Below are 72,089 nucleotides of genomic sequence, written 5' to 3'. Positions count from 1 at the left end.
AATGACATAGTTAGAGGTAGGTGGAAGGTCCTTAAAGATGATTTCAGGGAATTAGGCTGTAAGCTTAAAGCATGGACCTCCAAGGTGGTATTTTTGGAAATACTTCCTGTACCACGTGCCACGCCATAGAGGCAACAGGAGATTAGGGAGGTTAATAAGTGGCTCAGGAATTGGTGTAGGAAGGAGGGGTTTGGGTTCCTGCAGAACTGGGCCGACTTCTCAGTAGGCTACAGGTTCTACGCTAGGGACGGGCTGCACCTCAATGGGGAGGGAGCAGCTGTGCTGGGGGAGAAAATGGCTAGAAGGTTGGAGGAGTGTTTAAACTAGGGACTAGGAGGGGAAGTCAGTTCAGATAGAGACCTGGGCGCAAATAATGAAATTGGGGGTGGGGGTGGCATGGGGGGTGGGGTTAGAACAGTTAATAATTTAAGAAAGAATAGAGGTACAGAGAGATACATAAAGTGCATGTATACTAATGCCAGAAGCCTCGCCAACAAAATGGAGGAATTGGAGTTAATGTTGTTGGAACATAATTATGACATGGTGGGGATATCTGAGACATGGCTGGATGAGAGCCATGACTGGGCGGTTAATTTACAGGGCTATAGTCTGTTCAGAAATGATCGTACAAATAAACGAGGGGGAGGCGTGTTTATATGTAAAATCATCCTTAAAACCCACCCTTCGTGATAATATATATGAATCTAATGAAAATGTAGAGTCCCTGTGGGTAGAGATAAGGGAAGGGGGGAAAAATAATAAATTACTGATAGGGGTTTGTTATAAGTCTCCAAAAATAATGGAAGCGACAGAGAATATCCTCATAAAGCAAATAGATGAAGCTGCGACTCAAGGAGGTCATTATTATAGGGGACTTCAACTACCCTGAAATACATTGGGGAACCGAAACCTGCAGTTCCAGCAAAGGTAATAGGTTTTTGACAACTATGAGAGACAATTACCTTTCACAACTGGTTCAGGACCCAACAAGAGGGGGGGGCACTGCTAGACCTAATATTAACCAACAGGCCAGACCGCATATCAAATGTAAGCGTTGGGGCTCACTTGGGTAATAGTGATCACAAATTAATAAGTTTTCATGTATCCTTTAATAAGATGTGTAGTAGAGGGGTTACAAGGTCACTAAACTTCAGGAAAGCAAATTTCCAATGGATGAGAGATGATCTTGGTGCAATTAACTGGGATGATATCCTGAGACATAAAAATACACAAAGAAAATGGGAGACGTTTATTAGCATCCTGAATAGGACCTGTGCACAATATATACCATATGGGAATAAACATGCGAGAAATAGGAGGAAACCACTATGCTAAATAGAGCTGTAAGGGGTGCAATAAGTGACAAAAATAAAGCATTTAGAGAATTAAAGCAAGTAGGTAGTGATGAGGCATTGACTAAATACAGAAGATTAAATAAATTCTGTAAAAAGCAAACCAAGACAGCAAAGATTGAGACAGAGAGTCTCACTGCCAGAGAAAGTAAAAATAATCCCAAAATATTCTTTAACTACATAAATAGTAAGAAACTAAAAAATGATAGTGTTGGTCCCCTTAAAAATAGTCTGGGTGAAATGGTGGATGAGGATGAGGAAAAAGCCAATATGCTAAATGACTTTTTTCAACAGTATTTACACAAGAAAATCCCATGACGGATAACATGATTAGGGATAAAAATTCTCCATTAAATGTCACCTGTTTAACCCCTTCCTGACATCAGACGTACTATCCCGTCCATGGGACCTGGGCCCCTATGCCCATGGACGGGATAGTACGTCTACCGCGATCAGCGGCGCCCACGTGGTGAGCGCCGCTGATCGCGGCTGGGTGTCAGCTGATTATCACAGCTGACACCCGGCACAATGTGTCAGGGGCGGTCACGGACCGCCCCCGACACGTTAACCCCTTGCACACCGCGATCAAACATGATCACGGTGTATCGGGGGTTAAAGGGAAGCATCGGCAGGGAGGGGTCTCCCTCCGTGCTTCCCTGAGCCCCCCACGGCAGCGCAATGTGCAGCGCTGCTGCCGGGGGCTCCTTTCCTGCAGGCCCCCGAATCCAAGATGGCGACGGGGGCCTTCGGGGGCCTGGCAGGAAGCTGGCTTCCTCAGTGCCTGCAAAGCGCAGGCATGAGGAAGCCTTCTGCACTGCCTGTGACAGATTGCTGATCTGTCACAGTGATCTGTGATGTGACAGATCAGCGATCTGTCACAGGACAGTGATGTCCCACCTGGGACTATTTAATAAAGTTAAAAAAAAATAAAAAAAAGTGTTAAAATAAATTTTAAAAAATCGCCAAATAAATTAGGAAAAAAAAAAAAATATTCCCCCAAATAAATCCATTTTTTGGAAATAAAAAAAAAAACAAACAATAAAAGTACACATATTACGTATCGCCGCGTCCGTAACGACCCGCCCTATAAAACTGTCCCATTAGTTAACCCCTTTAGCGAACCCCTTAAAAAATAAAAATAAAAACCGAAGCAAAAAAATAATGATTTATTATCATACCGCCAAACAAAAAGTGTAATAACGCGCGATCAAAAAGACGCATATAAATATCCATGGTACCGCTGAAAACGTCATCTTGTCCCGCAAAAAACGAGCCACCAAACAGCATCATCAGCGAAAAAATAAAAAAGTTATAGCTTGCAGAATAAAGCGATGCAAAAATAATTATTTTTTATATAAAATAGTTTTCATTGCATAAAACCGACAAAACATAAAAAAACGACCTAAATGAGGTATCGCTGTAACCGTACTGACCCGAAGAATAAAAACGCTTTATCAATTTTATCACACGCGGAACGGTGTAAACGCACCCCCCCTAAAGAAATTCATGAAACGCTGGTTTTTGTTCATTCTGCGTCACAAAAATCGGAATAAAAAGCGATCAAAAAATGTCACGTGCCCGAAAATGGTACCAATAAAAATGTCAACTCGTTCCGCAAAAAAAAAGACCTCACATGACTCGGTTGGTCAAAATACGGAAAAATTATAGCTCTCAATATGTGGTGATGCAAAAACTATTTTTACAATAAAAAGCGTATTTTAGCGTGCTACAGCTGCCAAATATAAAAACCGCCATAGATAGTAAATCAAACACCCCGTTATCACCCCCTTAGTTAGGGAAAAATAATAAAATAAAAAAAATGTATTTATTTCCATTTTTCCATTAGGGTTAGGGTTAGGGCTAGGGTTAGGGCTGAGATTAGGGTTAGGGGTGTGTTGGGGTTCGGGTTGGAGTTAGAATTGGGGGTTTCCACTGTTTGGACACATCAGGGGCTCTCCAAATGCAACATGGCGTCTGATCTCAATTCCAGCCAATTCTGAGTTGAAAAAGTCAAATGGTGCTCCTTCCCTTCCAAGCTCTGCCATGCGCCCAAACAGTGTTTTACCCCCACATGTAGGATATCAGCCTACTCAGGTCAAATTGCAAAACAATTTTTGGGGTCCAATTTCTCCTGTTACCCTTAGGAAAATAAAAAATTGGGGGCAAAAATATCATTTTTGTGGAAAAAAATGATTTTTTTATTTTCACGTCCGAGCGTTATAAACTTCTGTGAAGCACTTGGGGGTTCAAAGTGCTCACCACACATCTAGATAAGTTCCGTGGGGGGTCTAGTGTCCAAAATGGGGTCACTTGTGGGGAGTTTCAATAGTTTAGGTACATCAGGGGCTCTCCAAACGCACATGACACCCGCAGACCATTCCATCAAAGTCTGCATTCCAAAACGTCACTGCTTCCCTTCCGAGCCCCGACGTGTGTCCATACAGTAGTTTTCTCCCACATATGGGGTGTCAGCGTACTCAGGACAAATTGGACAACAACTTTTGGGGTCCAATTTCTCCTGTTACCCTTGGGAAAATGAAAAAATTGGGGACTAATTGATCATGTTTGTGGAAAAAATACGATTTTTTTATTTTCATGCCCGGGCATTATAAACTTCTGTGAAGCCCTTGGGGGTTCAAAGTGCTCACCACACATCTAGATAAGTTCCTTAGGGGGTCTAGTTTTCAAAATGGGGTCATTTGTGGGGGGTTTCCACTGTTTAGGTACATTAGGGGCTCTCCAAAGGCAACATGACACCCACAGAACATTCCCTCAAAGTCTGCATTCCAAAATGTCACTACTTCCCTTCTGAGCCCCGACGTGTGTCCATACAGTAGTTTTCTCCCACATATGGGGTGTCAGCGTACTCAGGACAAATTGGACAACAACTTTTGGGGTCCAGTTTCTCCTGGTACCCATGGGAAAATAAAAAAATGTTGACTAAAAGATCATGTGTGTGGAAAAAATACAAATTTTTTATTTTCACGCCCGGGCGTTATAAACTTCTGTGAAGCCCTTGGGGGTTCAAAGTTCTCACCACACATCTAGATAAGTTCCTTGGGGGTCTAGTTTCCAAAATGGTGTCATTTGTGGGGGGTTTCCACTGTTTTGTTACATCAGGGGTTTTCCAATCGCGACATGATGTCCGATCTCAATTCCAGCCAAAAACGTCAAATGGTGCTGCTTCCCTTCCGAGCTCTGCCATGCGCCCAAATAGTGGTTTACCCCCGCATGTGGGGTATAAGCGTACTCAGGACAAATTGCACAATAACTTTGAGGGTCCTGTTACCCTTGGGAAAATAAAAATTGGGGTGAAAAGATCATTTTGTGGAAAAAACATGATTTTTTAATTGTACCGCTGTACGTTATAAACTTCTGTAAAGCCCTTGTGGGTTCAAAGTTCTCACCGCATATCTAGATAAGTTCCTTGGGGGGGTCTAGTTTCCAAAATGGGGTCACTTGTAGGGGGTTTCCACTGTTTAGGTACATCAGGGACTCTCCAAACGTGACATGGCGTCCGATCTGAGTTCCAGCCAATTTTGCATTGAAAAAGTCAAACGGCGCTCCTTCCATTCTGAGCTCTGCCATGCGCCGAAACAGTCGTTCCCCCCCACATATAAGGTATCAGCGCACTCAGGACAAATTGCACAATAACTTTTGCACATCCAATTTCTCCTGTTACCCTTGGTAAAATAAAAAAAATTGAACCTGAAGTATTTTTTTTGTGAAAAAAAGTTAGATGTTCATTTTTTTTAAATATTCAAAAAAATTCCTGTGACGCACCTAAAGGGTTAATAAACTTCTTGAATGTGATTTTGAGCACCTTAAGGGGTGCAGTTTTTAGAATGGTGTCACTTTTGGGTATTTTCTATCATATAGACCCCTCAAAGTGGCTTCAAATGTGATGTGGTCCTAAAAATAAAATGGTGTTGTAAAAATGAGAAATCACTGGTCAACTTTTAACCCTTATAACTTCCTAACAAAAAAAAAATTTTGGTTCCAAAATTGTGCTGATGTAAAGTAAACGTGGGAAATGTTATTTATTAAGTTTTTTGTGTGCCGTATCTCTGTGATTTAAGGGCATAAAAATTCAAAGTTGGAAAATTGCGAAATTTTCAAAATTTTCGCCAAATTTCCGTTTTTCTCACAAATAAACGCAAGTTATTTGAATGAAATTTTACAACTAACATGAAGTACAATATGTCACGAGAAAACAATGTCAGAATTACCGGGATCCATGGAAGCGTTCCAGAGTTATGACCTCATAAAGGTACAGTGGTCAGAATTGTAGAAATTGGCCCGGTCATGAACGTGCAAACCACCCTTGGGGGTGAAGGGGTTAACCCAGCAGGAAGTATGGCGGCATCTAAAAATCACTAAAACTGGGGCCCGGATGGGATACACCCCCGAGTACTGCAGGAATTAAGCACAGTCATAGATAGACCATTATTTTTAATCTTTAAAGATTCCATAATAACAGGGTCTGTACCACAGGACTGGTGTATAGCAAATGTGGTGCCAATATTCAAAAAGGGGACAAAAACTGAACTTGGAAATTATAGGCCAGTAAGTTTAACCTCAACTGTGGGTAAAATCCTGGAGGGTTTTCTAAGAGATACTATACTGGAGTATCTGGTGAAGAATAACCTCATGACCCAATATCAACATGGGTTTACAAGGGACCGTTCCTGTCAGACTAATCTGATAAGCTTTTATGAAGAGGTAAGTTCCAGACTGGACCAAGGGAATGCAGTGGACGTGGTGTACATGGACTTTTCAAAAGTTTTTTATACGGTGCCACACAAAAGGTTGATACATAAAATGAGAACGATGGGGATAGGGGAAAATATGTGTATGTGGGTTAAGAGCTGGCTCAGGAATAGGAAACAAAGGGTGGTTATTAATGGAGCACACTCAGACTGGGTCACGGTTAGCAGTGGGGTACCACAGGGGTCAGTTTTGGGCCCGCTTCTTTTTAACATATTTATTAATGACCTTGTAGGGGGCATAGAAAGTAGAATTTCAATATTTGCAGATGACACTAAACTCTGCAGGGTAATCAATACAGAGGAGGACAATTTTATATTACAGGAGGATTTATGTAAACTAGAAGCTTGGGCTGATAAATGGCAAATGAGCTTTAATGGGGATAAATGTAAGGTCATGCACTTGGGTAGAACAAACAAGATGTATAATTATGTGCTTAATTGAAAAAACACTGGGCAAAACTGTCACTGAAAAAGACCTGGGTGTATGGGTGGACGACAAATTCACATTTAGTGGCCAGTGTCAGGCAAATAAAATAATGGGATGCATTAAGAGAGGCATAGATGCTCATGAGGAGAACATAATTTTACCTCTATATAAGTCACTAGTGCGACCACACTTAGAATACTGAGTACAGTTCTGGTCTCCGGTGTATAAGAAAGACATAGCTGAACTGGAGTGGGTGCAGAGAAGAGCGACCAAGGTTATTAGGGAACTGGGGGATCTGCAATACCAAGACAGGTTATTACACTTGGGGTTATTTAGTTTGGAGAATCGAAGGCTTAGGGGTGATCTTATTACAATGTATAAATATATGTGGGGAAAGTACAAAGACCTTTCTAGTGATCTTTTTACTCTTAGACCTGTGACGGGGACATCCTCTACGTCTGGAGGAAAGAAGGTTTAAGCATACTCAGAGACGCGGATTCTTTACTGTAAGAGCCGTGAGACTATGGAACTCTCTGCCGTATGATGTTGTAATGAGTGATTCCCTACTTAAATTTAAGAAGGGACTGGATGCCTTTCTTTAAAAGTATAATATTACAGGGTATATACACTAGTTTCCTTAATATTGCGTTGATCCAGGGAGCTAGTCTGATTGCCGTATGTGGAGTCGGGAAGGAATTTTTTCCCCAATTTGAAGCATACTGTTTGCCATATGGGTTTTTTTTGCCTTCCTCTGGATCAACATGTTAGGGCAGGTTAGGATAGGATATGGGTTGAACTAGATGGACTTAAAGTCTCCCTTCAACCTTAATAACTATGTTACTATGTAAATCTTTTGTTCCCCAATAGTAATGAGCGAGTGTGCTCGGATAAGGTGTTATGTAAGCACGCTCATGTCCTGATAAAGTTTCTTCGGCAAGCTCGAATACTATGCTCGAGTCACCATGGCTGCATGTCTCGCAGCTGTTCAACAACCACAACACATGCAGGGTTTGTCTAACAATCAGGCAATCCCTGCATGTCTTGCGGCTGTAGAACAGCTGTGAGACATGCAGCCGCCACAACTAGAGCCCAGTATTCGAGCATGCCAAAGCTACTTTATTAGGACACGAGAATGCTCGGTTAACACCTTACCCAACCATGCTCGCTCATCACTATTCCCCAACCAAAAAATTTGCTTTAATTCATATGTATTTGAAACAAAATGGACTTCCCAAGCCTCTGCTTCCCAGGCTCTATTACCCACTGACAACCATCTTCTGCTTTATTGACAGCTCACTGGCCTGTCCACAGAGCTGAGCAGAAGAAAGTGGCACTAAGCAGGGAATAATGTCGGGAGAAGAGGTTTGGGAAATTCTATGATCATGCACAGAGCATTTTTGCATCATTTGTATATGAATTAAAACTGAAACATTTTGGTCAGGAAGCAAGTGATTGAAGAAATATAATGTGAATTACATTTTCTTTCACAGAGCAACATGACCATATTAACAGTTTTGGGGTGTGGATCACAAATTCCCTTTAAGCTTTAAGGAGATATTCTCAACATGCGTCTTCAGCAACACACAGCTCTCAAACCTCTTCACTTCTTTGTTGCTGGCGGTATGGGTGCTCCTCCTTGAGTGACAGTTCTAGTTCAGTTCAATAGCCTGTCCTGATTAGCTTATGTTCCTACTGTGACTTATACAGGTCTGCCAATGGCTTGTTCTTAAGTCTACATCTGTCCTCCTCCTCCTGGACCTGTCGGCTACCTTTGACACAGTGGACCATTCCCTATTATTACAGACCCTCTCATCCCTTGGCATCACAGACTTGGCCCTATCCTGGATCTCATCATACCTAACAGACCGGACATTCAGCGTCTCCCACTCACACACCACCTCCTCACCTCGCCCCCTATCTGTCGGAGTCCCACAAGGTTCAGTCCTAGGACCCCTGCTCTTCTCCATTTACACCTTTGGCCTGGGACAGCTCATAGAATCTCATGGCTTTCAGTATCATCTCTATGCTGATGACACACAGATCTACATCTCTGGTCCAGATATCACCTCCCTACTAACCAGAATCCCTCAATGTCTGTCCACTATTTCATCCTTCTTCTCCGCTAGATTTCTGAAACTTAACATGGACAAAACAGAATTCATCATCTTTCCCCCATCTCACGTGACCCCCCCAATGAACCTATCCATTACAGTAAATGGCTGCCCACTCTCCCCAGTCCCACAAGCTCGCTGCCTCGGGGTAATCCTTGACGCTGATCTCTCCTTCAAACCACATATCCAAGCCCTTTCCACTTCCTGCCGACTTCAACTCAAAAATATTTCACAAATCCGTTCATTCCTCAACCAAAAATCTGCAAAAACCCTAGTCCATGCCCTCATCATCTCTCGCCTTGACTACTGCAACCTCCTGCTCTGTGGCCTCCCCTCGAACACTCTCGCACCCCTCCAATCTATTCTAAACTCTGCTGCCCGACTAATCCACCTGTCCCCCCGCTATTCCCCAGCTTCTCCCCTCTGTCAATCCCTTCACTGGCTCCCCATTGCCCAGAGACTCCAGTACAAAACCCTAACCATGACATACAAAGCCATCCACAACCTGTCTCCTCCATACATCTGTGACCTCGTCTCCCGGTACTTTCCTGCACGCAACCTCCGATCCTCACAAGATCTCCTTCTCTACTCCCCTCTTATCTCCTCTTCCCACAATCGCATACAAGATTTCTCTTGCGCATCACCCCTACTCTGGAACTCTCTACCACAACATATCAGACTCTCACCTACCATCGAAACCTTCAAAAAGAGCCAGAAAACCCACCTCTTCCGACAAGCCTATAACCTGCAGTAACCACCGATCGACCAAACCGCTGCATGAACAGCTCTACCCTCGCCTACTGTATTCTCACCCATCCCTTGTAGATTGTGAGCCTTTGCAGGCAGGGTCCTCTCTCCTCCTGTACCAGTTATGACTTGTATTTTTTAACATTATTGTACTTGTTTTTATTATGTATACCCCTCCTTACATGTAAAGCGCCATTGAATAAATGGCGCTATAACAATAAATAATATTTAGAGATAACAAAGCCTTTTGAATAAACACATCTCTTGGAAAGTGAATATTGATTAGCAGAACAGCTCTGAAAGCAATGAAGGGTGGAACAACGGCTTGTGATTTTGCAAGACTGATAGCAGCTCTGGATCTGGAGTGGACAGCAAAAGGTGAGCAGCTGTCTCTGTGCTGTGTAGAAATTGATGGGCTGAGGAGAGGTGACTTGGATCTCAGGAGATAAAGTGGCTTTCCAGGACTTTTTATTTAATTGAATACTAAAGGACAATTATTGGCTTGATACGTGCTTCTTGTAAAGTGTACCGATCTCTTTCTGCTCAGAGTGGTCATATGACCACTCCTGACAGCAATTCTCATCGACAAATGTGTCCTTTTTATTCCACTCTGTACTGTCAATGGCATTTCACCACTCACAACATCTTCATTGATACCATAGTCCTGGCTGCTGAATTAAGCTCTTGTTTCTTGTTAGATCAAGGAAAGCATAGAAACAGGAGTGGTACTAGAATACATACACCATGCTTCACTGTAGGCATCATGCAGTTAGAAAAATGCATGGTGCCTACAGTGAAACATGGTGGTAGTGTACTTATGTTGGGTGACATGAGTACTCCTGGTGTCGGAGAGGTACATTTCATTGTTGGTATCATGAATTCAACAGTAGTATTGGCCTATATTTAAACAGAAAATGCTACCATGCCCTAGGTAGACATGCACTTTTCCTTCATGACAATGATCCAAAACACACTTCTGTTGCCTTTCTGAAGAAAACAGGGTGAAAATGAATGAGTGGCAAAGTGTGTCTCCTGATCTGAACCCAACAAAAGCACCAATGGGGAATTCTAAAGAGTCAAGTTGAGCATCACTCTCCATCCATTATCCAGGCTCTAAAGGAGGTCATTATTGAAGAATTGAAAAAGACAGATGTAGCAATATATTGCGAACTTGTTCCTTCCATGCCTACAAAACTTGATGCTGTCCTTAACCCCTTCCCGACATTTGCTGTACATGTATGTTATGATCGGGAATGACTTCCTGACCGATGCAGTATATGGTAGCAAAATATAATTTTTTTCTTAATTGCTCACTGGTATAAAATTCTGTGACCTTCCTGTGGTGTCAATATGATTACTGCACCCCTAGATGAATTCCTTGAGAGGTGTAGTTTGTAAAATGGGGTCTCTTAGGGGGGGTCTTCTGTTCTGGCACCTCAGGAGCTCTGCCAATGAGACATGGCGCCCTCAAACCAGTCCAACAAAAAGTGAACTCCAATATGGTGCTTCTTCTTTTCTGAGCTTTGCTCTGGGCCTCAAAAGTAGTTTAGAAGTACATATAGGTTATCAGCGTACTCAGGAGAAATTGCACAACAAATTTTGGGGTCCATTTTCTCCTACCCTTGTGGAAGTAAAAAAAATTGGGCTAAAATAAAAATTTTGTGAGAAAAATTTGTGTTTTTTTAATTTTCATTGCTTCACATTATTAAATTCTGAGAAGCAGCTGGGGGTTCAAGGTGCTCACCACACATCAAGAAACGTTCCTTGAAGGGTCTAGCTTCCAAAATAGTGTCATTTGTGTGGGTTTTCCACTGTTTAGGCACATCAGGGACTTTTGAAAGGAGACATGACCCCGGCAAACCATTCCATCAAAGTATGCATTCCAAAACGTCATTCCTTCTTTTCTGAACCCTGCCGTGAGCCTAAACAGTATTTTACCCCCATACATGTGGTATCTGTGCACTAAGGAGAAATTGCACAACAAAATGTATGGCGCAATTTCTCCTGTTACCCTTGCAAATTTGCAAAATTTGGGGCCGATTTTGTGGGGAAAATGTATTTTTTTTTATTTTGAAGGCTCAATGGTATAAACTTCTGTGAAGCACCGGTGGGTTCAGGGTGCTCACCACATATCTAGATAAGTTCCCTGAGAGGTCTAGTTTCCAAAATGGTGTCACTTGTGGGGGCTTTCCACTGCTTAGGCACATCAGGTGCTCTCCAAAGGCGACATGGCATCAGCTAGTTATTCCAGTATATTTTGTATTCAAAAAGTCAAATGGCGCTCCTTCCCTTTCAAGCCCTGTTGTGCCCCCAAACAGTAGTTTCCCCCCACATATGGGGTATTTGCGAACAGGAGAAATTGCCCAACAAATTTTGGGGTCCATTTTTTCCTCTTACCCTTGTGAAAATAAAAATTTGGGGTCTAAAGAAAAATTTTTGTGACAAAAAGGTAAATGTTAATTTTTGCCTTCCACATTCCCAAAATTCATGTGAAGCACCTGAAGAGTTAATACACTTGTTGAATGTGGTTTTGAGCACCTTGAGGGGGTGCAGTTTTTACAATAGTGTCACTTTTGAGTATCTTGTCACATAGGCCCCTCAAAGTCACTTTAAATGTGATGTGGTCTCTAAATAAATAGTTTTGTAAATTTTGTTGGAAAAATATGAAATCGCTCAGTCACAATGAAGAAATTTTACCACTATCATGAAGTACAATATGTCATGAGAAAACAGTCTCAAAACCAGTGGGATCCGTTGAAGCGATAAAGAGTTACTACCACATAAAGTGACAGTGGTCAAAATTGTAAAATGTGTCATGGTCATGAAGGTGAAAACACATCCGGGGTGAAGGAGTTAAAAATTATGGCAGTAGTTTTTAATATGGAGTGTATTAATTTCTGCATCAACTAATTTAAGTAAAAATGAAGATTTTGTAATAAAAGTTAAATTGTTAACCTTACTTTCATGAGTCCATTGGACATTATAAAATTCTATCCTTCTAAATAGACCCTAAAGCGAGAATTAGGGTAAACAGGTTTCTATCTGACACATTTTCTTTTACAATGGGATGATGCAAGGGTGTCCCTTATCACATTTCCTGTACACATTGGTGATGCAGGGGCGGACCTACCACACGTGCAGCCCGTTCATTGAACGGGGGCCCCAGGGGAGAGGGGGCCCCTCCAGCCTCCAGCACCGCATGGGTAATTATTTCAATTTTCAAATTAGCCTTGTGGAGCACCACGGGACCGAGGTGCAAGGAGGAGAGCAGCGTTGCGGGAGGTGGCAGGAGCGGGTCTGACTCCTGAGAGTGCGAGCGTCGGTGCAGAGGAGCCAGCCCTGAGGTGAGATCAGCCAGCGTCAGTGCTGTGCTGCGCTGCCGCTGTGGGGGAGGAGAGAAGGAGACAGACAGTCTGACTGTCAGTCACTGTGCGTGTGGCGCCGGCGGACGGTGGCTGCAGCTGCAGGTCAGTGTGTGTCTGTCTGTGAGTCACTGTGTGCCGTGGCCCGCCCCCTGCCCATAACTAAATGCTGCAGCAGCTCAGGAATGTGTGGACACTGGACAGTGTGGATGGATCCTCTTGGTCTGGCCTGCCCTGCCTGCTCCAGGTAAGAGTACCAGAGATGTGTAGGACTGAGGGACTGGGGCCAAGTCAGGCATGATTTTGGGGGGCCTGGGGGAGAACTGAAGCATGGCAGGCATGATTTTGAGGGGCTCCGTCCTGGGGGAGAACTGAAGCATGGCCTGGCTGCTCATGAATGGGGGGCCCTGGCCTGGGGAGAACTTGAAGCATGGCCTGGCTGCTTATGAATGGGGGGGCCCCTGGCCTGGGGAGAAGCATGGCCTGGCTGCTCATGAATGGGGGGGGGCCTGGCCTGGGGAGAAGCATGGCCTGGCTGCTCATGAATGGGGGGGCCCTGGCCTGGGGAGAACTTGAAGCATGGCCTGGCTGCTCATGAATGGGGGGGCCCCTGGCTTGGGGAGAAGCATGGCCTTGGCAGTTGGCTGCTCAAGAATTGGGGGGGCCCTGGGGGAGATGCCTGGCTGCTCATGAATGGGGCGGCTCATGAGGGGAGAAGAAGCATGAATTGGGTGGCCCACATAGGTGGAGAAGCAGCATAAACTGGGGGGACCACATGGGGAAAAGCAGAATAAACTGGGGGGGCCACATAGGATGAGAAGCACTATGCCAAAAGTAGACTGTGTGTGTGTATATGTATGTGTGTATGTATGTATGTCTGTGTGTATGTATGTATGTGTGTATATGTATGTGTGTATGTCTGTGTGTGTATGTATGTTTGTGTGTGTATGTATGTGTCTGTGTGTGTATATGTATGTGTGTATGTCTGTGTGTGTATGTATGTATGCGTGTATGTCTGTGTGTGTATGTGTAGGCGGAGCCTGGCTCTTGAGGAGATGGGGACATGAGGAGAAGACCGTGATGGGGAGAGAAGGCCATGATGCCTGGGGGGATGGGAGAAGGCCATGAGGGGGTAATGAGAGTAGGCCATGAGGGGGTAATGGGAGAAGGCCATGAGGGGGTAATGGGAGAAGGCCATGAGGGGGTAATGGGAGAAGGCCATGATGGGGGTGATGGAGAGAAGGCATTGATGGGATCATGGGAGTGATAGGGAGAAGGCAATGATGGGAGTGATGGGGAGAAGGGAGTGATGGGGAGAAGGCAATGATGGGAGTGATGGGGTGATGGAGCAGGCAATGATGGGAGTGATGGGGAGAAGGCAATGATTGGAGTGATGGGGTGATGGAGCAAGCAATGTTGGGGAAATGGAACAGGCAATGATGGGGGTGATGGGGTGATGGAGCAGGCAATGATGGGGGTGATGGAGCAGGCAATGATGGGAGTGATGGGGAGAAGGCAATGATGGGGTGATGGAGCAGGCAATGATGGGAGTGATGGGGAGAAAGTGGGTCGCCCCCCAGTCCCAGGGCTTTGGGGTACTTGGTACCGGGCCAGCATCAGGGGGATGTGTCACAGCAGCGGTGACCCGGTCCGTGGCCCTGGGCACCCAATGAAAATGGTGCAGATGTAGTTATTGGTAGAATGGTTCGTGACGCCACCTGAGGTATTTGGCAAGTGTGATGTTAAGCCAACGCTGCGTGCAGATCCACTGGGACTGATGGTGTGCAGCACAGATGGTAAAGCTCCCCACAGGTGGAGCTGTAGTCCCAGGGCAGTGTAGAAGAAGTAATGGCGGGGAGGCGAAGATGATGTAGGTACAGGTACTCAATGTAACGGTGCAGAATAACTGGAGGACACCAGGGTGTGCGGTTCCAAAGCTTTACTCACTGTTTGCAGTTCACACAACTGCCTGCCTCCGCACTGTGTTCTCCAGGTCAGGGCTCCAGCCAACCTCCAGGCAAGATAGGATTCTCCTTTCCACACTCAGCCAACATGTACCTTACTGAACGACTCCTCCAATGCGCCTTTAGGTGCGAAGCACTCCCGTACTTAGTTACCCTGGAATGCCTCTCTCTAGGTGTTCCTAGTCTCTACTTGTATGACAGACAGCTGTAGCCTGCTTCGGGGACTCCACTCTTGTGTCCCGGCTCACTATCCAAGTGCTGTTGTGTCCCAAGTCTATGAGCGGAGCAAGGCGTTAGCAGCTCACTACTCCACCGGTGTCTGGTGCTGGACATAAAGATCCGATCAACCTCGGGGACCGGGCCCCGGCCTTTGCGCTCTAGACTGGAAGGGTTATCTCTCCTTCTTAACCTGCTTCCCACCGTCATTCTATTCTCCTTCGTTCTGATCTGTTCTATCTTTCTTATGGAAGGTTAGGTTATCAATCTTATCAGTCTCTTTCTCTGTCTTTCCCGTGCCAGCAGCCCAGATCACTGGGACCTGCTGCAGCACGTCCTTCAGACATCCATCTTCTTCCTCTCTCTCCAACCAACTAACTAACTCTCACTCTTCCCACTCTTTTGTATCATCTTACTCCACCCGCTTCCCAACACATCTCGTGTTACGAAGCAGGGTTCCACGAGGGGTGCTTTGCTAACCCCCAGCCTGTAGCTGTTAGGTGGCCCCACTGAACTATCCTGTGTGTGGAATGCAGGTGTGGAGTGTGGTCAGGATTTCCCACCGTACCTGGATGGTGGGGCACTACACCTTAGGAGAAGGTGCAGTACCTCTGTGGCGACTGAAGCCTCAGGGTGCCACAAAAGCAGTGATGGGGTGATGGAGAAGGCAATGGTGGGAGTGATGCGAGAAGGCAATGATGGGAGTGACGGGGTGATGGAGCAGGCAATGATGGAAGTGATGGGGAGCAGGCAATGATGGGAGTGATGGGGTGATGGAGCAGGCAATGATGGGAGTGATGGGGTGATGGAGCAGGCAATGATGGTAGAGATGGGGTGATGGAGCAGGCAATGATGGGGGTGATGGAGCCGGCAATGATGGGAGTGATGGAGAGAAGGCAATGATGGGAGAGATGGGATGATGGAGCAGGCAATGATGGGAGTAGGCAATGATGGGAGTGATGGGGAGAAGGCAGTGATGGGGTGATGGAGAAGGCAATGATGGGAGTGATGGGGAGAAGGCAATGATGAGGGTGATGAGGAGAAGGCAATGATGGGGGTGATGGAGAGGGCAATGATGGGGTGGTGGGGGAAAAAGAAATGATGATGGGGTGGTGGGGTAGAATGCAATGATGGTGGTGGTGGAAAGGACAATAATGGGGGTGGTGGAGGAGGAGGAAATAATGGGGGTGGTGGAATGGGCAATGATGAGAGTGGTGGGGGAGAAAGCAAAGATAGTGGTGTGAGAGAAGAAAATGATGAAGGTGGTGAAGAGGGCAATGATGGGGTAGGAGAGAGGACAATAAAGAGATGCGAGGGGAGGAGGACAATGAGAGGTGTGGGGGATTGGGATGGGAGGGAGACTTATAATGGCATTAGGAACAGGGGGAGGTGGAGGAAGACATTATTATTGCTTATTATGTCTAACACAGTCCCTTAGTATATAGTGTACTCACTAATTCTGTATAATGTATGATGTACCATCCTTAGTTACATAGTTTTCTCTTTTATTATGTATAACACGTCCCTTATTACGTACCATCCTCTCTAGTTATATATGGTGCCGTCCCTTATTATATAGCTTCCTCTGCTGTTATGTATAGTGCTGTCTCTTACATAGTGTATTCTTATTAATTTTGTTATTTACAGTGCCCTCTTTTATCACATAGTCCGCTTTCTTTTTAGATATAAAATGACGGCTGATCGAGGAGCCGGTGACCGAACTACCAGTCCATCAGCTCCTCCATTAGAAAGGAAGCTTTCCCTTGCTTCATCAGCCATCATTGCATTATACAGCTAACAAGACAGGACGGTATGTAATAAAAAACAGGGCTCTATATAATTCAACTTGTAAGGGACGGTACTGTACATTACAAGAGAGGGCACTGTGTAAGGGACAGCAATATACATAATAAAGGAGACTATGTAATATATATACAGTGGAGCAAAAAAGTATTTAGTCAGTCAGCCATAGTGCAAGTTCCACCACTTAAAAAGATGAGAGGCGTCTGTAATTTACATCATAGGTAGACCTCAACTATGGGAGACAAACTGAGAAAAAAAAATCCAGAAAATCACATTGTCTGTTTTTTTTTCATTTTATTTGCATATTATGGTGGAAAATAAGTATTTGGTCAGAAACAAGCAATCAAGATTTCTGGCTCTCACAGACCTGTAACTTCTTCTTTAAGAGTCTCTTCTTTCCTCCACTCATTACCTGTAGTAATGGCACCTGTTTAAACTTGTTATCAGTATAAAAAGACACCTGTGCACACCCTCAAACAGTCTGACTCCAAACTCCACTATGGTGAAGACCAAAGAGCTGTCAAAGGACACCAGAAACAAAATTGTAGCCCTGCACCAGGCTGGGAAGACTGAATCTGCAATAGCCAACCAGCTTGGAGTGAAGAAATCAACTGTGGGAGCAATAATTAGAAAATGGAAGACATACAAGACCACTGATAATCTCCCTCGATCTGGTGCTCCACGCAAAATCCCACCCCGTGGGGTCAGAATGATCACAAGAACGGTGAGCAAAAATCCCAGAACCACGCGGGGGGACCTAGTGAATGAACTGCAGAGAGCTGGGACCAATGTAACAAGGCCTACCATAAGTAACACACTACGCCACCATGGACTCAGATCCTGCAGTGCCAGACGTGTCCCACTGCTTAAGCCTGTACATGTCCTGAAGTTTGCTAGAGAGCATTTGGATGATCCAGAGGAGTTTTGGGAGAATGTCCTATGGTCTGATGAAACCAAACTGGAACTGTTTGGTAGAAACACAACTTGTCGTGTTTGGAGGAAAAAGAATACTGAGTTGCATCCATCAAACACCATACCTACTGTAAAGCATGGTGGTGGAAACATCATGCTTTGGGGCTGTTTCTCTGCAAAGGGGCCAGGACGACTGATCCGGGTACATGAAAGAATGAATGGGGCCATGTATCGTGAGATTTTGAGGGCAAACCTCCTTCCATCAGCAAGGGCATTGAAGATGAAACGTGGCTGGGTCTTTCAACATGACAATGATCCAAAGCACACCGCCAGGGCAACGAAGGAGTGGCTTCGTAAGAAGCATTTCAAGGTCCTGGAGTGGCCTAGCCAGTCTCCAGATCTCAACCCTATAGAAAACCTTTGGAGGGAGTTGAAAGTCCGTGTTGCCAAGCGAAAAGCCAAAAACATCACTGCTCTAGAGGAGATCTGCATGGAGGAATGGGCCAACATACCAACAACAGTGTGTGGCAACCTTGTGAAGACTTACAGAAAACGTTTGACCTCTGTCATTGCCAACAAAGGATATATCACAAAGTATTGAGATGAAATTTTGTTTCTGACCAAATACTTATTTTCCACCATAATATGCAAATAAAATGGAAAAAAAACAGACAATGTGATTTTCTGGATTTTTTTTTCTCAGTTTGTCTCCCATAGTTGAGGTCTACCTATGATGTAAATTACAGACGCCTCTCATCTTTTTAAGTGGTGGAACTTGCACTATTGCTGACTGACTAAATACTTTTTTGCCCCACTGTACATGTATGTGTGTTTGGATATATATATATATATATATATATACACACACGTAGCTTTGATGCCATAAGAGGAGGGGGGCCCAGACACATTTCTTGCACAGGGGCCCTAAGCTGTCAGTGTCCGCCCCTGTGGTGATGGAACATTTAGCGATAGTATTGCATAAATATCCAGATATTAGTGGAATTACTATAGGTTCGCATCACTTTAAACTAGGTCTGTATGCAGATGACTTGTTGCCTTATGTTTCAAAGTAAATGTCCCTCTACAATGAAGGAATTCAAAGAACTGAAACAATTTTAAAGTCAACTACTCTAAAACAGAAGCCATGAACATAACTTTTTACATTGAACTGACACAAAAAAACTGATTTCTAACTTTCCCTATAAGTGGCAGACAGACAAAATTAAGTACCTGGGTACACAAATTCCGGGGAACTTGGATGATCTGTATCGTTTAAATTATATCCCAGTCCTTGAACAAGCTCTTCAAAATCTAATGAATTACAGCTTGAAACTCATGTCCTGGTTTGGTCTTATTAATGTAATCAAAATGGACATTTTGCCAAAAGTTCTTTATATATTCAAGATTGTTCCTTGGTCTCAACAAGGCTATTAACAAGTTTGTATGGGGAATGTTGAGGATAGGTTTTAAAATATTTGCCCGTCCCAATATTAAAGGGAGTACTAGTCTGCTCGATCTAAAAAAAAACAAAACAATTATCAATACTCACTCAACACTTTTTGCAAAACATGGGAGCAAGTCTTAATCTCATTTATATCACATAGCTTGAGTCCATTAATGCCCTTGTTTGACAACCCAGATTTTCCCCCTTCAGGTACAAACTTATGGGTTAGAATGAGCAGGAGGTGTATGGGGAAAACTCTGGAACCATCCATCTCAGGGATTTAACTCTAAAAGTGGAGTTTGATCATTTCACAGTACTTAATGGTGTTGCTCAAGATCCAGGGGCTGACAAGAGATACCTATATTCTGCTGTGAATGGGAAGTTACTATATCAGGTCACCAAGCTGAAAGGTGAGGTAATTAGAGCAGTTACTAGTGCCAGGGCCGTACAGACGCAAGTAGTTAGATATAGCCCATACACATGTGTAAGGTGGTCATCTGGGGGTAGAAAAAACCCAGTAACGAATCCTCCAGAGGTTCTTCTGGCCCGCTTGTCGGCGAGAAATCGTATATTATTGTAAGTCCTGTTCCACAAGCCAGCTGATCTGCTCAGTGGCTCACTTATGTAGCCCCTTAGTGCTGTTGCCAATCATTGAGGTTGCAATTGATCGCATAGCCATGGATCTAGTGGGACCACTGGTCAAGTCTGCCAGAGGGCATCAGTATATCTTGGTGGCACTATGCTAGACAGAATCCGGAGGCCGTACCACTATGAAACTCCGCCAAGTGTATAGCCTGGGAATTGGTCCATATCTTTTCTAGAATGGCGTTGTCTAAAGAGATTGTAACGGAACAAGGGATCCCATTTATGTCAAAGGTGATGGTGGAGTTGTGCAAAACTCAGCAAATCACAAAACTCCAGACCTCAGTCTACCATCCAAAGACGGACAGCTTGGTGTAAAGGTTTAATAAAACCTTGAAGGTCATATTGAAGAAGGATGGCCGAGACTGGGACTGTCTACTGCCGTACCTTCTGTTCTCCATTAGAGAAGTCCCACAGGCCTCTACTTGATTCTCCCTTTTTGAGCTATTTATGGCCGCTACCCCCGTGGACTCCTGGAGGTAGCAAAGGAGACATGGGAGGTGGCTACAGGAGTGTAATCGAACATGTGACCCAAATGCAAGAAAGAATTGCCAAGGTTATGCCCATTGTGAAAGAACAGCATATCCAGTTCAAATTACTAATACTGACCTACAAGGCCATCTATAACCTGTCTCCCCCATATGTCTCTGAATTAATCTCCCGATACCTTCCCTCACATAATCTCCGGTCCTCCCAAGACCTCCTTCTCTCCTCCACACTTATTCGCTCCTCACCCAACCGCCTCCAAGACTTCTCCCGAACTGCCCCTATTCTCTGGAATTCTTTGCCCCAACAAGTCCGACTATCAACCACATTTGGATCCTTCAGACGGAACCTGAAAACCCACCTCTTCAAGAAAGCCTACAGCCTGTAATGACCCCGCTACCTCCTTCTCTCTCACCACTACCGGTGATATCACCTCAACCAACACCAGAACTGCTGCAAACTACTGTCTCCTTCCCCACCATCCTGTAGCATGTAAGCCCAAAAGGGCAGGGTCCTCTATCCCCTCTGTATCAGTCTGTCATTGCTAGTTTGTTTACTGTAAGTGATATCTGTAATTTGTATGTAACCCCTTCTCATGTACAGCACCATTGAATCAATGGTGCTATATAAATAAAAATAATAATAACACCTCCTCAAAGCACAAGAGGCACAGTCGAGTGTGTACAATAGATCGGTGAGGATGAGACACTTCAACCCTGAGGATCAAGTACTGGTGCTGGTACCTACGGAGGAAAGCAAATTCCAGGCCAAGTGGCAAGAACCCTATGAAGCATTTGAAAAGGGTGGTGACTTCAACTATAAAGCCCACCACAACGGGAAAAGGAAACTCTACCAGGTGTCCCACGTCAATCTGCATCAGCCATGACGAGATAGGGAGCTCGAGGAAGCTCCGTGTTTGGTGGCTAAGTCTGAAGCCAACTTGAAAGAGGTCGAGGTGACAGAATCGCTGTCATGTGCCCAAAAGCATCAGTGCAAAGTTGCTACATCGGAACACCAGGTTGTACTCAAATCATAGAGTATGAGGTTCTGACGGAGGCTTAAGTCTGAATGAACTTGAAGCAGTATCGGATTCACGAAGCATGTCAAGTGTTGATCTCAAAAGAGGATAAGCAGAAGCGGAGCCTGGGAGTCATTGAATAGTCCAAGAGTCATTGGTCCAGTCCTGTAGTCTTTTTGCCAAAACCCCAAGGAGAATGGCGGTTTTGCAATAATTTTTGAAAGACAAATGAGGTTTCCAAGTTCGTTACATCAGCAATACCCTGTGTCGATAAATTGATTGACAGGCTAGGGCCGGCCTGGTACATTACTACAGTACCCTAGGGTATTCCATATCCGAAGACGCCAAGGAAAAATCTGCTTTCTCAATGCCAGACAGATGTTTCCAGTACACAAGGATGCAGTATGGGTTACAATGAGCTCCTTCTAGAGAGCCATGGATCGGATCCTAACTCCCCTCAAGACATAAGCAAAGACCTACCTGGATGAAATCGTGGTCTACAGCCAGGATTGAGGAAGTCATCTGAGCAAAGTCCAGGCGATACTTGATACTCTACGGAAGGTGAGGTCTGACCAAAGAGTAGTAGAGGGGGATAATGACTTCACGTGATCTAGTCTGTATGCTTCTGTTAATACATCCCAGAACTGTATTTGCCTTTTTTGCTGCTACATCACACTGTTGACTCATGTTTAGTTTATGATTTACTAGTAAGTCTTTTTCACATGTGCTATTGCTTAACCCTATTCCTCCCATTCTGTATATGCTTTTTTTCTTTTTATATGTGAGTGTATATTTGTATGTTTGGTATTTTCCATTACCCCTGTTCGCATTACCTTGTTAGTCTGGTTGGTGTAGTACTACTACTAGGAGTTACTCCCTTTTTCCCAGGGTGAGGGAAGGGTACAGACTGTGGGCAGATTCAGGAGCTAAGGCAAGGTATGTTGCCTCGGCTTCTTCACTTTCAGAAGAAACGCAGGGAGAAACCCAGGGCGAGCTTGGGTGCCTCCTAGCGTTAGGGACAGGGAAGGATCTCCTGGTCCTGGGGCACCCAACAACAGAGTCATTCCACTAGCATTGTGTAAAAAGCCAATTCTGGTGACACCAGATTTCTGTAAGGAGTCTGTGGTTCAGACGGACAGGTCAGAAGTCGGGTTGGGCATTATCTTATCACAAGAGGTAAAGTGGGAAGAACACCCCATTATGTAAGTTGGGCGTTGTCATCCTGCGAGAAGAATTACTCCAGAGTGGAGAAGGAATGTTTGGCCATCAAGTTGGCGTTGGACACGCTAAGGTACTAATTCTTTGGCAGGAAATTCAGGCTAGTGTCAGACCACTCGCCACTAAAGTTGAAGAGGGAGAAGAAGGGGAACAATGCCCGAGTGACCAGGTGGTTCCTAGCATTTTAGCTTTCATATAGAACATAGGCCAGGGAAAGTGCATGGCAATGCTGATGCTCTGTCCAGAGTCCACTTTTTGATGCAGAAGGTGCCAAGCCCCCTGGCTTTGGGCAGAGGGCAAGAGGTATGTAAGATGGCCACCAGACAGGTTCTTGAGGGGAGAAATGTATCATCGAGGTTGGTAGCTTCGGTGATGTAACCCAGGAAAAGCATACTCTAGCACAAATAGTGCTGAGAAAGTTAATAGGGCCTATCAGGGCCGGGTTTTACGAGCAGTCAAAGAGATGGGTGGGAGTGGCTGCTCAGATATCCCCATGCCGAGGGCGTGGTTTGGCAGATAAAATGGAGACCGAGTGTCTCATTCAGTGTCTGGATCTGGATATGTATGTATCTCCTGTATGTTGGTCTGTGCTAAGGCCTTAAGAACTGAACACTAACATGAGCGTGCAAGCCCACAAATCCTGTAAGGACTATTTACTTTGTGTTTTCACTTTGTGCTGGAAAAGTCTGTCTTTTGTTTGTTTCCCAAGCGGTTTATGTAGATTTAAAGGGAACCTGTCACCAGTTTTGGCAGATATAAGTTACGGCCATCACCTTTCAGGGCTAATATAATGCTGTATATCTGCCCCCAACCCAACGTGTAAGAGAAGAAAAATAACTTATATTATACTCACCTACGGGGCGGTCCAGTCCTAGAGGGGTCGCAGATCTTGGTCCGACGCCTCCCATCTTCTTGAAATGTTGCCCTCCTGCTTGCTTCGTGTGGATGATGCGTCCTTGCGTCATCCACACAGACTCCTTGGCACTGTGCTCCTGTGCAAGCGTACTTCTCTGCCCTGACTAGGGCACAGCAAAGTAGTGCAGTGTGCAGGTGCTGGGAAAGGTCAAAGAGCCCCGTCAACTGCGCACTGGAGGCGTGGCAGTTGGATATATGCAAGGCATGTGTCACCATGCCAGCGGACAGCGCTTCCAGGACCCGAATGCCAGCATTTACAGGTACACAGCATACTCTTCCAGATGCTGGGACAGGGTTGGGTAAGTGATACGTACCTTTTCTTTTTCACCGCCTTGCTTCAGTATTAGATTCCCATCAAGGACAGGAAATCAGCTGATGCGGGGGAGAGGTACTGCCCTTTTATTTCAGTAGGTTTCCTGTCCTTGGTGGGTGGATCCCTCTCTCAGGTGTCAGGTATGCTGTCATAGGTGAAGGGAAAATATTTTTAAATTCTGTTTTCAACATGCAAATAAGTTACAGACCAGTCAACGGTCTGTTGGTTTCCCCAGACTAGTCGTCCTACTCGCGATATTATCATGCCCCTGTGGGCGTACTAACATGATCTGCAAGAGCCGGTGTCATCCACATCTCTGCAAATCTGACGCATGCGTTTGTCTTTCTTTCTTACACATCAATGCATCTCTGAAGCTGGCTTCAGAAGCGCACTTTGCTTGTCCAGAAGCAAAGGAAAAGCCTGACGTTCACGGAGGAGCCGAAGATCAGTCACCGACTCGCCGAAAGACAACTCTGTAGGCTCTGTTCTTTTGACGTAAGACTTCTCCTCTGCCTCCGGACATGCGCAGGGCGCCTCTGAAGCCAGGAAGCATACATCTGGCTTCAGAGGTGCGCCGATGTGCAAGAAAGAAAGTCGTGTGCAAATGCAAGATTTGCAGAGATAGGGCACAGACACACTGCCATATTTCTCGTGCGAGAATCGTATCGTAATACTTGTACTGGCTGTTGGCTCTCCTGACCTGAGCTTGACAGCTGCATAGAGTAATCCATCACGCTGTCATGCTCAGGTCAGGAGAGATGCCGGCCAGTCCGTGCAGTGCGATATGATTATTGCAGGAGTTATACAGCTGTGTGACTCCAGCCATACGGCGATAGTGCCGGTTCTTGCAAATCATGTTACCAGTCCCACAGGGGCGTGGTAACTTGGTTGAGTAGGAAGACTAGTCTGGGGAAATCAATGGCCCATCGACTAAACAGAAAATAATTAGCATATTGAAAACAGAATTCAAAAATAGTTACACAATAGCAAAGGCTGGTTAGGCCCAGTATTGATATATGATTGTACACATGGTGCTGGCTTAGGGGGATCTGTCCCTCTCAGGTACATAGGGCTGCTTTATTCCCTGCCTGTCTGCAGTTTCACTATCTAGCATTGTCTCACTGGTTAGTGCTATGATCAGAGTGAAGACACTCCAATTAGAGGAAAGACCAGTGTGATAGTGATAGATAATAAAGCTGCTGATAGACCAGAACCAGTGTGAGTGTTCAGATTTCTCAGACAGTACAGCGATTTTTCCAAGAGCCACATCTATGATGACACTTCTTGGTCTCACTCTCCTCACTAAACAGTGAGATCTCATCTGTGTTGCACAGTGAAAAGCGTAAAATTTAAAACACCAAAAAGCATTTGCAAAATTGTTGTTTTATTCATATTCCTTCCCAAAAGGAGTTAAAGTGTATGAATAAGTCATATGTACCCAAAAATGATGCCACTGACAAAAATAACTGATCCTGATAAAAAAAAACAAAAAACCTCAAACGACTGTCACCAAAATCATGAAAAAAATTATGGCTCCTAGAACATGACAATACAACAGTAAAAAAAAACTTCAGATTTAAAAAATTGCATGGTAGGAAAAAAGAAAAAAAAAAAGTTAATATTACTAAGGGTATGTGCACACGGTACAGATTTGGAGAGCGGATTTTCCGGGCGGATTCGCTGCAGATCCGCAACTGTGTGACCAACCAATGTTATTCAATGAGAAAAAAAAAAAATGCTGTGCACATGCTGCGGAAAATTCCGCACAGAATCCGCAGCGGTTTATTTTACGCAGCATGTCAATTCTTTTGTGGATCCGCATGCGTTTTTAACACAAATTGAATTAATGAAATCCGCAGGGGTAAAAATGCATGCCAATCCGCACTAAAAACGCAAAAAAAGGCGTGGATTTTTACCTGTTTTCTGCCAAGAGATGCAGATTCCGTGCAGAAAATTCTGCAGGCAAATCTGCAACGTGCGCACATAGCCTTAAAGGGAATCTGTCAGCAGGTTTTTCCTGTAAGGGCATACCAGAACTGATGCAGTGCAACAAAATGCATATTCCCTAACAAAGGATTACTCTCCAAAAACTATAGTGAATGAGAAACATAGAGTTTAAATATCCTTATAAGGCTGTGTACCCACGTTGCGTATTTTATGCGTTTTTGCCGCGTTTTTTGCAGCAAAAATGATGCGAAACCGCTGCAAAACACATACAGAACGCACCCCATGCATTCCCATGGCATTCCACACATGCTGTGCTAATGCTGCGCTTTTTTTTTGCGGCAGAATCGCATCGCGGCAAAAAAACGCAGCATGCTCATTCTTTTTGCTGAATCGCAGCGGTTCCGCACCCATAGGAATGCATTGATCCACTTACTTTCTGCATGTGACTATGCCCACCATACGTAAAGTGAGCGGATCATGTGCGGATGGTACCCACGGTCTGCAGGAGATGAGACTGTCCTCCAAGCCCTGGGTACCATAATCCTGTAAAAAAAAAGAATAAAAAATAAAAAATTGGGTTATATTCACCTTCCGGCATCCCGCGCAGCCTTACCGATGCTCCCGCCAACTCCCGTTCCCAGTAATGCCTTGCGGCAAGGACCTGTGATGACATAGCGGTCTCACGAGACTGCTACGTCATCAAAGGTTTTGCAAGGCATCGCTGGAAACAGGAGCATCGTGAGGATCGGGAACGCTGCGCGGGACGTCGAAAGGTGAGAATAACAGGTTTTTTTATTTTTTTTAATTATTTTTAACATTAGATCTTTTTACTACTGATGCCGCATAGGCAGCCACAATAGTAAAAAGATGGTCACACACCAACCTGTCAATCACATTCCAAGCGATGCTTCAAGTCGCTTGGTAAGAGCTTGAATTCCGCACGCGAAAATCGCAGGGAAAACGCTTGTTTTCTGAGGGAAAACGCATGCAAATTCGCATGCGTTTTCCCGCAGCATCTCTGCAACGTGGGTACATAGCCTAATGGTATGGATTGACCTAAAAAGGGTGTATCTGAATATTAACCCCTTTCTGACATCTGGCATACATTTACGCCGATATCGGACTCCCTCCTTTTGATGTGGGCTGCGGCGGTGAGCCCATATCTTTCCCGGGACATGTCAGCTGTTTTGAACAGTTGACTTGTGCCCGGAAAAGCCTATAGGCTATTAACCCATTAAATGCCGCTGTCAAACACTGACAGCGGCATTTAACTCGGCTTCCGGCCATCGAGCCGGAAATGCGCCCGTCACGTGATCGCGGGTCACCGGTTCGTTGGCATTACAACCAGAGGTCTCCTGGACACCTCTATGGTTGTCACTGCCGGCTTGCTGTGAGCACCACCCAGTGGTCGGCGCTTATAGCAAGTGAGTAATTCTGCTACATACAGGCGATCTGATCGCCTATATGCAGCAAAGCCGATCGGTTATGGCAGCTTCTGGTCTCCCATAGAGGCTATTGAAGCATGCCAAAAGTAAAAAAAAAAGAGTGTTTAAAAAAAAAAAAAAAAAAAAAAAAAAATTATATATATATATATATATATAAAAAAATAAAAGTAGAAATCACCCCCCTTTCGCCCAATTCAAAATAAAACAATAGAAAAAAAAAAATCAAACCTTCACATATTTGGTAACGTCGCATACAGAATTGCCCGATCAATAAAAAAAAGGATTTGCCCGATCGCTAAACGGCGTAGCGAGAAAAAAGTCAAAACACCAGAATTACGTTTTTTTGGTTGCTACAACATTGCATTAAAATGCAATAACGGGCGATTAAAAGAACGTATCTGCACCAAAATGGTATCAATAAAAATGTCAGCTCAGCGCACAAAAAATAAGCCCTCACCCAACCTGAGATCACGAAAAATGGAGACACTACGGGTATCGGAATATGGCGGAATTTTTTTTTAACAAAGTTTGGAATTTTTTTTCACCACTTAAATAAAAAAGAACCTAGACATGTTTGGTGTCTATGAACTCGTAATGACCTGGAGAATCATAATGGCAGGTTAGTTTTAGCATTTAGTGAACCTAGTAAAAAAAGACAAATGAAAAACAAGTGTGGGATTGCACTATTTTTTGCAATTTCACAGCACTTGGATTTTTTTTCCTGTTTTCCAGTACACTATATGGTAAAATCAATGGTGTTGTTCAAAATAAAACAATAAAAAAAATCAATCCTACACATATTTGGTATCGCCGCATTCAGAATTGCCCGATCAATAAAAAAAAAAGGATTAGCCCGATCGCTAAACGGCGTAGCGAGAAAAAGTCAAAACACCAGAATTACGTTTTTTTGGTCGCTGCGACATTGCATTAAAATGCAATAACGGGTGATTAAAAGAACGTATCTGCACCAAAATGGTATCAATAAAAATGTCAGCTCAGCGCACAAAAAATAAGCCCTCACCCAACCCGAGATCATGAACAATGGAGACACTATGGGTATCGGAAAATGGCAGAATTCTTTTTTTTTAACAAAGTTTGGGATTTTTTTTCACCACTTAAATAAAAAAGAACCTAGACATGTTTGGTGAAACATGGATGGTCTTTCAGCATGATAATGATCCTAAGCACACCACCAGAACAATGAAGGAGTGGCTTCATAAGAAGCATATGAAGGTCATGGAGTGGCCTAGCCAGTCTCCTCATCTCAACTCCATAGAAAACCTTGGGAGGGATTTTAAAGTCCGTGTTGCCCAGTGACAGGCCCAAACATCACTGCTCTAGAGGAGATCTGCATGGAGGAATGGGCCAACATACCACCAACAGGGTGTGCCAACCTTGTGAAGACTTACAGAAAAGTTTGACCTCTGTCATTGCCAACAAAGGATATATAACAAAATATTGAGATGAACTTTTGTTAATGACCAAATACTTATTTTCCACCATAATTTGCAAAATAAATCTTGCCAAATCAGACAAGGTGATTTTCTGGATTTGTTTTCTCATTTTGACTCTCATAGTTGTGGTCTACCTATGATGTCAATTACAGGCCTCTCTCATCTTTTTAAGTGGGAGAACTTGCACAACTGGTGGCTGACTAAATACTTTTTTTCCCCATTGTATATTGGAATGATGGTTGGTCAGTCAGTCAGGTACGTCAGATGGTCAGTCAGGTACGTCAGATGGTCTGTCAGGTACGTCAGATGGTCTGTCAGGTACGTCAGATGGTCAGTCAGGCACATCAGTTGGCCAGTTAAGTAGACAGGTCGATAGTCCATCAGTCATGTATATCAGAATGATGAATGATGGTTGGTCAGTCAGTCAGGTACGTCAGTTGGTCAGTCAGATACTTCAGATGGTCAGTCAGGCACCTCAGTTGGCCAGTTAAGTAGGCAGGTCGATAGTCAATCAGTCAGGTATATCGGAATGATGAATGATGGTTGGTCTTTCAGTCAGTTACGTCAGTTGGTCAGATACTTCAGATGGTCAGTCAGGCACGTCAGATGGTCAGTCAGGTATGTCAGATGGTCAGTTAGGCACATCAGTTGGCCAGTTAGGTAGGCAGGTTGATAGTCGATCAGTCATGTATATAGGAATGACGGTTGGTCAGTCAGTCAGGTACGTCAGATGGTCAGTCAGGTATGTCAGATGGTCAGTTAGGCACATCAGGTATGTCAGATGGTCAGTTAGACATGTCAGTTGGCCAGTTAGGTAGGCAGGCCGATAGTCGATCAGTCATGTATATCGGAATGACGGTTGGTCAGTCAGGTACGTCAGATGGTCAGTCAGGCACGTCAGATGGTCAGTCAGGTACATCAGATGGTCAGTTAGGCACGTTAGTTGGGCAGTTAGGCACGTCAGTTGGGCAGTTAGGTAGACAGGTCGATAGTCGATCAGTCATGTATATCGAAATGACGGTTGGTCAGTCAGGTACGTCAGATGGTCAGTCAGTTACTTCCGATAGTCAGTCAGGTACTTCCGATGGTCAGTCAGGTATGTCTGATGGTCAGTCAGGCACGTCAGTTGGTCAGTTAGGTAGGCAGCTCGATAGTCGATCAGTCATGTATATCGGAATGACGGTTGGTCAGTCAGTCAGATACGTCAGATTGTCATTCAGGCATGTCAGGTATGTCAGATGGTCAGTTAGACATGTCAGTTGGCCAGTTAGGTAGGAAGGTCGATAGTCAGTCATGTATATCGGAATGACGGTTGGTCAGTCAGGTACGTCAGATGGTCAGTCAAGCATGTCAGATGGTCAGTCAGGCATGTCAGATGGTCAGTCAGGCACGTCAGATGGTCAGTCAGGTACATCAGATGGTCAGTCAGGCACATCAGATGGTCAGTCAGGCATGTCAGTTGGGCAGTTAGGCACATCAGTTGGGCAGTTAGGTAGGCAGGTCGATAGTCGATCAGTCATGTATATCGAAATGAAGGTTGGTAAGTCAGTCAGGCATGTCAGATGGTCAGTCAGGTATGTCTGATAGTCAGTCAGGCACGTCAGTTGGCCAGTTAGGTAGGCAGGTCGATAGTCGATCAGTCATGTATATTGGAATGATGGTTGGTCAGTCAAGTACGTCAGGTGGTCAGTCAGGTATGTCAGTATGAACCCCTGATGAAGGAGTTTTCATCCGAAACATACGTAGGGGTGGCGGGCAGGCCCTGTGGGAGCAGTCTTTGATTTATCTACATCCAAGGTAATCTGCATATGCAAAACTCATATCTATATAGGTATCTATATAGGCATCTACTCTAAGCTTTATACTTTCAATATACAGTGTATTTATATCTATTTACTAATATATGTGTTATGAGTGGCGGAAGGCACTAAAAAAATAAATAATTAAAGTGCCTTCGCCACTCCGGGTTCACCGTGTGGTGGATGACAAAACCGCTGCTGGGAGAGGCAGAGCACTAATATGCACAGGGTTCAAACTCACCCAGATGCAATAAGGCAAGCCCTGTTAAAGCACACAGAGCTGCAGGGAAAAATAATACAAAATAGTGTCGCTGAGCCTGTTAACAGCACAGGATCTCAGCGGCACAGATGCGGTAGCCGGAAACCGGAGTAGTTAAGTATAGTCACTACAACCGAGCGGACTTACCGTGTACACGTGTGCTCGGCGTCGCACCTGCGCACGCCTGGACAGGCTGCAACCGCAATTATCGCAAGCGCGATGCAGGACGCTAATGCTGCTGGAAAGATGGAGCTTGTGCACGCTGGCGCTAGCGCAGGTGCTGACAGAATACCACTCACTCACACAGACGTAATAACCGAGGGAAGGGGTTTCTTAATGAGTCAGTCACCAGTTCAAGCATCTGTCACCATACACACAGCAGCAGACTAAAAATACTAGCGCATGGCAGAACGGCCATGCGCACTTTTTATAGCGTACGAGACCTGCCGGAAATCTCCAGAGTCCTGAGATAAGCCAATGAAGTCAGGAGCAGGACCTGAGCACGTGACCCCTGAACTCCAATGGGAGCTCGTCCCGTGGGCATGCTCAGAAGCTGGGAAAAAGGACTTAGCCTCTGGAGACAAATGTGTGAATCTGGATTCCTGCATAGGCATCATAGAACCCAGATTCCTAACAATATGCCTATGGATTATTCCCATGTGGACCTAGCCTGCCCTTGCTTGTGAGGGTTTATTTATACCCATGTCTTTTAGCACCATTTTTTATCTGTCCTCCATGTTTGAATAAAGTTTTGTGTATTTTTCATTATTCCATGTGTCAATTGTCTTCTGCTGGAATTTTTCCTTCCTTCCCCCTTTACATGTCAGTTAGGTAGGCAGGTCGATAGTCAGTCAGGTACGTCAGAGAAATTGACAGGTCCGTCAGATGGTCAGGCACGTCAAGTCGGTTGATCAGTCAGGCATGTCAGATAGTCAGGTAGGTCAGTTTGTCAGTCAGGTACATCAGTTGGCCAGTCTGACAGGCAGGTCAATAGTCGATTAGTCAGGTATATCGGATGGACAATTCGTCAGTCATAGAGATGAGCGACTTTGCCTTTTTTGGGGTCGAGTCGGGTTTCATGAAACCCGACTTTCGCAAAAGTCGGGTCGAACGAAATAGGCCGACTATAGGGAAAAGTCGGAGGCCGACTGAAACACGAAACCCAATGCAAGTCAAATGGGGGAGCAAAGTTGGCAGGGAGTGGAGGACAGTAAACACACCTACAGTGCCCATTTCAATGCCAAAAACATCAATTCTTATTACTGAAGCTTGTCAACCTTAATTTACTTCCTAATAATAGTTACGCATTGAAAACTGGGGGTTATTTGGCTAAAGTTGTGGGGGGGGGGGTAGGGCTGGCTCCAGGTTTTCGTGTGCCCTGGGCCAAAGAGTGTCAGTGCGCCCCTTTACCACATACCACAACTCATGATGCTCCGATACGGCACATAAATATAGGTATAGTACAATGACAAATACTTCACTGCTTACATGACATGACTGATCTATTTTAAATTGTACAATAGCTCAAAAAAAGGACAGTATATTACTCCATACAGTATTATGGCCAACACATTGTGTGCCATACAGAATAATGAGCCCCATATATTTCTCCATACAGAATAATTGGTCACTCACATATAATGCTCCATACAGTATATGATGAGCTCCACATAATGCTCCAGTACATGATGGGCGTCATGGATGATGCTCCAGTGTATGATGGGCCCTAATAATGCTCCATATATAATGGGCTCCATTTCTAATGCTCCAGTGTATAATGGGCCCTGTAAATGCTGCTCCAGTCTCTGATCTGCCCCATTTACATTGCTCCAGTATATGATGGGCCTCAAGGATGATGCTCCAGTTTATGACGGGCCCTAATAATGCTCCATATATAATGGGCCCCATTTCTAATGATCCAGTGTATCATGTGCCCCATAGATGCTGCTCCAGTGTCTGATCTGCCCCATTTATAATGCTCCAGTATATGATGGGCCTCAAGGATGATGCTTGTGTGTATGGTAAATTGTCAATCTCCATCTATTTGTATACGGACTGACACACGCTGTCTCTGTCTAGTTTTGACCGTAATCAAAAAGCAGATATATGAAACTGTTTGAAAAGCGGACAGCTCTATAAGGTGTAGGTCTGGAAAAATGTAAAATCTCCTCGGCTTGTTTTTCCAGAGTCACACCTAGATAGCTTCTATTTGTCTGTGATACCAGCCGGTACACGGTAGTGTGCGAGGAGCGTACACCGCTATATGGTGTGTGAATAGATGAACTCTCAGTAACTGACCAGAACAAAATAATAAAAGCTGGAGTGCTTTGAAAAAAGCCAAACTGCAGTGTGCACACAGCAATGCAGCTATCAGGTAGCCTTAAAAGGCAGCCTAATCACCACCAGCGCTGCTGCACACAACAAAAATCCTCCCCTTTCACTGCACACTAAAGCCCCCGTTACACACTGCGATATCGCTAGCAATATCGCTGTAAAGTCACCGATTTTGTGACATAGCAGCGATATCGCTACATGTGATACTTACCTCCGACCGGCTCCCCCGCTGGTCGCGCGAGAAGGTCGTGGATTATTTCTCATCGTCAGCTTCCTGCTGTGACGAGCGACGCGTGGGCGGGAGGACATCAGGATCACCGCATCTGACAGGTAAGTAGCGACCCCCGACCCCTGCTATATCACTGGTGAGATCTGCCTGTGTGGCAGCTCACTAGCGACCACTTAGCAACACACCAGCGATCCATATCGTTGTCGGGATCGCTGGTGCATCGCTAAGTGTAACGGTACTCTTGAAAAGCGCTACCAGCAGAAGCAGTTTTGTTCCTTCTTCCCTGCCTAATGCTCTCCCTGTTCAGAATCAGCAGCAGCACCTCTCCCTATTCTAAGATCAGCAGAAGATGGCGGTCACTGCCTTTTATAGCCCCCTGTGATGCTACACAAAGCCAGCCAATCACTTCAATGCCCTTCTCTAAGATGGTGGTGGCTGCTGCCCATGTCCTCGCGTTGCCCACAGTGTGCTTCCTCCATCATTGGCAGACAAAAAGCGCTGGAAGCATCATTTGAAACGCGACTTTGGCGCTCGGCTCGGTGACCTCATGGCCGACCTCACGCTATGGTCAGGTTTCGATCGGCTAAAGTCGGCTATTTTTGAATTTGACCGACCCGTTTCGCTCAACTCTAGTCAGTCAGTTTCCAATCCGCACATCATCTTTCTAGTCTGAATATACCCTTATAACTGGGAAACCTGTTGCAACTAGAGTTGACACCTCAGAGAGAAATCTCCATTCCTCCCAGTGTGAATATATCCATAAGATTGAGGAACATGCTATATGTAACAGACTTCAGAGAGCAGTCTCTAGTCACGGAGCAGTCTCCAGTCAGAGCGCAGTCTCCAGTCAGAGAGCAGTCTCTAGTCACGGAGCAGTGTCCAGTCAGAGAGCAGTCTCCAGTCAGAGAGCAGTCTCTAGTCACGGAGCAGTGTCCAGTCAGAGAGCAGTCTCCAGTCAGAGAGCAGTCTCTAGTCACGGAGCAGTCTCCAGTCAGAGCGCAGTCTCCAGTCAGAGAGCAGTCTCTAGTCACGGAGCAGTGTCCAGTCAGAGAGCAGTCTCCAGTCAGAGAGCAGTCTCTAGTCACGGAGCAGTGTCCAGTCAGAGAGCAGTCTCCAGTCAGAGAGCAGTCTCTAGTCACGGAGCAGTCTGTAGTCAGAGAGCAGTCTCCAGTCAGAGCGCAGTCTCCAGTCAGAGAGCAGTCTATAGTCAGAGAGCAGTGTCCAGTCAGAGAGCAGTCTCCAGTCAGAGAGCAGTCTCTAGTCACGGAGCAGTCTCCAGTCAGAGCGCAGTCTCCAGTCAGAGAGCAGTCTCTAGTCACGGAGCAGTCTCCAGTCAGAGAGCAGTCTCTAGTCACGGAGCAGTCTTCAGTCAGAGCGCAGTCTCCAGTCAGAGAGCAGTCTTCAGTCAGAGTGCAGTCTCCAGTCACAGAGCAGTCTCCAGTCAGAGTGCAGTCTTCAGTCAGAGTGCAGTCTCCAGTCACAGAGCAGTCTGTAGTCAGAGAGCAGTCTCCAGTCAGGGAGCAGTCTCCAGTCAGGGAGCAGTCTCCAGTCAGAGAGCAGTCTCCAGTCAGAGAGCAGTCTCTAGTCAGAGCGCAGTCTTCAGTCAGAGCGCAGTCTCCAGTCAGAGAGCAGTCTCCAGTCAGAGTGCAGTCTCCAGTCAGAGTGCAGTCTCCAGTCACAGAGCAGTCTGTAGTCACGGAGCAGTCTCCAGTCAGAGCGCAGTCTGTAGTCACGGAGCAGTCTTCAGTCAGAGCGCAGTCTCCAGTCAGAGCGCAGTCTCCAGTCAGAGCGCAGTCTCCAGTCAGAGAGCAGTCTCTAGTCACGGAGCAGTCTTCAGTCAGAGCGCAGTCTCCAGTCACAGAGCAGTCTCCAGTCAGAGAGCAGTCTTCAGTCAGAGCGCAGTCTCCAGTCAGAGCGCAGTCTCCAGTCAGAGAGCAGTCTCTAGTCACGGAGCAGTCTTCAGTCAGAGCGCAGTCTCCAGTCACAGAGCAGTCTCCAGTCAGAGAGCAGTCTTCAGTCAGAGTGCAGTCTCCAGTCACAGAGCAGTCTCCAGTCAGAGAGCAGTCTTCAGTCAGAGTGCAGTCTCCAGTCACAGAGCAGTCTGTAGTCAGAGAGCAGTCTGTAGTCAGAGAGCAGTCTCCAGTCAGAGAGCAGTCTCCAGTCAGAGAGCAGTCTCCAGTCAGAGAGCAGTCTCTAGTCAGAGCGCAGTCTCTAGTCACGGAGCAGTCTTCAGTCAGAGCGCAGTCTCCAGTCACAGAGCAGTCTCCAGTCAGAGAGCAGTCTTCAGTCAGAGTGCAGTCTCCAGTCAGAGCGCAGTCTCCAGTCAGAGCGCAGTCTCCAGTCACGGAGCAGTCTTCAGTCAGAGCGCAGTCTCCAGTCACAGAGCAGTCTCCAGTCACAGAGCAGTCTTCAGTCAGAGTGCAGTCTCCAGTCAGAGCGCAGTCTCCAGTCAGAGAGCAGTCTGTAGTCACGGAGCAGTCTTCAGTCAGAGCGCAGTCTCCAGTCAGAGAGCAGTCTCCAGTCAGGGAGCAGTCTCCAGTCAGAGAGCAGTCTCCAGTCAGAGAGCAGTCTCCAGTCAGAGAGCAGTCTCTAGTCAGAGCGCAGTCTCTAGTCACGGAGCAGTCTTCAGTCAGAGCGCAGTCTCCAGTCACAGAGCAGTCTCCAGTCAGAGAGCAGTCTTCAGTCAGAGTGCAGTCTCCAGTCAGAGCGCAGTCTCCAGTCAGAGCGCAGTCTCCAGTCACGGAGCAGTCTTCAGTCAGAGCGCAGTCTCCAGTCACGGAGCAGTCTTCAGTCAGAGCGCAGTCTCCAGTCACAGAGCAGTCTCCAGTCACAGAGCAGTCTTCAGTCAGAGTGCAGTCTCCAGTCAGAGCGCAGTCTCCAGTCAGAGAGCAGTCTGTAGTCACGGAGCAGTCTTCAGTCAGAGCGCAGTCTCCAGTCAGAGAGCAGTCTGTAGTCACGGAGCAGTCTGTAGTCACGGAGCAGTCTCCAGTCACAGAGCAGTCTCCAGTCAGAGCGCAGTCTCCAGTCAGAGAGCAGTCTGTAGTCACGGAGCAGTCTTCAGTCAGAGAGCAGTCTTCAGTCACAGAGCAGTCTCCAGTCAGAGCGCAGTCTCCAGTCAGAGAGCAGTCTGTAGTCACGGAGCAGTCTTCAGTCAGAGAGCAGTCTCCAGTCACAGAGCAGTCTCCAGTCAGAGCGCAGTCTCCAGTCAGAGAGCAGTCTGTAGTCACGGAGCAGTCTCCAGTCAGAGTGCAGTCTCCAGTCAGAGTGCAGTCTCCAGTCACAGAGCAGTCTGTAGTCACGGAGCAGTCTCCAGTCAGAGTGCAGTCTCCAGTCACAGAGCAGTCTGTAGTCACGGAGCAGTCTCCAGTCAGAGCGCAGTCTCCAGTCCACCTTCTCTTGTCAGTCCTCCCAGTGTGAATATGCCCTTATGGCTGAGGAACGCCTTCTCCTTCCCAGTCCTGTAACCTGAGCTGAGGTTTGTTTACCAGCAGTCCCAGACACTGTCAGGGTGAAGTCAGAGCCAGGACCGGCCCCACCTCAGCTCCACCCCTGACACAACAGGTCTGTACAGCGCCGAGTGAGTCACTGGCCGCCAGCAAGGTGCGGCTTTCCTCTTGTAAGCGGCTGTGCCCGTCCTGAGCCCTCACTTGTGACGAGGAAGTCTGCACAGAGCTCACCCGCCATCGCCCGCCTGTGTTGTCTCTGACCCTAACACCCGCAACATGTTCAAGTGCGGCATCGCCTATCCCCGGTGCAAATGGATCCTGCCCCTGCTCCTGCTGTGCGCCATTATCTTCGACATCATCGCCCTGGCCGGGAAGGGCTGGGTGGAGACCGAGTCTGGCCGGGAGTACGCGTCTCTGTGGGAGCGCTGCCTGGTTAACAGCGGGACGTGCACGTCTCTCATGGACTATGGTGAGTGCAGGCCCGGGCACACAGGGGGGCACAGCTGGCACTAGTGTCCTGCCCAACACACCCATCTATAGACACCCACCTGTCAGAGCCTTCAGCTCTTATCTGTGCCCACAGGTAGCAGAGCCCAGCTTGGCATTGTGCCCTGACTTTCCATAGCATTGTCCTATGATCCAACCCTAAGGACACGTTCGGCTCTGCTACATCAGTTACTTGCTGGCGGCGCTGCGGTTACATTCTCCGGTGTGGGACTTTAGAGACCAAAGATCAGTCCTCTGGTGTCACCATGTTCGCAGACCGAAGCCGGTGACAAGTGAGCGTATAATAAAGGCCGAGCGTGATATCCACAGATAAGCAGTGGCTTGTGGCAGGCTCGGACTGGCCCACGGGGTAACAGGGGGATCCCTCGGTGGGCCCCAACCCCACTGTATGGGCAATACTTGGCATAATTGACATGATTCACTCTGTACAGAAAAACGCAGCATCTCATTCATTAACCAAATACCCAGTTTATTATTATATAGAGATATTGGTACATTTGTGAACGAGGGTAGTGTGATATTGGTATGCAGGTGAAAAGTGGGTCCCCAAAGTCAGTGTTACCGGTGGGCCCTTAGCACCACAGTCTGACACTGGCTTGTGGCAAGTCACCAGGATGGGGTGTTCTATGTCCTCCATAGCACTTGGACTAGGAGTAAATGACCCGCAGGCCCTGGTCTGTTGGCCATGTTGGTAGTCGGTGGCTGCCAGGGCAGAGGATTGCGACCCTTCTACCTGCTGGCATTCTGGGCGCCTCTTCTGAGTAGCAAGTAGTGGGGCCTTGTAACCAGCCATAGGCTACCAGCATAGCCCGTGGATCCATGTCCTGCCAGTGTGTATGCTCAGCATTAATGGGGTGTTTGGAGTGACTGTTAGTGGGTACTATAGGTCCAGTACCGTAAGGGGCCCATATATGGGATGGACCACCCGAATAATGGCACGGACTCTTCCCTAGATCTTGGGCAAAAGAAGTTCTGGAGATGTTTGATTTCAACATGGCTGATCCTTTGTTCCCGCATTAATTAGGCCACATCCAGAACCTGACAGCGTCGTCTTCCTCTTGTGCGCTCTTAGGTACAGGAGGGGTCTCTGTCCGCACAGAGCCAACGGCTGATCTTTTCAGGATCCAGAAATTCTGCTTAGGAAGGTACAGACCTTGTATGGAGGAGTAGAATTCCAATGGAGAGCTAGGGACCCCCATTTTCATTACCCCCGCCCCCGGCAGAAACTTCTCACTTTTGTTATGGAAAGGTGATAAGTGAAACTCATGATCAGTGGTCAAAGCGAGGACTAGCAGAGCTGCTGCGTGTAAGTGTTTATCAAAACTACAGCAAGGAGCCCAGTAAGTGACCAGCACTGGAGTAAGGCTCTCTGTCCCTACTATAATCTACAGTCACGTGGCAGCATAAACCTGGTGACAGATTCCCTTTACGAGTTTGGGCTTGCAACATTCACTATCCTGATGAGATGTTTAACGCAAATTAACAAAAGGTGATTGCATGTAACATTCGGTTCTGTACGCCCCTTCTCTTTCAGGGTTTTTTTTGTTCTTTCTGGAAAACTCCCAAAATAGAAAGCCAACTATGGCTGAATTTTACTGCCAGCAGCTGCAAAAATACTGACTACTCCGTGTAAGTGGGGGCTAGTGGGGGGCACATTTAGGTACTCGCAGGCACCATTTATACATGACCGATCCCGTCTGACAGAAGATTAACCTGTAAGATGAGATAAATGGCCAGGTTTTAATTCCCTAGATTTCAGGGAACGACTTGCCATCAAACAACACATGAATGACGTTTTTCTAATTATTAAGAGGTGTTTGTGTGATTTTCTTTCTATTTGTTTTTTTGGTTACAGCAGGGTTTTTGCTCATTTTGTCTCTTGTAGGTTTTGTATATTTTTTTTTTTCTGCCTGCTGCCACCATACCAGTGTGTTTTTGCTATTTTAGCAGTAGAGCTGGAGTGGTTCTACTAATCTAAGTTCCCTGCACCTAGTAATATACTTACCAGCTGCCGTCTTCAGCTCTTCCCTGCATCACTCCAGTTCTGCGCCGCCATCTTGTGACCGCAACGTCTGACTGCCCGGAAGTCGGAGGTAACGGTCACAGGCTCGGCAAACACCGGCAGGTCATAATCACAGGAGGCTGATCGGCGCGGTGACGATAAAAGATGAAGACGGCTGGTAAGTATAAGGCGATGAGTAGGGGACTTGCACTCTAATGCTGGAGTGGCGCCTTAACACTTCCATTTTTCCTGCATGTATATAAATGAGTGGGCCTGTTAACATTTCAGGTCTGACCAGCTCGTATCGGCATGATGCTACCAGGATTCCTACAAAACACCTTCTTGAACCCATGGTGCGTGGTGTAGCCTCTCTAATTACTGGGTCATTTATGGGTATATGGGTGCACGGACTTCCCAAAAATGTAAGATCAGAGCAGCTAATCCAGCCATGCTTATGGTCTTTGCTGTTTGTTCTTGTTAAGCCGTCCGTTTGTGTCCTCCATGTTTGCTGTGTCCATCCTCTTGACCTGACATCTGTGCCATAGCGTTCTTGCCGTGGACAGTGAGTCTAGTATGGGAAGCCTTATGTCCGCCCTCCACTCCCTCCAGATCACAGGCTTGTAACATTTCTGACATTCCTTGAAGATGAAGCTTTCTTCTCGTGTCCTTGGTGAAATCTTCTGGCTGGAAGCAACATGTCTAAGTCTATTGTTGGGAGCATAAATCTCAGCACAAGGGGGGATAGATTAGAAACCTCAGCCCCTTCTCTGGCCATTCTGTACACTTTCTTGTCTTGTAGTTTATAGGATAGACAATAAAGGAGTTATCCGGTGAATACATGTTGTCACCTATCCACAGGATAGGTAATAACTTACTGATCGCTGGGGGTCCGACCCCTGGGAATGTTTATCCCGTTGTAATGGAGCAGCAGTGCTCATGCTCAGCATTTACCCCATTCAATCCATATGGGGCACCAAACCCCTCCCCTCGGCCTCTTCAGGCACCCCGATAGAGAGTGAATGAGCCGTGGTCAGGTGCCGCTTTTAAAGGGTATAAACGCTTCTGGATCTGCAAATCGGTGCAGTTCCCAGCAGTGGGACCGACCCCCACGATCAATAAGTTATTACCTATTCTTAGGGTAGGGCATAACTTGTCCCATTAAATGGGTTGCCCAGTTGAAACATCTATAGGGCTTACTTGGTGTGTGGTGACAACACGGAATGATATCAGAGGTGGATTTAACCCTTGCCAACATGCCTTGACTGACAATGTAACATAGATGAGCAGAACCATTGTGGGTTTGTAATGGACTTGATGTAGTTTTGCCCGTTGATTTTAAAAGATAAAATTGCTGGCACCTGATGGGCTAGTGACAGTTCTAGTATTTCCATCAGGACTCTTGGCTGGCCACTCATTTTTCCCTTATGCATGCCCAATATATTTGAAGAGGTGGTGCGTGAATGCCGGTGTATTATAGAGGACTCTCACTTTAACCCTCGTGTAGTTGTTCAGTTAGGCAATCACTGCTGCTGGGTTTGGGGAGGTCTGTTTGTCTTCATCCGGGACACAATCCTGTATGTACCTGAGACGGGTAACGCTGGGGTGACACACGGTCCAATCTTGATGGGGTGCAAATATACCGTGCACGATCCTCATCGGTTTTGTGGCCCATGTAATGCCAGATGGCTCCTGTGTCCGTCCCCGGTGTGGGCGAGTGCACAGAGCCGGTCAAGCCTGTGGTTTGAGGATGTGAATGGCCTGATAATTTCAATGGCTGTCGAAAGCCGGCTTAAGTGACAGTCCTTGTTATTGGAGATGCACAGAACATAAAACATTTTGGGCCGATTCTAATCTCCCCTCTAAATTGAAATCCTTCTTCTGGAACGCATGTATTTCACTTATGTTGTGTACGTCCGTGCTGTGTTCCCATTGCTGGCATTCCATATAAAGCAGGTCCCTTGTGTAATGATATTTCGTTAAGCTATATAAAGCCCGTGTCAGCAGAATTACCAGGTGATTCACAAAGCAGCATAGCATCGTGCTTGTCCGCCCACACACATAACATCCCAGCCCCACCATTTGGGTGGAGACTTGCTGGAGGGCTAGGTGTAGAATGGAAGTCTCATCCTCGCCTTGTAGAAACCTGTGTGTAAATCTGCACTTCAGACGCTGCTTTTCACTAAAGTGACATCATTTTCTCCAAAGACATAATGATAGGATATGATACAGTGGTTAGCACTGCAGCCTTGCAGCGCTGGAGTCCTGGGTTCAAATCCCACCAAGGACAACATGTGCAGGAGTTTGTATGTTCTCCCCGTGTTTGCGTGGGTTTCCTCCAGGTTCTCTGATTTCCTTCCACATTCCAAAGACAGACTGATAAGGAATTTAGATTGTGAGCCCCATCGGAATTAATTGCGTTATATAAATGAGTAAAATAAATATTATCTGTAATGAGCTGCGGAGTATGTTGGTACCATTTAAGAAAGTCCAATAAATAATAAACTAATGGGACCTTTCAGCCCATCAATGTACCGTAATCCAGATTACACGTAGATTGGAGCTCGTTTTCTCGCCTGTTTATCTAGGCCTACGATCGTTCTGTTACCATACAATATTATGTTATCGGCAGCACATTCCGTTTCTATCTCTGATGTACAGCTCATTTTTAGTCCAAAACAAGGTGTGTCCCCTGCAGACTTGGAGTATGTGCAGTGATTTTTATGCCGACATAAAAGATCTCATCACCCGAGGAACGAGTGTTTTCCTTGTTCGGTAGGTGTTCAGTGGTATAATCGGTGGGTATGGATGTCCTTACCAAGGCTGTGGTGGCAGTAAGCCACCTCCAACTCTGACTCCGACTCTTCAATCTTCCTGACTTCCGACTCTGTTAGCATTTCCAATTTTTATTTTCCTTGTGATCTGTGCAAAATCGCGGAGACTTGTCCGATATTGACCTGGATCTTAGAAATGGGCACTCATTTACCATCCATGTGCTGTCCGATTTTCACTAACTGATGGGAGAAGGTAGAAAAGCTTTTTTTTTTTTTTTTTAACAGTGGAAAAAGCTGATAAAACAGACCAAGTTTCAATAGTGATTTTCAGCAAAACGTGGTCTGTTTTTTTGTATGTAAAAAAAAAAAAACAGTCTGAATGAGGCTTAAAGTGGTTATCCACTACTAGGACAACCGATTGATCTACATGTTTGGCCGCGATACAATAAAAAGGCCTGTACTCACCGGCACTGTTGCAGCGGTGTTGGCACTCGCAATCGCGGGGCTTTCGTGCTGTTATGGCAAGTGAGCCTGGCGCCCAATCAACACTGGCGTCACTGTCCCCACCTTCATATGAATTGAACTTGAAGTCAGAGATCCGCTGCAGCCTGGACTTCCCCTTCCTCTTCAATTAGTCTGAAGGCAGAGACATAGATGCTTGTTGCTCTGGAAGGCAGGGTCGCATGTAGAGAGTAGATAGGATTGGGTTTAGCAACAAGTAGTTGTGGTAGGTTGCACAGGTCGCTGAGCTCATTGATTGGCTACAGTGGTGGTTTGTGCTCTTGATGGGATGTCCACAGCTGCATCCAAAATCGTGAGACCCGACCAGCTGCGGACAGCTGTTGCTGGACTGAGGGAGGGCGATGTTTATTTTAGGTATTTTACAGCATTTTGGGTCCACTTTACTTTAAGGGGATAACCCTTTTAAGGGGTTTTCCATGCATTGAAATAAAACAAGTAACTAAAGAAAATGTAATTTATAAATTCCTTAGTACATCTTTTTAGTAAATTGTAATCGTTTTTATCTAAGGAGGTTATAGATATAGAATTAATATGTACACCGTCGTATTACACTTGTCCTAGAATATTAGCATGTGAGCATGTGCAGTAGGAAGCTCCTTTGCAGTGACCTGGAAATATCCTGGTATCTCCAGTATTAGATCACATACACAGGGAGGACAGCAGTGTGAGCAGTCTCTTCTTAGCTCAGCACCCTGTTATCTCCAGTATTACATCACATACACAGGGAGGACAGCACTGTGAGCAGCCTCTTCTTACCTCATCACCCTGTTATCTCCAGTATTAGATCACATACACAGGGAGGAGAGCAGTGTGACCCATCATTTTACCTCAGTAATGTGCTATCTCCAGTATTAGATCACATACACAGGGAGGACAGCAGTGCAAGCAGCCTCTTCCCACCTCAGAAATCCTGGTATCTCCAGTATCACATAGCACGGTGGACAGAAGTGTGAACATCATCCTATCTCAGCACCCCTGGTATCTCCAGTATTAGATCAGAATATCCACACATCATCTTACTCCTGAAGGGACAGACGGATCTTCCTACTTCCCATGCTCACAAGCACATTTCCGAAGAGATTTCTGTCCATGTAACAGGACGGAGGACATTTTAACTTTACATTGATTACTGACATAGACAAAATGAGTGTTATTTGCTAATTAAAGGTATTTAGGAATTTATAATGACATTTGCTTTAGCATGTAATTTTTTCTATTTCTGAAAAACTCTTTAGAAACAAACAATTGTAACTGAATTTTGTTTAAAATGTGTTAGGTGTGTAGAAAGCAGGAGATGGCTCTACCTCCAGTGGTCAAGAGTCTGGCCAGAGTTATTCCTGCTGCGGCCATGAAAGGTTGGGCTGTGAGTAAGAGTTTAGTATTTACACTCTATTATGCTATTATTCCATTCCACTACGTGTCAGAAATTGTACGATGGTAGGAAACATCTGCAAACTGCTTTCAGGTTGTATTAGACTCTAGATCTAGGCAGAAAAGAATATGCCATATTACAGTTCATTGGAACTAGGAATCCTGCTTGTCGCTCTGGTTCATACATATCTTTCTCCTTTTGGCCTGTTAATGCACCATCCTTCTATTCTGCTTGGTGAGACCTCCAGGCTCAGAATGATCTCGCTGAACACAAACTTACTCTATAGGAAAAAGGATTCATTATTTTACTTTGGTTCCTTGGATTTCCGTTTTAATATTTACTGGTTAGAATAAGACTTTGCGGCCCTCTGTGATGGATCTGTCATTACGGTGATCTGAGATTAGCGGCTGTTGTCGGGCCCATACGTAAGAGAATAGGTGGACCGTGGTTATTTCCATCCCCCCATAGTTTTATTTTATTACCATGAATGCTGTTCTAGAAATGTTTGTTTTTCCCCGATTTCTTATCCCGCCTATAACTTGCATGTTCTTCTCTTCCAGCCTGGGGCAGAGCGACGGCTGCACTAATGATCATTGGCATCATCATCCTCATCATCTGCTTCATTCTCTCCTTTGTTGGACTGTGTGTACCACGCATCTCTCTGCTCAGAGTAATCGGGGCTCTTCTCTTTTTGGCTGGTAAGAATGACTTCTTTTGAGTATACACTTAAGAGATGCTTTATCTGGCGTGTTGTGTGGCAATCGGCTACTTGCCAGGGGGGCTTCAGAACAAGCTTGGGTTGTCTTAGTGAGGCCCCCCTTTAAGGGCACCGAGAACATGAGACAGGGCTAGTGTCGTTAATGGGGAAATACACAGCCAGCAGGGACTGGTCATTATTAGAATGAAAATGTAGAGTTGCAGTGTTGGATTTTTTTTTATTCTCCCTGGGGTGTTCAAACAGGACTCCTTCCTCCACCCTCTTCTGACAATACAAGCAGTCTTTAGCTGAACTGAATGTGCTTTTTAATGGGTGATAACTGCTGGCTGATCACCCCGAGGGCAGAAGGTGAGCTGTCTCTCCCAACTCCCCATACACATGAATGCTTGGCTGAGAATTCATGTGATCTCTATGAGGAGAGTGGAGTAGAGGGCTGTCGGAATCGCCTGACGGGGGCTTGTCTGCCTGTAGGATACTTACCGTATATACTCGAGTATAAGCCGACCCGAGTATAAGCCGACCCCCCTAATTTTGCCACAAAAAACTGGGAAAACTTATTGACTCGAGTATAAGCCTAGGGTGGGAAATGCTCCATAGATTATTCCCCCATATGGTGTCCCCAGAAGAAGCTCCATAGATTATTCCCCCATATGGTGTCCCCAGAAGAAGCTCCATAGATTATTCCCCCATATGCTGACCCCATAAGAAGCTCCTTAGATTATTCCCCCATATGCTGTCCCCATAAGAAGCTCCTTAGATTATTCCCCCTTATGCTGACCCCATGAGAAGCTTCTTAGATTATTCTCCCATGTGCTGCCGCTGCTGCTGCATGTAAAAATAAAAAAAATGACATACTCACCTCTCCGTCGCTGGGTGTCAGATACTCACCTGTCCTGCGTCCATGGCTGCTCACCACTATCTGCCACGTCATCAGTCAGTGACGTTCAGACTGCAGGGGGCGCGGCGCGCACTAATCACGTCACCGCGCCCTCTGCTGTCTGAAGTCACTGACTGATGACAGACAGCAGCAAGCAGCCATGGACGCAGGACAGGTGAGTATCGCTATACTTACCCGTCCTGACGCTGTCTCTTGAGCCCCCAGCTTCTCTGCGCTCTCTCTTCCTGCGTTCAGCAGTCATGTGATACCGCTCATTAAAACTCATGAATATGCGCATATTCATGAGTTTTAATGAGCGGTACCACGTGACCGCTGAAGGCAGGAAGAGAGAGCGCGGAGAAGCTGTGGGCTCAAGAGACTGCGTCAGGACGGGTAAGTGTGACCTGACACCCCTGCCCCCCCTCCCCCCCTCCCCCTCCAAACCCCCGCTGTATATGACTCGAATATAAGCCGAGAGGGGGACTTTCAGCCCAAAAAAATGGGCTGAAAATCTCGGCTTATATTCGAGTATATACGGTATGTGTCCTCCAATCCTTATCTTCCCCATCATCATCTGTAGGGGAGAAGTGAAGACATTAAATGTCCTTCTGATTTTATCTAAGGTGTAGGAGCACGTCATGTCCTAAAATATTGTTCCATTGGGATTAAAGGACATCTAAGGATAGCAGGCTGACCATGATGGGATTTTAACTAGTCCAATGGTCTCTATTGGGCCCGGTGTGATGTTCCTATCTACAAGTATTAAATATTGGTTTGTATCTGGCACAGGTTTGGCGTCACATACAGGAGAGCCATTATGTTTGCAGAAATGTATAGAATTTAGTAATGTCACAAAATACTACTATAATTTGCTCTGAAATAAAGGAATTGTGTTTGGACACACCCTAACATCTCTGCCACTTTCAGTTATCCTGCAGATATGCGCCCTGGTCATTTACCCCGTGAGGTACACATCCGACGTTGCAGTGAATTTGGAGAACTACCTGTACAGCTGGACTTACGGCTTTGGTTGGGGCAGTACAATCATCATGTTCGGCTGCGGAGTCTTCTTCTGTTGTCTTCCCAATTTTGAGGATGAACTACTGGGGAACGTCAAGACCAAATACTTCTATACATCCTCCTAAACATAAGACTGCAACTTTGTATTTTTTGTCCTTTGGAAAGAGACTGTCTTTTTTTGAGTGATCCCAGTCTATTGGGCTTAAAAATTCCATTTGCGACTCCTCTTTGTACATTTGACACAATTAGATTATATATTTTTTTTCTACAACGGATATTTGTACTTGACAGAGAATCCTATTGTCCCAGCAGATGGCTTCATTATGGTGTAATAACCTGATACTTGGTTTACATTAGTACTATTACTGTCAGCATCTAGTGCCAACTATCAGTATCAGGTATGACATTTTTTGGGAGCGTTAACAAGAGCTCCACATATAAATAGTACCGTCCTAATGCATTATATAATTGGTCTGTATAACTGAAGACTACAAATACAGCAGGGATTTCCTAAAGAGTAACTAATACTTTTAAAATAAAAGTTTCAAAACTTTTTTTATATAATTTTGTCCACTGTGGAATATTAAGACTTTCAAATCAATTTATTAGAGGACATGTCTTTATTCTAGTAACAAAAAAGGCCATGCAAGTGTCTATATAACCCCTTCTTTTTCTCCAGGTTTTCGCCTGCCTTCAGCTACATTCATATCAGAACTTATCATTTGGAGTACAGGTGATGTCAGTGTTCTGCTTATCAGAACAATCTCCTGCAGCAGATTATCCCCGAGCTACTGAGACACAGCTGTTGAGCTCTCCCTTTCACTGCCATCATCTGTACTCCAAATGAGTACGCTCTGATATCAGTACAGTAAAAGACAGGTAAATTCACTGGTGAAAACAAGGGTTTTTCTAAGCCAAATAAAAGTATTTTTTGTACTGGAATAAAGACTTTCAAAGTTTCATGTTTTTTCATGCTGGAAAAAATTATTTATAAAAACTCCAGACAAAATGTGTAGTTACTCTTTAATGGATTCTCTTCTCTGAATTACTTTTAAAGTATTGGGAGTAAATCTTTCCATTAATGGCCCTCTTATCATATTCCCATTACTAGCATGAAACACTGCTCAACCTCCTCCCCCTGTTCTTTGAAGGGAATATGTCACCAAGTTTTTGCTATGTAATTTGAGAGCACCGTGATATGGAAGTATAGACCCTGATTCCAGGGATGTATCACTTACTGGGCTGTGTTTTGCTGTTTCATTACAATCAGTGTTTCATCAGCAGGAGATTATCACTACAGGACAACTGGCCTTGTGCCTCCTAGTCCAACTAACCCCCTTCAGAACTTATTAGCAGCACAGAAAGCTGTGGTGTGGGAGGGATTAGACACATGTCAGATCTCCCGCAGAGAATACTGATTAGATGGTAACTGTTGCACCCAGTAAAATAAGTGAGACATCGCTGCCAGATTACATAGCAAAAACCTGTTGACAGATTCCCTTCAATTGACAGCTTCTGCCCTATGCACAACGAAGGGAGAAAGCGGATCATTAGTAGAGTAGATGGATTGGAGGGGGGGGGGAGGTGAAGCACTCGGCTTATGCTGCTGGAGTTAATCTAGTGAATGCCGCAAAGTAGGTGGCACGGCCATGGTTCAGGTTGCATATTCCTACTTTTCAGCATAAACCTGCTCATTTTACCCAGAAATCCACCTTAGAATACACCGCTACCGAGGTTTCATAGTGTAATGTTATTGTAATAGGTTTTTTTTTAGTTTTTTTCTGTTTTTGTGTTGTTTGTTTCTAGGGTGATCGGGATTAAAGCACATTAAGCATAAAAATTAGCTTTACTGTAGTTTTATTAAGTTAAGTAAAAAGTGTATAAGGCAAAACATCAAATATTCAATGATATTGGAGCTTAAGACCCCATTCCTTTTAATAGATGTATTTTATTACCCCACAGCGATGAGCGATAATTATAGGTGCCCAGCAATAATGGGGAGATATTATTCCTAAACAGAAGATATCGCTTAGAATTTTAGGGAATTGAAGCCTTACCATATGCCTTTACTGACTCTTAAGTAGTGCACATATATATGCAAGGTACCTACAAATGCTGTACACCGCCAAGAGTGTTTTCTATATTTTAGGGCTTGTGCAGTTGAGCACATTATTCTTACAGTTTGTGTGCCGTCCCTGATGAAATTGGATAGAACCTTGAACGATGTATTGCGTACAGGTAGAATGCAGATGAAAATACAGTATTTTTTTTTTTTTTTTCTGGTTGAAAATTGGACAATTTTTGATATGCTCCTCTCAGCCCGGTCTATAGGAGAGAGTAAGCAATCCAGAAGGAATGTGATGAAAGACTAGTCTATTGGCATCAGGATGGCACTGTTATTGTTCCTTTCCGCATATTATTTCACTGTAAATAGTATTTACATTCAAAGTGTATAAAATATGAAAAGTCCCAAATTATTTGTATGTAATATTTGGGTTTCCATGAACTATTTTTTTCTGGCTTGCCTTTTTAATAAAGTGAAAATCTAAAATTGAACACTGTCTTCTTCAGTTATAATAGTGCGGGGTCTCTGCCTTTTAAAGCTCTGTTATTAAAGGGAATCTGTCAGTAGGATCAACCCTCCTACGCCGTCTATATGGGCATGTAGGTCATAGGAAGCTGAATTAAGTGTTACCTTGTTATCTGTGATCCGATCTCTTATTCCATAGAAAACCACGTTTTTCTTATATGTAAATGAGCTGTTCAGATCTATGGGAGGGACACTGATCTCGGTGAGAATCCTCCTCCAGAGATTATTTTCCATGTAGGAGGCATCACCAGTGTGATGTGCAACACTGGTAACTGCCCCTTTATGTTAAATAATCTCTGGAGGCAGATTCTCGTGCAGATCAGTGTCCCTCCCATAGATCTGAACAGCTCATTTACATATAAGAAAAATGTGGATTTCTCTGGAATAAGACATCAGATCACAGATATCAAGGTATCATTTTATTCTGCTTCCTATGACCTACATGCCCATATAGACGGCTTAGGAGGGTTGATCCTACTAACATATCCCCTTTAAAGGCTTTGCACATCTTCATAACTTTTTTTTTTTTTTTTGCAGCTGCATCAAAAATGAAAGTTGAAGCAACTTTGAAAATAATACTGATAAAAAAACAAAAACAAAGCTTGATTTATGTCCACAGCTCCTATGCAGATGCTTTTGTCTACATGGTAACGCTACAACCAGACCTCGTGCTTTCTAGTCCTGCAGCAATATTGCCTTTCTTCAGTCTATCCGTTTATACTGACTAAAGCAGATGGTAAAGAGCAGGACAGGCTTTGTTTGTAGCATGTTGCCATGGAGACCTACATATCTGCATAGGTGCTGTGGTGTTAAAACGGCTGGAGAATTGTAATGAAGACTGTTCACAACTACAATTCCTTTTTTTATGTTGGATGCATTTGAACAAAAAAAAAAGACTGTCCTAGGTCCTCGCTGCCTTTTTAAGATCGCGCAACAATGGTTTTTAAATCGCTTTAGAAGTTGTTCGAACACTACAATGATTAAGAGTTTAAAGAATTCCAGAAGTCCAGCAACACAATAATTTGAAGAGAGACACACCTCGGCATAAGACAGCTGCATTTTTTACCATGCTATCAAGCCCTAAGTATTTCAGCCCCACCGTGTCCTCAGAAGTGCTTGTTTTTCCCCTGAATAGCCTAACGTTAGGTAAATACAGAAAGGCCACTGTAAAGCCCTCAATATATAAAGAGGTTGTCCAGAATTATATTTTTTAAATGTTTTTAACTCCACTATTAAAGTGGCACTTTTTGTATTTACTTCCCGGGCCTATTTTAAGGTCCACATTCAGATTGTAACGCCCGGACTGACCACGTCAGGGTGGGAGACTCGGTCACTCCAGGCATCGTATATGGACCAAGAAATATGCCCTCGTCTGAACCCGACCTGATGTATACTATCAGACTACACTCAATATGTCATCAGCAGGGCAAGACAAAAAATGTGTCATCAGCACCGTCAAACCATAACCACATACTCAATCACATTAGTCCCAATAATGAAGTACAATTCCAGACACTTCTCTAAAAATGAAACCACAAAATAACCTGCAGAAAAACACCGTAAATATCTGTCGCAGTATATGAAGAGATTCCAGCAATACCTGTAGACTGTGAGCCCTCGCGGGCAGGGTCCTCTCTCCTTCTGTACTTGCGTGTCCCTTGTATTGCTCATGTTGATTGGACTTGTCTATGTCTGCCCCTTTTTCACGTGTAAAGCGCCATGGCATAAATGGCGTTATAAAAAATGAATAATAATATAGATTAAAAATATATTTTGATTAAATAAATCCATAAAATAACATACCGATAAAAATGACAGGGATAATAAACCTCCATAGCGAGACACAGAATATCCTATAAGGTGCATTATATAGATCCATAGACATAAAGGAGCCAAGGGTATTGATTGCTAAAGTGCAAGTGCTATAGTATTAGAAGGGTATTGATTGCTAAAGTGCAAGTGCTATAGTATTAGAAGGGTATAATCTTTCACCCAGAAGGCTACTTGTACAATGGACTTATATATAGCATTGTCTATAGATAGCATATATCAAACCAATCCATAAAGGGTATGTTACCTAAATTAATGTGCCACCTGAAAGGTCACAGCATATGTTTCTCACCACCCAGATACCGTTTCGCCTCTCGCTTCTTCCTGGGTAGTGAAAATTCTAACAGTTATTAACACAAACTACTGTACTAAGACTGATAATACCATTATACAGATACCATTTGATGGTAGATATTAGCTCTGTACTGGCGTTAAAAGGCCATATGTGTACGGTGTACACAAATGTACAGACGTGTATACCATACAGTGACTCATCAGTGACATTCTTTTTGATCGTAATCACTTATCTTTCTTTTTCATTTGGCCCAGACCGCCATGACCACATCTTCCTTCCATGACTCGTCTCGGCAGAATGTAACACACAGACATCTTTGGCTTATTCATTTTCCAATACTCTCCTTACATTCCCCCTACCTCTACACAAACTATATAGTGTCCTAGACTACAGGGTGAGCCATGTATATGGATACACCTAAATAAAATGGTAATGGTTGGTGATATCAACTTCCTGTTTGTGGCACATTAGTAAATGGGAGAGGGGAAACTTCAAGATGGCTGGTGACCATGGCAGCCATTTTGAAGTCGGCCATTTTGGATCCAACTTTATGAATGGCCCACCAAGGTGTATTCACATAAATGGCCCACCCTGTATAATAGTGCTTCCAGACACCTGGAAACAAAAGGGTTGATTGATAAAATTCATATATAATGATACATTCCCCAATTATTATTTCTTGATTACTGGGAGGAATTCACCAGATTACTTGTGCTTGATATTTACGCCTAGAGATTGAGTAAGTGGGCTGTTCATCACTCAAGACTTACTCAGTGTCAGGTAATACGTCCTCATCGTATTTTAATATGTATTTAATGGAACAAAACACAGTTTATTATTAGATAATAAATGTGCCATCAGAAAATTACCTATTGTGTAGATCAAGCTTTGTCAAATTCATTTAGTTTTTAATTGATGAGCATTTTTAATTTTTTTTATATAAAAAAAAGTATCAATTATAACACTGGTCATTAGGCCTAATTAGAATCATACCTCCTTTTTGGCACATGCACATTAGTAGCAACTGACTCAAACAGTATTTAAGAAGATTTGAAACTGCTTCAAATCTGCAGGGATAAATTAGAGGTTTCAGAAATCTGATTCATTTTTCTGGTACGCAAGACCACATGAAAATGCAATACCCTAAAATATTTTTTTTCTTTTTTCATAAAGTTATTAAGGGTTTTCATGTGATGAATGAAGACGGTGAGAATCCCTTTGAGAAGCTTCACTTGCCTGTGACTGTATGTAAGGGCGAGGCTGAAGAGTTTTCATCAATGCAATAAACTGAGACATCTGTTGAGTATACTGCATTGTATGTCAAAACTGAGCCGCCCTTCAGAAGGACTCTATTCATATTAGTCACTTCTGTCCACCCCAAGCCTGTAAATTATTCATGAACATGAATGTAAAGCTTGGTCTCGCCTCCGGTTATTATAACAATGGTGCCATGACTGCATGACTCCACCAGTTGTGCTCTGCACCTGGCTGCTCTATGGATTAGAAATAGTGGTGAGCGAGTGTGCTCGTCACTCAATCGAGTATCACGGATGCATGTTACGCGTCTGTTAGCCATAAATGTGGGGCTTGCCTGCCATACACAGTAATGCCGTAGCCATGTGATTGGCTGGACACATCTCGTCTTATAAGATCAGGTGATGCGATGCTCGGCAAATTCCTCTGGAAGCCATTCAGGAAGAGTTGAGGGGGAGAGCTTAGATTAGAGCAGGCATGTAAGCAGTGTTTAATTGCTATTGCAGTACTTGTATACGGCTGCTGCACCATTAAAACAAAAGTCCTTTTAAGGGCTAAATACATCCTCCATATCAACAAGGTCATCATGTGGCCCTCACTTCAAATTTTAAGAGGGTCATCATGCATCATAATCTTTAGAGAGTAAACAGGCAATTCTCGGTCATAATTTAGAGGGTTATCATGTGGAATTAAAAAATAAAGAAGAAAAAAGTACATGTGTTATAAGTGCGTTTACGCAGGGGGTTTTAGCCTGGCTTAAATAATTTTAAAAAATTACATGATGTCCTCCCTATTTTTGATAACCAGTCAAGGTAAAGCAGATGGCTTCGGGCTTATATTATCAGGCTGGGAAGGTCCCTGGTTAATGGGCCCTTTCCAGCCTAAAAATACAAGCTCGCAGCCACCCCAGAATTGGCGATTCAGATTAGATGTGCTTTGCTTGTTGCTTCCCCATTGACCTGCTACTGGGTTACTAATGGGTGTGTCTAATAGACACCAATCCATTACTAACCCCAGAGCTTGATGCTAGCTATGATTTTTGACAAATCACAGCTGTCATCTGACCTATCTACCATAACCAAATGCCAACAAACCCGAGCCATCAGGAAGAGCCTGGCAAAGCTCTATCACATCTAATGTGTTGCGCCAATTCTGGGGTGGCTATGGGTTTTGCATTTTTAAGCTGGGAACGGCCCAATAACCATTGACCTTCCTTGCCTGATAATATAAGCCCACATCTGTCTGCTTTACCTTGGCTGGTTATCAAAAAGTAGGGGGACCCCACGTTAGTTTTCTATATATATATTTATTAGCATAATCCATGTACAGTAAACTATACACCACGGCACTAATTATATAGCTCACTGAGATCTATCTAGCTATCTATCCTCCCTATATCTATCTATCTACCCCAGGAGTGGCCTAGGAGTCAAAGATGAGTCAAGGTGTTTTCCCCATGCTGTTCCCATTAATTTCATCCCTCCCTGCCATCCTGTTACTCGAGTAAAGTTCGACCTGCTCAATTCGAGTACCGAACACTTGCGCATTTTAGTGTTCGCTCATCATTAATTAAGAAGAAGAATTATTTTTTAAGAACAGTGCAGTGCTTGGCATTTTACAGCCAACAGCTTTTACTGCTACAGGGAGGTAATTTGGACCTCAAACCAAACGTTATTGGAATATTAGAAAGGTTCTTTGGACTATAACATTGAGAACATGTCCTTTAGAAGGGGTCCATCCATAGACTGCAGATTGCAATTAAAAGATCCTGCTGATCTATATAAAGACTTGTAAACCCCTCACCCCTCTGGATGAGTAGTGCTTCAGAAGTCTAAAAACCTATCCCCCCCCCTCGATAGCTAAACATGTTCAGCCAAGTAAAGTTGGCCATATGTATTAGAGAGCTATTGGTCAAACTATCTTTTGGCTGACTGCTATCGCTCTTGACTTCCAATACGCAGGAAGGCTCACCCAAACGTTCCAATGTTCTTTATATGAGAGCCAATGCCAGAATCATCCTCTGACATCTGTCAGAAACAGTAAAAGTCAGGAGGCCCCATACACAGATGATCAGCCATAAAAGAAACGGATACAAAAATAATGATTAAATGTGGAAGAGTGTGGGAGGCTTAAAGGGAACCTGTTCCTGATTCATGCTGCCCAAACAGTGGAACAATTGCAGCCTGGTATATTTTTTCTCTGAAACATTGGAGTGCATACTGTAAAGATCCAGAAGAGAGCTATGGAAGAGACCTGTCAGCTGTCCAGGAGTGGCAGCCTGATTAGACTCAACTCTGCCTATAGTTCTCTGCTTAAGCTCTAGGGTATGTGTACACGTAGTTTTTAGGTGCTGTGGATTTCTCCCCGCGGATTTTGTAAAATCTGCAGGTAAATTTCAGGTCAAAAGACCTGCGGTTTACCTGCGGATTAGGCTCCGGTCTTGCCCTGCAGTTTTTCATCTCCACAATGGAGGAGATGGCAAACCGCAGCGGAATCCGCAGAAAAGAAGTGACATGTCATTTCTTTCTGCGGATTTAAAACCGCAGCAAAACCGCGCGGAAAATTCCACAGCATGTGCACAGCGGTTTCCAATTTACATAGAGTAAAATGGTACTGTACAACGCAGCAGGTTCTGCTGTGGACCCGCAGGGCCAGAAACGCTGTGGATCCGCAGCAAAGTCCGCAGCGTGTGCACACACCCTAAAGAGGACCTTTCACCAGTTTGAGCATGTTATATCGGCCACATCATAGAACAGTGGCTGCAGAGGTCAATAAAACATGAGGTGGAAGATCGGCTCACTTGGCTTCTTAAAGAGGTAGACACAGGAACCATCTCTTTAAAGTCTGGCTGGTTTATTGCAATCCTCATAAACCATGTCAGCAGAAAAGATCAACTCAGTGCTGGTTAGTGCCCCTAACCAAGAGACCAGCTTTTTAGTCCTTTTAGCAAAGGTATTCTCAATCTAGGACATCTACCACCTCCACACACAGGCCTGTGTGAGACAAACAGGTCTTAGTTCTACCAAAGTGAAGCACATCCAGGGGTGGAGATATGGTGAGTAGCAGTCTCTCCCAACTAAACAGCTGCTCACAATCAATCCGTCATGGCTGACTAAAGGGGGTTTTACACTAAGCAATATCGCTAGCAATATCGCTAAAACGTCACTGGTTTTGTGACGTTATAGCGATATTGCTAGCGATATCGCTATGTGTGATACTTACCTCCGACCGGCTCCCCCGCTGTCCATCGCTGATCGCGCGAGAATGTCCGGCTCCATTTCTCGTCGTCTGCTTCCTGCTGGGCTTCCTGCTGTGACGTCCAGCGACGCGTGGACGCTGGCGGGAGGACGCAGGATCGCTGTGTGTGAATGGTAAGTATCGTGCGCTGCGTCGCTGCTGCATCGCTGTGAGATCTTTTTGTATGAAAGCTCACTAGCGATCATTTAGCGATGCACCAGCGATCCTGACCGGGTCGGATCGCTGGTTGGATCACTGGTGCATCGCTAAATGTAAAAGGGCCTTAACCCCTCTCAGCACTTAGTGTGCTGGAGCATTTTTCTATATGTCCTAAAGCATTACTTCAAGTTTATCTCCTAATCACTAAAGGCCCCTTTACATTTAGCGATGCACCAGCGATCCGACCAAGCATACCTTGGTGAGGAAATCCGTCTTGTGTTTGTTGTTTAATCTGCCCCCCCCCCCGATTTATTGTTTCTAATTAATAAATCATGTATTTTTTTTTGCCCCTCTTTTCCCTATCCCTAATTGATGGTCGGTGTTATTGCCTTGTGAATTACTTGTGTCAGTGATGGAGAACTTTGTCTTCACGGAATACATATTTTATCCATGAGAAAGAAAGATCAATAGGTGCAGCACTGGGGTCCTGGGTTCAAATCCCAACCAGGACAACATCTGCAAAGAGTTTGTATGTTCTCCCCATGTTTGCGTGGATTTCTTCCAGGTTCAATAGCGCTATTTTAGCAAGAAAAATAAATCCAGGAGGTGAAATAAACATATTTCTCTGATAAGGTATTTTACACAGTTTGTTATTTTCATGTAGACTACTGATATATGAAATAAAAATTAAATCGACACTCTATAAAGGATCTGCGGCTAACGTCGTCGTGGTAGATACCACAAAACACTTCAAGGGGTCTTGTGGGGTCTATTATGTGATGTATCAGAGCTGCATGGTGGGCATGACACAATTATAGGTAGAAGGTTTTCATGTTAACACTTATCTGTATATACAGTTGTGCTCAAAAGTTTACATACCCCGGTAGAATTTTTGCTTTCTTGGCCTTTTTTCAGAGAATATGAATGATAACACCAAAACTTTTTCTCCACTCATGGTTTGTGGTTGGGTGAAGCCATTTATTGTCAAACTACTGTGTTTTCTCTTTTTAAATCATAATCACAGGCCAAAACATCCAAATGACCCTGATCAAAAGATTACATACCCCATTCCTCAATACCATGTATTGCCCCCTCTATCCTCAATGACAGCTTGAAGTCTTTTGTGGTAGTTTTGGATGAGGTTCTTTATTTTCTCAGATGGTAAAGCTGCCCACTCTTCTTGGCAAAAGCCACCAGTTCCTGTATATTCCTGGGCTGTCTAGCATGAACTGCGCGCTTGAGATCTCCCCAGAGTGACTCAATGATATTGAGCTGGACCTATCTTTATTATATTGGGCAAGACATCTGCAAAAAATATTTAGGACCCTCCTATGACCCACTGATACATCTCCCCAACTATGACACAATACATATATTGTCAGAATTTAATTAGTTTTGTACTAATCTTTTCTCTGTAACATCTACAGATGCACATTGGTAAAAACCAGACGTCTGTACCAACTTTATGTAAGCTGCATTATGTGCCTAATATGAGAAGCTCAGATTTAGGTTTGTAGCAAGGCGTGTCTCCAAGACAGAAGAGCAGCAATATTTAGGAGAATCACTCCCTTGTTACAGGGCGTGGTGACAGGTTTCAGTATTGACTTAACCCGCACTTGTCATTAGTGGTAGGGTGAGGCATGCAGTGACTAACTGGGTGCTAAGAGCTTTACAACTACATTTCACATCTCTTTAAGGTAAAAGTAATCTCAGTTTGTATTTCTTGTATTAGTTTGTTAAATGAGATGTCAATTATTGAGACATTATTTAGACCATAAATGGTGAGGAATTAGAGCCCCAAAAAAGGGAAATTGGGATAAACTGGTAAACCAAGATTTGCCCATTACATTACTGGATAGTGAGTACTAGAGTCAAGTGATGAGCAGGGCGAGCATGCTCACCACTACTCGGTACTCGCCCGAGCAGCTCACTGCTCGAGATGCTCGGAGCTCGCCGAGTATTTCCAGGGTTGCTCAGCGGAAGCTCGGGTCTCCGACCTGCATGTTTGGCGCTCTTTGTCTGCCACACACTGCAATGCCGCAGCCATGTTGGTTGTGGCATTACAGTGATTGGCTGGCCGCACAGCTTCATCAGTTCTATATCAATCAGACCTGGAACCGCCCTGCTCATCACAGTCTACTCCGGAATCAGACAGTGTAGGGAGAGGAGCTGCCGAGCTAGGGAGAGATTTGCTTGTTTCTTAGTTAGTGTAGGTATACCACAATATACTATACACATATCCATCTCAACCACCAGTCCTTCTAAGGACTAATCCAGCTGCATAGATATCAGTGCTAGGTAGGCAGGCAGTGTATGTGGCAGACTGCAGTACTTATAGCAAGAGGGTCCATTCCAGTTCTGTCTGCTGCTGCTGATTTTACAGATATTTCTAGACATAGGTATCAGGGGCCAGGAATAATTTTTTTGGGGATTTTAATCCTGATTATTTGCTTAAAAAGCAATCCAGAGAACATTGTTTTTGTGCTCCATTTGCTTGTTGGTACTGCAGAATACAGCCAGATCCTTTCCATATTACAGCACTAAAAATCCATATACCATATTTTTCAGATTATAAGACGCACTTTTTTCCCCCAAATTTGGGGGGAAAATAGGGGTGCGTCTTATAATGTGGATATACCTTACCGGTACCGTTGCTGCAGGCCGCAGGCTGGGATGAGGGGGTGTCCACCCAGAGTCCACCGCACAGGAAACAATGGCACTGCGGGGAGCTCTGGCCTTTCACAAAATGTCGGCAGAGCCCTTCGCAGCACTGGAGACCCTCGCAGCAGCACAGGAGACCCTCGCAGCGGCGCGCCACACTTCAGAACTGTTAGGAACGGCGGAACGCACTAAATAAAATAAATAATAAAGTGCATTCGCCGCTCGGGGTCCACCGTGCAGTAGGTGTAAACACTGCTGCTAAGTAGTGACAGACGAGCAATAAGGCGAATTGCGCACGCGGGTTGAACGTCACCCAAGTGCGCTAAGCAATCTCTGTTTGCTCACAGAGATGTCAGCAGAGGTAAACACAAAAGCCTGAGCCTGTTAATGTCACAGGTCTCAGGTAAATGCACGCGCGGTATCTGGTCACAGGAGCAGGACCCAAGGCAGAGTAGCTGCATCTGTCTAGACCTACCATGCATGCGGCGTCGCTACTGCGGACACCAAAGAGGGCTGCAACTGCAGCGCGGCGTAGGACACTGCCGCTAGTCGACAAAGCAAGGAAACAGGCACAATGTCGAACGCTAGCACTGTGGATGATGCTGTAGTGGCATAAGGCTTGCCACGCGCTAGTGCTGACTCTAAGCTAAGTCCCTGTACACATTCGCATGGAGTCATTCACAGGTTCATACATCCATCATCATTCACACAGTAGCAACTAGAGACTATTCTAGCGCATGGCCAAACGGTCATGCTCGCTTTTTATAGCCGGGACCTTCCGGAAGCTTCCAGATCTCCAAAATGGACCAATGAGATCTGGAGCAGGACCTGGGCACATGACTCCCGATCTCCAATGGGAGGTCGTCTAGTGAGCATGCCCAGTAGGAGAACAGAGGGACTTAGTCTCTGGAGCGATCTGCTGCAAAGCCATCTCCTCTGCGGTAGATAGACAGCAGGAGACTGCAGAATGTGAGACTCTGGATTCCTGCAGAGCAGATGCAGAAACCTGATGCCTAACAAGAACAACCCCTCATCCCAGTCTGCAACCTGCAGTGTCACCCCACTCCTGCCTCCTCCAGCAGTGACCCTGGGACCCCGCTTCACTGCAGCCACCACCCTCGGTAAGCAATAAGACGCATGGATTATAACAAGCACTACCATTTTATTTTTAAAAAATCCTATTTTTCTCCTCAAAATTTGGGGTGCTTCTTATAATCCGGAGCATCATATAATGCGAAAAATATGGTATTTAAAACTGTGGTTTGTCTGTCACACGGATCACATATAAGTGCGCTCAAAATTCCGCCATTTCTGGCCTCCATGTAAATTTTGTTGTAGTGTGTTAGTGAAGTTATTGACACCAGTTTGTTGGTAAAAATAGTTACCTACAGGGCAGCTATTTAAAACTGTGGTTTCTCCGTCACACGGATCACATATAAGTGCGCTCAAAATTCAGCCATTTCTGGCCTCCATGTAAATTTTGTTGCAGTATGTTAGTGAAGTTATTAACACCAGTTTGCTGTTAAAAATAGTTACCTACAGACCAGCCATTTAAAACTGTGGTTTGTCCATCACACGGATCACATATACAGTGGGGAAAAAAAGTATTTAGTCAGTCAGCAATAGTGCAAGTTCCACCACTTAAAAAGATGAGAGGCGTCTGTAATTTACATCATAGGTAGACCTCAACTATGGGAGACAAACTGAGAAAAAAAAAATCCAGAAAATCACATTGTCTGTTTTTTTTTCATTTTATTTGCATATTATGGTGGAAAATAAGTATTTGGTCAGAAACAAGCAATCAAGATTTCTGGCTCTCACAGACCTGTAACTTCTTCTTTAAGAGTCTCCTCTTTCCTCCACTCATTACCTGTAGTAATGGCACCTGTTTATTAAACTTGTTATCAGTATAAAAAGACACCTGTGCACACCCTCAAACAGTCTGACTCCAAACTCCACTATGGTGAAGACCAAAGAGCTGTCAAAGGACACCAGAAACAAAATTGTAGCCCTGCACCAGGCTGGGAAGACTGAATCTGCAATAGCCAACCAGCTTGGAGTGAAGAAATCAACTGTGGGAGCAATAATTAGAAAATGGAAGACATACAAGACCACTGATAATCTCCCTCGATCTGGTGCTCCACGCAAAATCCCACCCAGTGGGGTCAGAATGATCACAAGAACGGTGAACAAAAATCCCAAAACCACGCGGGGGGACCTAGTGAATGAACTGCAGAGAGCTGCGACCAATGTAACAAGGCCTACCATAAGTAACACACTACGCCACCATGGACTCAGATCCTGCAGTGCCAGACGTGTCCCACTGCTTAGGCCTGTACATGTCCGGGCCCGTCTGAAGTTTGCTAGAGAGCATTTGGATGATCCAGAGGAGTTTTGGGAGAATGTCCTATGGTCTGAGGAAACCAAACTGGAACTGTTTGGTAGAAACACAACTTGTCGTGTTTGGAGGAAAAAGAATACTGAGTTGCATCCATCAAACACCATACCTACTGTAAAGCATGGTGGTGGAAACATCATGCTTTGGGGCTGTTTCTCTGCAAAGGGGCCAGGACGACTGATCCAGGTACATGAAAGAATGAATGGGGCCATGTATCGTGAGATTTTGAGTGCAAACCTCCTTTCATCAGCAAGGGCATTGAAGATGAAACGTGGCTGGGTCTTTCAACATGACAATGATCCAAAGCACACCGCCAGGGCAACGAAGGAGTGGCTTCGTAAGAAGCATTTCAAGGTCCTGGAGTGGCCTAGCCAGTCTCCAGATCTCAACCCTATAGAAAACCTTTGGAGGGAGTTGAAAGTCCGTGTTGCCAAGCGAAAAGCCAAAAACATCACTGCTCTAGAGGAGATCTGCATGGAGGAATGGGCCAACATACCAACAACAGTGTGTGGCAACCTTGTGAAGACTTACAGAAAACGTTTGACCTCTGTCATTGCCAACAAAGGATATATCACAAAGTATTGAGATGAAATTTTGTTTCTGACCAAATACTTATTTTCCACCATAATATGCAAATAAAATGAAAAAAAAAACAGACAATGTGATTTTCTGGATTTTTTTTTCTCAGTTTGTCTCCCATAGTTGAGGTCTACCTATGATGTAAATTACAGACGCCTCTCATCTTTTTAAGTGGTGGAACTTGCACTATTGCTGACTGACTAAATACTTTTTTTCCCCACTGTAAGTGAGCTCAAAATTTTGCCATTTCTGGCTTCCATTTAAATTTTGTTGCAGTGTGTTAGTGAAGTTATTGACACCAGTTTACTGGTAAAAATAGTTACCCACAGGCCAGATATTTAAAACTGTGGTCTCCCCATCATACGGCGCACATATAAGTGCACTCAAAATTCTGCCATTTCTGGCCTTCATTAAAATTTTTTTGCAGTGTGTTAGCGAAGTTATTGACATCAGTTTGCTGTTAAAAATAGTTACCAACAGACCAGCCATTTAAAACTGTGGTTTGTACGTCACACGGATCATATATAAGTGAGCTAAAAATTTAGCCATTTGTAGTGAATGGGGAAAATATTGTCCTCCATTTAAAATGGTCAAGGCACGTGGCAAGGGACAGGGAACTGGACGTGATAGTGTCCTCCCCACACTGAGGATTGCGGGCCCTAGGTCAACCAGGGTTACCCCCACAGTCTACAGCTCCTGCACTTCAACTTCCTCCTCCTCTTCAGCCTCCATCTTCGAAAAAGCCACATCAGTCACAAGCTGGAATCACTGCAGCACTGCCTCAGCCAAGCGGAAACAGGCTGTGCTGAAGCTAATATGCTTAGGTGACAAACCACACAATGCTGAGAAGTTGTGGACAGCTCTAAAAGAGCAGGCCGATCTGTGGCTGACACCGCTGAACCTACAGCCATGCATGGTCGTGTGCAACAATGGCCGGAACCTGTCAAAGTACGCCACCAGTGTTCCCATTTTAGAAAGTCAGCTACAGCTTCCGCCGCCCTTGCCGTGCTTAAGCAGCTTCCGAGTCACCGACTGGTGTGTGATGTCGCTTTACACATAACAGCGGGGTTGGTGACTAGTGATGAGCGAACATTCTTGGTAATTCTCAGTACTCGCCCAAGCATCGCTTTACTCGCGGTACTCGCCGAGCATTTCCGGGTTTGCTCGGCGGGAGTTCAGATCCCTGCCTGCATGTTTGGGGCTTTTTAGAGCCCCAATCAGCATGCAGGGATTGCCTGCCACGCACTGTAATGCCGCAGCCATGTTGGTTGTGGCATTACAGTGATTGGTTGGCCGCACAGCTCATCAGGTCTATATGAGACCTGTCGCCGCCCTGCTCATCACAGTCACCTCCAGAATCAGACAGGGTAGGGAGAGTTGCTGCCAAGATAAGGTCAGACTTGGGGGTTTATAAGTTATTGTGGTTATACCATAATAGAATACACAAATCCAGCATAATCAACAGTCCTTCTAAGGAATAATTACAGTATATATAGATTGCAGTGCTAGGTAGGCAGGAAGTGTCTGTGGGTATATAGATATCAGTAGCAGGCAGTCATTGCATGGGGCATACTTTATTGCATACATCAAGAGGGTCCAATCCGTTACTGTCTGCTGCTGCTGCCTATTACATATATTGACCGTACATTCATAGCCCCAGGTATCAGTGGCCAGGAATATTTTTTTTGCATCTTAATCCTGATTATTTTATTCCAAAGCAATCCAGATCCCTCTTTTTTCTCCAGTTGCTTGTTGACACTGCAGAATACAGCCAGATCCTTTTCATAGTAGATCGTGAAAATCCAGCTATTTTAAACGGGTTTGCCCATCCCAGTCATCACATCTGACTGCGCAATAAATTCTGCCATTTTTGTGGTACTGTAAAACATTTTTGGAGTGTCTTATATAATTTCTTGACACCATTTTGCTGGCAAAAAAAATATTTAGCTACAGGGCAGATATTTTACACTGGGTTTTGTCCGCTACACGGATCGCATATCATTGCGCTCAAAATTGTGCCATTTCAGACCTCCATAGAATTTTTTTGTTGTGTCTTAGCCTACTTATTGACACAATTTAGCTGGGAAAAAAAATACAGGCCACATATTTGAAAGTGGACTATTTCCGTCAGACGCCGCGTCTATCTGTGGGCTACAAATTGTGGCATTTCAGGCCTCCCATTCAACCGTTTGTGCTGTGTGTTACCCTAGTTCTATACACTATTTTGCGGTAAAAAAACAAAAAACACAGGCTACATATTAAACAGTGTGGTATCTCCGTAAGATGCCGCATCTATCTGTCGTCCACAAATTGTGGCATTCGAGATCTCCATTCAACTATTTTGGCTGTCTGTTACCCTAGTTCTATACACTATTTTGCAGTAAAAAACAAAAAATACAGGCCACATATTGAACAGTGTGGTATCTCCGTCAGACGCCTCATCTATATGTGGGCTACAAATTGTGGCATTTCAGGCCTCCATTCAACTGTTTTTACTGTGTCTTAGGCTAATTTCACACTTGCTTTTTTTTGCAGCGCGTTTTTCCCGCAAAAAAACGCATTGAAAAAACGCATACAAAAGCATACAACTGCTGCGTTTTTTTCAAGCATTTTTATGAGCATCAAATCAGCAATAGAGAAATAACATAAAACATAACTTTTAATAATAGGTGTAAAAGCTACCAAAGATAGTAGTGCAAGAAAAACACTAAATCAAATGCCACAAATCATAATGGGGGTAACTGTATAAGTCTCTGTAACAGATTACTACCAATATATACAGTACATGTGGCTATTCCAAGTCCAAAATTTTGAGAGATTGGACTAAAAAGATACTTGGACTTAACCAGTGCAAAAAAGGCCAAGTAAAAAATGAACAGTTTCCTTATCAGAGGAACTAAAGAGACCTCTACCCTGTAAAGGTTATCAAGGAATATGCCTATTCATGTATATAACAAAGACATCATAATAATAAGACCATCAATATAATGTGAAAAGGAAAGATCTCACCACATGAAGATGGAGGATGTCCAGGATCAGATGTCCCATCAGAGTCATATCAGGTCAGGAAGAAAAGGGGGTTCACCCTATGCAAGCCCTGTTTGAGCTACAAATACTGACACCCATGACTCCCGCCCTAACAAGGGCAGTCCACATCTAATCCCTATAAACCATAGCCCTACAAAGTCCCTGTGCATCCCGACGCGTTTCGTCACTTAATGACTCTTCAGGGGACCTATTAGCACAAATTGGGCATCATCACAGAGTATACAGGCTGCCTCCTAAGATGAATATGGAGTGAGGCAGACTGATGAGGAGGGCACTTAAATAGACTGCCAATCAAATAGAACACGTCCACCTGAGATGACTTGGAATGCACGCCGTCCACCATTACCCCTTGTGGGACGCAAGCACATGATGAGTGTATTAATAAGAAACGCCCACCTCCTATACCAAACAATAGTGTGTAAGAGCCGGCGTATCCCGCAGCAAAGGCCGCCCTATTTCCGGTTGCGTCATACAGACCAAAAGCAAAATGGCCGCCGCACTTCCGGTCATGCGCACTCATCGGTGCCAGCAAGAAAAATGGCCGCCGTACTTCCGGTCATGCGCACTCATGTTTAAGCAGTGCCAGCAGGGCGGAAGTAAAACATGCGACAAAGGTCGCAATACTGCTAGAGGGCAATAACGTCATGCGCACTTCAATCAGTCCATGAGCCGATATTAAACAAGCGGATAGACAGATTATGCATCTCTAAAAGGCCTCAACCACAAAAATGATTGCGAAAAATAGTACCCAACAATCTAAATCATGGGATGGATATTATCCCAATCAAAAGGCCTCATGAGAGCATTATCAGAATCAAAATAAAACAAAGGTGGAAAATAACAAAAATTCAAACTCAGAATATAAAGGTAGCAAACACATATATAAAAAAGGGGTATTTTACAGTATATACAAAGGAAATAAAAAACACACATATCAAACCCTAGATATAGCAGCCAAAATTGAGTTGATCATTAAGCCCTCTTGGGGTCATGGTGTTCAAACAAAAGATCCACTTAGTCTCTTTTTGTAAAATGATGCGATCCCAATTACCACCCCTAGGTGGTTTTTTTACCCTTTCAATCCCCAGAAATTGGATGGAATTAACATTCCCTCCTTGACACTGATTAATGTGGCATCTCTCTTATGAGTAATATCTCCAATATGTTCCCCAATCCTACGTTTGAATTCTCTAATGGTTTTACCCACATATTCTTTGCCACATATACATGTGGCCTTATAAATGACTCCCTTGCTGCTGCAATTAATAAATTCCCTAATTTGATATAACTGTCCTGTAACATTACTGACAAAGCCAGCACCAGGGGAAATGTGGGAACAAGCAACGCAGTGGCCACATCTAAAACAACCATTCACATTGGTGGACAACCAAGTTGTACGGGAAGGTCTGGTGAAATTACTATTGACCAGCCGATCCTTCAATGAACGGCCTTTCTTGTACGTGATTAGAGGTCGTGTCAAAAGTTCTCCTCCAACATCCTTATCCATTAGTAACACAGGCCAATGTTTGGCCAGGATAGCACGTACATCACTTGCTCCATTATCAAAAGTGGTAATCAACCTCATTTCACCTTTATTTTAAACTCTGGGTCTGGGTTTAAGGAGTTCCATTCTGTTTTTACCCTTAGCATGTTTATAGGCACGTTTCAAAACATCAAGAGGATAACCCCTATCCAAAAATCTGTCTCTGAGTTCTCTTGCCTGTCTCTCAAAAGATTCATCTGTAGAGCAATTTCTACGTGTCCTGAGGTATTGACCCTTAGGTACTCCGCGTTTAAGATGTATAGGGTGACTGCTGTCCCACCTCAACAGAGAGTTAGTAGCCGTGGGTTTCCTGTAAGTGCAGGTGGTAATAGTTCCATCATTTTTCCTCTCAATCAATATATCAAGAAAGGACAATGAAAACGAGTCAATCACAGAAGTAAAAAATAAACCACTCATTGTGATTCAGTGTATCTACAAATACAGAAAAACTATCCTTAGAACCCTTCCACAAAATCAGGATGTCATCAATATATCGAACCCACAGCTCGATTCGTCCCATAACATCCAAGCCACTCCTGAAGACCTGGGTCTCCTCCCACCAGCCCAGGAACAAATTTGCATATGCCGGGGCACATGGACTCCCCATAGCGGTGCCCCTGAGCTGGTGGTAGATCTTATGATCAAACAAGAAGAAATTCTTAGTGAGACAGAAACGAAGTAGTTTAATGACAAACTCGCTGTGGGCCCAGTATCGACATCCTCTAGTGTTAAGGAAATATAACACAGCTTCAAGCCCCTTATCGTGAGGTATGGAAGTGTAAAGCGCCTCCACATCAATACTACCCAGATTGACTTCCGGATCAACACATAATCCCTCTATTCTCCGAAGAAGATCAGGAGTATCCTGCACGAAGGATCGTAAAGAGGCGACGAAGGGTTTCAGGACACGATCTAGATAGATGCCAATGTTGTGACTAATACTGCCCATTCCTGACACAATAGGTCTCCCTTTAAAGGGGAAAGACCCTTGTGTAATTTCGGTAGGCAGTAAAAGGTAGCAACTATTGAATCTTTTGGCATTAAAAAATCAAATTCAGATTTGTCAATAACTCTCATGGATAGACCTTCATCCAAGATGCCTTTAAGTTCAAACAAATAATCAGAAGTAGGGTTATGATCCAAAATCTCATAGCTCACTCTGTCCTCAAGGACATCTGATCCTGGACATCCTCCATCTTCATGTGGTGAGATCTTTCCTTTTCACATTATATTGATGGTCTTATTATTATGATGTCTTTGTTATATACATGAATAGGCATATTCCTTGATAACCTTTACAGGGTAGAGGTCTCTTTAGTTCCTCTGATAAGGAAACTGTTCATTTTTTACTTGGCCTTTTTTGCACTGGTTAAGTCCAAGTATCTTTTAAGTCCAAGCTCTCAAAATTTTGGACTTGGAATAGCCACATGTATATATTGGTAGTAATCTGTTACAGAGACTTATACAGTTACCCCCATTATGATTTGTGGCATTTGATTTAGTGTTTTACTTGCACTACTATCTTTGGTAGCTTTTACACCTATTATTAAAAGTTATGTTTTATGTTATTTCTCTATTGCTGATTTGCTACTCTGTATCGTGAGAATTTGTGGGTATTTAATCCACTTTTGTGCTGTAATTCTAAATATTTTTTGGGTATGGCAGGTTTTTTGTCAACTGGTCTAAATACGGACCAATGGCTAGCTGAAGCAAAGGAGGTATTTTCTGAACATACGTTCACACAGAAAAAGTATCTCCCTACATATAGCGTTGCCTTTAAAGAACTCACTAAGGTATATCGTGACCAGATTATATCTTGGTGGGAGGTACAGAGCCTCGAAAATTATTTAAAGGCTAGTATCGTCCCACGAGGATTAAGAATTAATATTTCTGCAGGAGCACGACATAAGAACCCCAGTTTCATTGCCAAATGGGAAAAAAAGGCTACAAGTAGTTCCCTTCGTCTCATGCAACTTCTTTTAGAGGAAGAAAAGAAAACTTTGAGTCTTTTGAATGATCGTTTGAGAGATCAAATTGAAGTTACCAAAAAATTCTCTACGGAGACTGATTTTTCCTTAAAGGAAAGTAAATTAGAAACTAATCTTGAGCGTTTCCAATATCATCTTAAGGAGCGTAAACATCGCCAATACTTGAGGGACGTACAAGATTTTAAGGATAATAAGGCCTATTTGGTTATTAGTAATCGTGTTAACAATATTGATCTTGAAACTGATTTGTCTTCTACGGATACTGACTTCTCTGATACTGAGGGAAGGGGTAGAAGCAATAGGGGGAGGAATAGAGGTAGAGTTAGAGGCCGTGGTCATCGTGGTCCTCTGGATAGATCTGACACTACTACGGGATCACATTTTTTAGATCAGAGTTATCCTCTAAGGAATCGTCAACATCCGGTACGGAAATAAGAATTGTTTCTGAGGATAACTATTCTAATATTATTTTACCTATCAGTCGTGTCCGCAATTCAGCATCCTCATTGGTCGCTAACGGTATACAAGTGGTTAATCTGTCCTCCAGGGTGCTTAACCGTGAGGAACTACAGGTTCTGCAAAAGGGTCTTACATTTGTCCCCAGTACAGACTTTGATCTGTTTCGGTGTATAAAAGATCTTAATTTGTTTTTACGTAAGGTACGTTGGAGAAAGTTTTTTCTCCAACAGGACAATCGTACCTGTATAGATATGGGGATTCCTGTTGATTTGTTGCCAGACGTACGTCTGTTATCTAGTATTGGTGTAGTGAACCCCAACGATCTTGGAAGGGGTCCCTTTACTGATTTAAAAAACAGGAGCACTAAAATGCCCCCTCCCATTGGAGATGTGTCTGCTATAGATATCTTTGAAAACTTGGTTACAGAAGATTTGAAATCCTTACAAGGAAAGAAGATCTTTTCCAGGTATAACTGTACGAAAACAGAAATGGCAGTTATCAATAAACTTGAGCAGGATGACCGCATTGTCATTAAACCCTCAGATAAGGGTGGCAATGTGGTCATCCTTGACTCTACACAATATTCTAAAATGTGTGAGACCCTCCTTGAGGACAGAGTGAGCTATGAGATTTTGGATCATAACCCTACTTCTGATTATTTGTTTGAACTTAAAGGCATCTTGGATGAAGGTCTATCCATGAGAGTTATTGACAAATCTGCATTTGATTTTTTAATGCCAAAAGATTCAATAGTTGCTACCTTTTACTGCCTACCGAAATTACACAAGGGTCTTTCCCCTTTAAAGGGGAGACCTATTGTGTCAGGAATGGGCAGTATTAGTCACAACATTGGCATTTATCTAGATCGTGTCCTGAAACCCTTCGTCGCCTCTTTACGATCCTTCGTGCAGGATACTCCTGATCTTCTTCAGAGAATAGAGGGATTATGTGTTGATCCGGAAGTCAATCTGGGTAGTATTGATGTGGAGGCGCTTTACACTTCCATACCTCACGATAAGGGGCTTGAAGCTGTGTTATATTTCCTTAACACTAGAGGATGTCGATACCGGGCCCACAGCGAGTTTGTCATCAAACTACTTCGTTTCTGTCTCACTAAGAATTTCTTCTTGTTTGATCATAAGATCTACCACCAGCTCAGGGGCACCGCTATGGGGAGTCCATGTGCCCCGGCATATGCAAATTTGTTCCTGGGCTGGTGGGAGGAGACCCAGGTCTTCAGGAGTGGCTTGGATGTTATGGGACGAATCGAGCTGTGGGTTCGATATATTGATGACATCCTGATTTTGTGGAAGGGTTCTAAGGATAGTTTTTCTGTATTTGTAGATACACTGAATCACAATGAGTGTGGTTTATTTTTTACTTCTGTGATTGACTCGTTTTCATTGTCCTTTCTTGATATATTGATTGAGAGGAAAAATGATGGAACTATTACCACCTGCACTTACAGGAAACCCACGGCTACTAACTCTCTGTTGAGGTGGGACAGCAGTCACCCTATACATCTTAAACGCGGAGTACCTAAGGGTCAATACCTCAGGATACGTAGAAATTGCTCTACAGATGAATCTTTTGAGAGACAGGCAAGAGAACTCAGAGACAGATTTTTGGATAGGGGTTATCCTCTTGATGTTTTGAAACGTGCCTATAAACATGCTAAGGGTAAAAACAGAATGGAACTCCTTAAACCCAGACCCAGAGTTTAAAATAAAGGTGAAATGAGGTTGATTACCACTTTTGATAATGGAGCAAGTGATGTACGTGCTATCCTGGCCAAACATTGGCCTGTGTTACTAATGGATAAGGATGTTGGAGGAGAACTTTCGACACGACCTCTAATCACGTACAAGAAAGGCCGTTCATTGAAGGATCGGCTGGTCAATAGTCATTTCACCAGACCTTCCCGTACAACTTGGTTGTCCACCAATGTGAATGGTTGTTTTAGATGTGGCCACTGCGTTACTTGTTCCCACATTTCCCCTGGTGCTGGCTTTGTCAGTAATGTTACAGGACAGTTATATCAAATTAGGGAATTTATTAATTGCAGCAGCAAGGGAGTCATTTATAAGGCCACATGTATATGTGGCAAAGAATATGTGGGTAAAACCATTAGAGAATTCAAACGTAGGATTGGGGAACATATTGGAGATATTACTCATAAGAGAGATACCCCTATTTCACGCCACATTAATCAGTGTCAAGGAGGGAATGTTAATTCCATCCAATTTCTGGGGATTGAAAGGGTAAAAAAACCACCTAGGGGTGGTAATTGGGATCGCATCATTTTACAAAAAGAGACTAAGTGGATCTTTTGTTTGAACACCATGACCCCAAGAGGGCTTAATGATCAACTCAATTTTGGCTGCTATATCTAGGGTTTGATATGTGTGTTTTTTATTTCCTTTGTATATACTGTAAAATACCCCTTTTTTATATATGTGTTTGCTACCTTTATATTCTGAGTTTGAATTTTTGTTATTTTCCACCTTTGTTTTATTTTGATTCTGATAATGCTCTCATGAGGCCTTTTGATTGGGATAATATCCATCCCATGATTTAGATTGTTGGGTACTATTTTTCGCAATCATTTTTGTGGTTGAGGCCTTTTAGAGATGCATAATCTGTCTATCCGCTTAATATCGGCTCATGGACTGATTGAAGTGCGCATGACGTTATTGCCCTCTAGCAGTATTGCGACCTTTGTCGCATGTTTTACTTCCGCCCTGCTGGCACTGCTTAAACATGAGTGCGCATGACCGGAAGTACGGCGGCCATTTTTCTTGCTGGCACCGATGAGTGCGCATGACCGGAAGTGCGGCGGCCATTTTGCTTTTGGTCTGTATGACGCAACCGGAAATAGGGCGGCCTTTGCTGCGGGATACGCCGGCTCTTACACACTATTGTTTGGTATAGGAGGTGGGCGTTTCTTATTAATACACTCATCATGTGCTTGCGTCCCACAAGGGGTAATGGTGGACGGCGTGCGTTCCAAGTCATCTCAGGTGGACGTGTTCTATTTGATTGGCAGTCTATTTAAGTGCCCTCCTCATCAGTCTGCCTCACTCCATATTCATCTTAGGAGGCAGCCTGTATACTCTGTGATGATGCCCAATTTGTGCTAATAGGTCCCCTGAAGAGTCATTAAGTGACGAAACGCGTCGGGATGCACAGGGACTTTGTAGGGCTATGGTTTATAGGGATTAGATGTGGACTGCCCTTGTTAGGGCGGGAGTCATGGGTGTCAGTATTTGTAGCTCAAACAGGGCTTGCATAGGGTGAACCCCCTTTTCTTCCTGACCTGATATGACTCTGATGGGACATCTGATCCTGGACATCCTCCATCTTCATGTGGTGAGATCTTTCCTTTTCACATTATATTGATGGTCTTATTATTATGATGTCTTTGCTATATACATGAATAGGCATATTCCTTGATAACCTTTACAGGGTAGAGGTCTCTTTAGTTCCTCTGATAAGGAAACTGTTCATTTTTTACTTGGCCTTTTTTGCACTGGTTAAGTCCAAGTATCTTTTTAGTCCAATCTCTCAAAATTTTGGACTTGGAATAGCCACATGTATATATTGGTAGTAATCTGTTACAGAGACTTATACAGTTACCCCCATTATGA

General features: G+C 44.4%; 1 protein-coding gene across 1 annotated transcript; it reads left to right on the top strand.

Annotated features, from left to right (window-relative positions):
* Nucleotides 1–36,738: 36,738 nt before the first annotated feature.
* On the top strand, nt 36,739–48,957 carry PERP (p53 apoptosis effector related to PMP22). Its single transcript, XM_073575909.1, has 3 exons — nt 36,739–37,081; nt 44,347–44,484; nt 46,309–48,957. Exons 1-3 carry the CDS (start codon nt 36,889–36,891, stop codon nt 46,524–46,526), a joined length of 549 nt encoding a protein of 182 aa, XP_073432010.1. The 5' UTR covers nt 36,739–36,888; the 3' UTR covers nt 46,527–48,957.
* The last annotated feature ends 23,132 nt before the right edge of the window (nt 48,958–72,089 follow it).

This window comes from Dendrobates tinctorius, unplaced genomic scaffold (genome assembly GCF_039654945.1).
Source record: "Dendrobates tinctorius isolate UK_male_01 unplaced genomic scaffold, ASM3965494v1 ptg000046l, whole genome shotgun sequence".
Lineage (NCBI taxonomy): Eukaryota > Metazoa > Chordata > Amphibia > Anura > Dendrobatidae > Dendrobates > Dendrobates tinctorius.
Note: the sequence above shows the minus strand (reverse complement) of the source record. Positions and strands in the feature narration are given on the sequence as shown.

Coding starts and splice junctions, on each gene's coding strand:
- PERP (XM_073575909.1), top strand. CDS start 36,889: ATGTTCAAGTGCGGCATCGCCTATCCCCGGTGCAAATGGATCCTGCCC. Junction 37,082..44,346: donor CACGTCTCTCATGGACTATG/GTGAGTGCAGGC, acceptor CTTCTCTTCCAG/CCTGGGGCAGAGCGACGGCT. Junction 44,485..46,308: donor GGCTCTTCTCTTTTTGGCTG/GTAAGAATGACT, acceptor TGCCACTTTCAG/TTATCCTGCAGATATGCGCC.